Source organism: Tachyglossus aculeatus, chromosome 21, assembly GCF_015852505.1.
Source record: "Tachyglossus aculeatus isolate mTacAcu1 chromosome 21, mTacAcu1.pri, whole genome shotgun sequence".
Lineage (NCBI taxonomy): Eukaryota > Metazoa > Chordata > Mammalia > Monotremata > Tachyglossidae > Tachyglossus > Tachyglossus aculeatus.
The window spans coordinates 82143494-82214575 of NC_052086.1; the positions used below are offsets into that span (position 1 = coordinate 82143494).

Sequence of the window (71082 nt, forward strand, 5' to 3'; positions counted from 1 at the left end):
GCTGAAGCATGGCGAGGGTCATCCCTACCCCGACCCCCACGGGCCACCTCCAGCAGTAGGGAGCGCGCCCCATGGAGCTGGATTGAACAGGCATGGCCCAGAGCCTCTCCCGGGGACCAGTGGGGCCCCTGCCCATCCTTAGGCCCCAGCCACTAACCGGCAGACACAGGGGGTGTATGGCAAACCCAGAGTGGCCCAAAAGAAGGTGCAGGAGCTCAGAAAGGCAGGAGCCCGGGGTGGCTCTCAGACCAGCTGCAGCCCTTGAGGCTCCCTCAGCTCATGGCCTCAGGGGCTGGGCCTGGTAGGAGAGTAGTCTACAGTGGCACAGAAGATGAGGAGCAGGGGCCCTCTTAGGAGACCTGGCACAGTCACTGAATGGACACACACTGGGTGGGTCAATTTTGGGGGAACTCTGGACCCCAACAATTTTCACACTGGCCAAAAAATGGGGGTGATCCCTGATGGGCTGAAGGGAGTTTTGGGGAAACCCAGCCTGGCTGGAGATGAGGCAGTTTGGTTCCTGCTGAGTGGCAATGAAGGGCACCCCTTCCCTGGACCCTGGGCCCTGACCACCATCACCCCACTCTGCATACACCAGGGGAAAGAGGAGAAACAGCCCTTGGCTGGCTGCTGCCCAGCTCCCAGGGGCAGGGGGCAGTGCCAAGGATCCCAGCAAACCCTCCCCCATGTGGTGAGAGGGCCATCCTTCCACAGCCTGGCGGCACCCCTCACCCCTAGCCACCCCAGTACCAGGGTCCAGCTGGGCTGGAATGCCCAACTCCTTCATCCAGGGCCCAGTGCTGGCCTCCCATGCTCAGGGAATGGCTAGCAGAGGGCACCACCACTGCCTTGTCCTCCCTCCCTCCCTTTCTTCCCCTCAGCTCCCCACCCAGTCCCCCCACCCCTCGCTTCCTCCTTCCCTCCCTCCCTTTCTCCTTTCCTCCCATCCCTCAATTCTCCCAAGCACAAAGCATCTTTGCTCCCCTTTGCCAGTCTGGGGTGCCAAGAAATGGACAAAACACTTGTCTGAAAGTCTCAGTGGGGCCTCTCCCAGTTCCAGAAGACTGTCATCCTCTGTGTCCCCCACGCTCTCACACACACTCACACACACACGCACACTGAGGCCTGTGAGGGCCATGCCTGTCACGTCAGGTAGTGCACCACGAGGACCATGATGAGGCAGGTGAGCAGCATCCCGCCGACCATGAAGTACTTGTCCTGGAACGCCCGCTTCTCGATTAGCCGCATGACTGTATTGGACAGCCCCAGCATGTTGGCAATATCCAGGATTTTCTTCTGGGTGCCCTGCAGGGGAGGGAGGATCCCACCTGGATTACTGCATCAGACTCCTTACTGACCTTACTGACTCCTGTCTCTTCCCACTCCAGTCCACACTTCACTCTGCTACTCAGATCATTTCTCTACAAAAATGTTCAGTACATGTCATCCCCCTCTTTACCTCACCACTGGCTTTAAAGCACTCCACCACTCCTCCTATTGTTCGCTACTCTCCTACTACAACCCAGCCTGCATACTTGGCTCTCTAAATGCTAACCTTCTCATTCTGCCACGGTCTTGCCTATCTCGCCAAACCCCTAGCCCAGATCCTGCCTCTGGCCTGGAACACCCTCCCTCCACAAATCCGACAACTGTACACCCCCCACCCCAAGCCTTGTTGAAGGCACATCTCCTCCAAGAGACTTTTCCAGACTCAGTCCCCGCTTTCCTCTTCTCCCACTCCCTTTGTCACCCTGACTTGATCCCTTTGTTCTTCACCCCTCTGTAATGTATTTATCTGTATTTGTCTGTCTCCCCTACTCTACACTGTAAGATAATTGTGGGCAGGGAATGTGTCTGTTAACTGTTGTATTGTACTCTCCCAAGTGTTTAGTACAATGCTTTGCACACAGTAAGTGCCCAATAAATATGACAATGAATGAGAGACAGGATGCGGCCCTTCCGCAGGCCTCTGCCCAGGCCTGTGGCTGGGCCGACCTGGCGCTGACTGGTGTGGTCACTGATGCCCCACAAGGCCATGCCTCCAACCCCATCCCTGCCCGTTTCCCAAGGTGACTGTATTGCTGAATTCCTCCTTGGCAGCTCTACACTTTTTGTTCTCACAGACTTGTCTGTGATCTCCTGGCACTTGGGACCCTGGGACCCATCACTTGCCAATCACACAATGAAAGCCCTGAATAAGGACCTTGGGGCCTGTGGTGGGCGGAGATCCTAGGAAGGTCACTGTCCGGTTGGTGGTGGGGCGCCCATTCTGGAATGCTGACTCGGCCTCCTGATGGGTCAAGAGCGCCTCCCGGTGGCGGAAGACTGGCACTCAACCAGGGCAGCTGCTTCTACCCACCCACCCATCCATCTACCCACCCACCCATCCATCTACCCACCTCCCTCACTCCTACACTTGCCATTTCATTCCTCTCTCCAGCCATCAGGGACACAGGCAGAGTCCTGTTTCGCTGAGTGTGATGGGATTTACTTACTTGGTGCCAATCACCAAGTTCAGTGCAGGGGTCAATAAGGAGAATCAAATCAGACACAGTCCCTGGCCTAATCCTACTTAGACTGTAAGCCCTGTGTGGGTCAGGGGTTGTGTCTAGCCTGATTATCTTGTATCTACCCCAAAGTTTTGTCCAGTGCTTGGCAGAAATACCACAATTATTACTTTGTCCACTCAATTATAGACTCAGCCATTTCAGCCTGTGGTCCTGCTTCTCATGCCACCTTATACTTCCTCCCTCTCCCACAAGTGATAGATCACCCAGCTCTCCGCACTGACTTGTAAGCTCCTTGAGGGCAGGGAACATGGGTGCTAATGAACTCTGCCATGCACTTAGGGCAGTGTTTCACCCCTAGTAGGCACCAATCAATGGCGCCGATTGACTGATTGGCTCACTGAGGAGAGGGTCATCTGTTCCCACTCAAGGATAGAGACTTCCTTTGTGGCCCTAGGCCCGGACCTTTCCAGGCTGCTGTGCCCACAGAGTGAGACAGTAGAACGGCTGTCACCGGGGCCCCACTGGGCCACTGAGAGGGCATTAGGGGGCTTGCCAAAGTAGCTGGATGCAGAGCATCAGGGGATCATCAGAGTGGAAAAGAAGCTGGCAGAGCAGGGGAGCACGCATAACTGCAGCCTGCAAAATGCTGAGGGGCGTGGACGAGGCAAATCTAGGATCGCGATTCGCCTACATCACTCCTGCACACAGGGACTGCTCCTACCCCTAACCTCACACTCCACCCAGCGTAAAGCAGAGGCCACAAGCGGTTCAAGACTTTGGAAAAGTGAATGGGACATAGGAAACTGAGTAACAACATCCTCAGACCTGAGGATGGACTGATCAACGACGGTAAAGAGCAATCAATCGTGTGTACTTATTGAGTGTCTAACATCCCATAGTTCATCCACGCATCCTTGAATGAACTGATCAGAGGAATCTGTGGAACGCCTACTGTGTGCACAGCCCTGAACTAAGCGCTTAGGGAGAGTACAGTCTAAAGCTCCTTGTGGAGCTTTATTATAGTATCCTCTCTCAAGCTCTTAGTACAGTGCTCAGTACGTGTTCATTACATCCCACTGACTGATTGAAATAGAAGACATGATCCCCACCCTCATGTACCTTATACTCTAGTGAGTGGGGTGGGGAGAAAGACCCCCAAACAACTTCCAGTTTGGCGGTTGAAGGGCTTAAATAGTACAGCACGAAAAATAAGGACGAGAGCGGCAGCAGGGGGGGGAGAGGGCCAAAGAGGGGAATAATTTGATCGGGGAAGGCCTCCTGGACGAGGTGGGGTTTCTGTAGGGCTTTGAAATCAGGGAGAGCAGAGGAACAGTGGACCAGGGAGGAGAGTTCCAAGCCATGGGATCTCTGGTCACCCCCATGGCCCTCAGACAACACCGGCCGTCCTGCAGAGAGCAGGAAAGCAGGGAGTGGTGGCGGCTCCTGCTGCCAGAAAACCCTCATTATGAGCAGGGAAAGTGTCTACCAATTCTGCTGTACTGTCCTCTCCCATGGACTTAGCACAGTGTTCTGCACACAGTAAGCACTCAAAAAATACGAATGATTGACTGAACTAGTCTCCTCCCAAGTCAAGGGCAGAGGGGTGGGTGTGTTCCCAGCTCAGCCCCACCTTCTACATTCCCGCCAGCAGTGCAGGCTCAGGGCCTCCTGGGAAAGGCAGCCTCACCTTCAGCGTCAGCCTCTGCGCCCTCAGTCTCTCCAGGATGCTGTGGCCGCCACCAATGAGATCGTCCATGCCATGATGGACTTTCTGCAGGGATGAGTTCAGCTGCAGTGTCTCATCCATGGGGATGGCGGTGGTGGCACAATCCTGTGGATGGAAAGAGCACTGACACCTGATCCCCGACGCCTCGGACAGTGAACTCCGACACTTCAGACTGCGAGCTTCGACACCTCAGACTGAGAGCCTGGTCATCTCGGACCCCAGAGCCCCCACACCTCTCAGACACCACAGGCACCTCTCAAGCTCAGCGAGCACCCTCTGCCTGTTCTCCACCCTCCTCCATTTTGGTTGAAGCTCGAGGGTCCCAGCAGGGACACCCACCCCTTTGGGAAGGCCAAGGGATAGAGGACAACTGGGAGTAGGCTGTGTCCAGGAGACGCCACCACCATTCGTGTCACACAAGGCCCCGACACTGGCATTATCCTTGAGTCCTCTCTCTTACAACCCCCATATTCAGCCTATCATCAGATCCTGCCAGTCCTACCTTCACAATGTCTCCAGAACCCACCCTCTGCACTCCATCCAAACTGCCACCACCCTGATAATAATAATAATAATGGCATTTATTAAGCGCTTACTGTGTGCAAAGCACTGTTCTAAGCGCTGGGGAGGTTACAAAGTGATCAGGTTGTCCCATAGGGGGCTCACAGTTTTAATCCCCATTTTACAGATGAGGGAACTGAGGCCCAGAGAAGTTAAGTGCCCAAAGTCACACAGCTGATAATTGACGGAGCCAGGATTTGAACCCATGACCTCTGACTCCAAAGCCCATGCTCTTTCCACTGAGCCACACTGCTTCTCCAAGCACTTCTATTATCTTGTATATTCTCCAGAGCTTCGAACAGTGCTTGACACATAGTAAGTAGAGAAGCAACATGGCCTAGTGGATAGTGGCTTGGGAGTCAGAGGATCATGGGTTCTAATCCTAGCTCTAACACTTGCCTGCTATGTGACCTTGGGCAAGTCACTTTCACTTCTCTGTGCCTCAGTTACCTCATCTGAAAAAAATGGGGATTGAGACTGTGAACCCCATGTGGGACAAGGACTGTGTCCAACCTGATTTGCTTGTATCCATCCCAGTACTTAGAACAGTGCCTGCCACACAGTAATTATTACTAATAATAATAAGTGCTTAAGAAATATCACTTTTATTATGATTATTATCATTATTATTGTAACCCAACTCAACTACTCTATCAGCTCTTTTCACTGATCTCCAGTCTCTCTTGCCTCCAGTCCATACTTCACTCTGCTGCCTGGATCACTTTGCTATGAAAAACTGTTCCAGCAGAGAAGCAGCATGGCTCAGTGGAAAGAGTACGGGCTTTGGAGTCAGAGGTCATGGGTTCAAATCCTGGCTCTGCCAATTGTCAGCTGTGTGACTTTGGGCAAGTCACTTCACTTCTCTGTGCCTCAGTTCCCTCATCTGTAAAAAATGGGGATGAAGACTGTGAGCCCTACATGGGGCAACCTGATCACCTTGTATCCCCCCAGCGCTTAGAACAGTGCTTTGCACATAGTAAGCGCTTAACAAATACCATCATTATTATCTTTCCACAGCTCAAGAACCTCCTGCGGTTGCCCACCCACCTCTGCCTCAAACAGAAAATCCTCACCATTTGCTTTAAGACACTCAGTCAACTCTCCCCCTCCTAACTGGCTTCACTCCTTTCCCATTATCACCCAGCCCACATCCTTCACTCCTCTAACAAAACCCTATTCCTTGTGCCTCATTCCCATTTCTCCCACCAGCAACCTCTTGCTCAGGCCCTCCCCCTTCTTATCCGACAGATCACACGCCATCTTCAAAGCCTCCCTGAGTCTCACGCCTTCTCCAAGAGGCCTTCCCTGATTAAGATCCCTACTCTTCAGTTTATATTCTGCAAAGTGCCACTTCAACCCTTCAACCCTTCCCGGACACCTAAGCCCTGGGTGACTCACACCTTCTGTCCCCCAGGCTATCATTTACATACACTTCTTTATAATCTATTCCTTCTTCCTCTCTGTAATTTCATCCAGTGTCTGCTCCCCATGCTATATTATAAACTCCGTTGGGGGCAGGGACTGTGCCTACTAACTCTACTGCGTTTCTTGCAAGTGCTTAGTACAGTGCCCTGCACACTGTATAGATTGATGATTGTTTGGAAAGGCACCGTGGAGAAGCAGGGTGGCCTAATGGATATAGTCTGGGCCTGGGAATCAGAAGCACGCTACTGTATGGCCTTCGGTAAGTCACTTCACTCCTCTGTGCCTCAGTTACCTCATCTGTAAAATGGGGATTAAGACTATGAGCCCTATGAGGGGCAAGGACTTTGTCCAACTTGATTAGCCTGTATCTACCCCAGTGCTTAGTACAGTGTATGGCACATAATAAGTGCTTAACAATTACCATGGGGAAAAAAAGGCAAAGAGCAGGGTGAGGTGGGGGGTAGAGAAGTAGCAGTGGGTTTGAAGGGACCTTGTGACCTCCATTTTAAAAGCCTGGATTCCCCCGGGGACCAAAGTCTTCCACAGATCAACGCTTAGAACAGTGCTTTGCACATAATAAGCGCTTAACAAATACCATTATTATTATTATTATTATCAGCCCTGGGCCTCCCCATTGCCATGTGTGGCACACCTGCTCACTTGGGGTGCCCTGGGCCTCCCAATGGGCAGGGACCTAAGAGGGCAATGATGCCAGCTGGGCCCACCCATCACCGGCACCACGGTTGAGTTCCACAAGGAACCTCCACTCTGACCCTTCCCAGCTGGCCTGAGGTTCACCCATCGTTCTCAGCGGGGGACAGAAAATGTCCTCTCTGCCCCATGGAAATACCCTCTCCTCTGGGAGGGGCCTGCCCTGATTAGGCTTTCATCTCCTCATCCTCCAGCTTTTCCATGCCACCTGAACACGGGGATTGCCCCTCAGCCGCCCAAAGCACTTTTCCATTTCTTCCTCCTATGTGTCATTTATCTCAGTGCCTTCTTTGCCCAATAGGACAGGGATCCCGCCTGTTCATTCTATCAACCTCTCCCGAGCACTCAATACAGTTCTCTGCACACAGAAAATGCTCGATACATGCTGTCAGTGGGTTGGCCTACTCCTTATACTTTTTGAAGGTGTTGAGTTTATCAATCACTGTGCTGAGAGTAGATGCCGTCGTATCAGACCCACTCTCTGTCCCACAGGTTGCTCGCCACCTACGCATTGGGGAGATCAGGGAGCTCATCTCTCAATTTGCAGACCAGGAAACAGAGGTCCAGAGAGGTTAAGCGACTTGCCCAAGGTCACATCCCAATCCTCCCAGCCTGGGAGCTTCCTACTAGGTCTCTTGCTGCGTCTCTCCTGTCCAGTAACTCAGGCTTTGGGTCTCTCCCGCTTCTTTATCCTCCTCCTCCTCTCCCTTCCCCTCTCGTCCTCCTCCTCTTCCTCTGTCTCTCCCTGTGGCCATCATCTTCCAACCCTGATCCGCGAACAGGCTGTGGTCTGACCGTGGGCAATCCACTGACTTCTTGGGGATTCAGTTTTCGTCTGTAAAATGGGGATGGCGTCACTGCTCTCTCTCTCTCAGGCAGCGCATCCCACGTGGAACAGGGACTGTGTCTGACCTGATTACCTTGTTTCTCCCCCAGCACAGAGCAAACTGATCAGTCCACGACTATTATTATTGACAATCTGCTCTACAGAGAAATCCCAACTGATGGAGATGCTGTAAGCTTCTTCCAAACTGCTCTGGCCTGTGATGGCCCAATCTCTTTTAGCCGTGAGGGGCCCAGCCAATTGTTTTTTTGGGGTTTTTTTTTACAGAATTTGTTAAGCACTATACTACACACGGGGTAGTGTAAGATAATCAGTCTTTGACTCACACAGGGATCATGGGCTAAGTAAGAGGGAGGAGGACCCAATTCCCATTTCAGAGTTGAGGAAACTGAGACCCAGAGAAGTAATTTACCCAAGGTCACACAGCAGACAACCCAGATCCCTTTGATTCCCAAGTTTGGGATCTTTCTACTAGGTGGCACTGCTTCCCACTTCTGGTCAATTCTAATGGGAATCTGTCAGGACACAGCTGTCTGTCAAAGGAAGTCGCAGAGGGGCAGGAGAAGACCCCCGCCTGCCAGACTGAGGCCAGACAAACCAGGCCAGAACCAGAATCGGCTCTCTGAGGGTGGACAAGACCTGCTTGGTCACCAGCCTCTCGACTAGCGGGTGTGTACATGCGCTCGCACATATATCTAGACATATTTCTACATAACAGTTGCTCTTCACTGGAAGGGAAGTTTGCCAAGTGCTCCTCTTCTAAGAGCATGGCACATTGTTCTGCACATGGCAAGGGCTTGGTAAATCACACTGACCAGACGATTGAGGGATTCTGGTGCCTCCGGACTCCGGCGGTGGGACCACCTGAAGCTGTGGCCCAGGTCTGCCTCGAGGCTGTGCTTGAGATCAGCACCCACAGCTATAACCTTGCATGCCGTCACTTCTGACCGGCCAGACTGCCAAACCTACGGAAAGCCAAAGGGGGAATCTGCTTGCCCACCCACCCCACTCCCACCTGACTCACGTTAGTTGTGAAGGTCTGGGCCAGGAGCTCCTCCCGCTGCCTCTCCAGCTGCTCCCGGGCGAAACGCCGGTGTTGGAAGTTCCGCAGTGCCGTCTGCAGATGTTGGACGTCGTACTTCAGCTGGTCTACACGGCTGCGTAGAACGGACAGACCGGGAGGAGGGGGGAGAGGGGAAGAGGAAAGGAGAGAGGAGGAGAGAGAGGAGAAACAGGAGGGGATAAAGGAGGGAAGTAGAGGAAGGGAGAGAGACAAAAGAGGTGAAAGGGAAAGAGGAGGCAAGAGAGGAGATGGGGAAAGAGAGAGAGAGAGAGAAAGAAAACAAGAAAGAAAAGCATGACACAGACTGCAGACTGGCTGGACCTCCCCATTCCAGAGGACCCACCACCCATGCCACACACTGCCTGTCAGAGGCTGCGGAGGCACCCACTTGCCCCTCCACCCCTTGAGCACAGGACAGGGGGCCATAAAGACACCTCCTCCCCCTCCCCCCCAGTGTCAATCCAGAGACAAGCCCAGAGCCAGTGGAGGGGGCAGTGACTCTCGGGGCAACTGGAGGCAGTGTGTGGGCCAGGTAGGGGCACACTCTATGCAATCCAAATTTCTGCCCTTTGAGGTCAGGCCTTGGTCCAAGGAATCTGGAGATAAGAGGGCCAAAGGCTGGAAAAGGAAGATGCCAGCTGGGCTTCTCTGGTAGGCCTGGAGGTGCGTCAGGAACCATGAGCTCTCACTTCCTTGTGTTCATTACATCCCCAGCTTGGAAAGGGCCAGAAGACTGCAGGGGAGAGAAGCCTTAGCCAGAATTCCTGGGAGCTTGGGAGAGGTGGCTGGGAGGAGTTGGGAAGCTTGCGCTTCAGTGTCGCAACTAAATACTGAACCTGAGTTCAGTATGTCCTGATGAGCTCAATAGCCCAAATTCAAAGATGGAAATGACTTTTTGGATGGAGTCCAGAACATGGTGGGGACCACTGTGGGGACTCAACCAATAGAATTTACTGAGCACTGCATTAAACGCTTGGGAGAGAATGATAGAGATAATAGACAAGACATGATTCCAGTCCTCAAGGAGTTTACAGAGAAGAAGCATGGACTAGTGGAAAGAGCCCAGGCCTGGGAGTAAGAGGACCCAAGTTCTCATCCTGGCTCTGCCCCATGCCTGCTATGTGGCTGTGGGCAAGTTACTTCACTTCGGTGGGCCTCTGTTTCCTCAATCTATAAAATGGGGATTCAATACCAGTTTTCTGTCCTTCTCAGACTCTGAGCCCCATGTAGGACACTGACTATACCTGACCAATTATCTCAAATCCATCTCAGTTCTCAGAGTACTGCTTTGGCACATAGTAAGCACTTATCAGATACTACAATTATTAGTATTATTATTGTTATTATTATTACAATCTAGCAAGGGAGACAAACACTACAGTCATTTGCAGATAGGCAGAAGACGGCAAGTGGCTAGGCGGGGGTTAAGCCGATACATCCACAAGTGCCCCAGGAGGTAGTGTGTGGCTGGCTTGGATGTGCTGGAGTGGTCACTGGGGAGATTCAGCCAGGGGAGAAGAGAAATAAATCTGGGAAATTAACCATGACAGAATGCCATGGCAGCCCTGGGTCTCCTTCACACTACAGTTGCAGAGACTATCAGCTATTTGAGGGCAGGGATCACATCTCTTACTTCTGTTGGATCCTCCCCATCACGTAGCACACACAGGATGGTGCTCAATAAGTACTACTGATTGATAACTGAGATCATAACCCTTACTGTTATCAGGCTCGCCCCAGTTCTCAGCCCAGGGCTTAGCACAGCAGGTGCTCAACAAATACTGATTGATTGAGATCATGTTTCTGACTCCTACTGGACTCTCCCTAATGCTCAGCCCAGTCATCTGCACACAGCAGGTGCTCAATAAATACTGATTGATTGGGGGCCCAGTGGTTTTTTAGAGGGTCAGAAAGAGAGCCAGAGAAAACTCGGCACCCATTAGAGCAGAGGAGCATACACACGCACTGTGGCAAATGGGAGTTTTTCCTCCAAGAATCTCAGGCCACAGGCCATCACATTCCTCTCCAAATGGATCAACTTCCTATTTCACCACTAGACTGTAAGCTCTTTGAGGGCAGGGACCATGCCTACTTTACTCTACAGTGCTTTGTACACAGCAATCAACAGTATTTTAGAGGGCTTTTGTGCTGAGAACAGTACTAAGCGCTTAGGAGAGGACAGTACAACACAGTTGGTAGACACGTTCCTTGCCCACGAGTTTACAGTCTAGCTGGGGAGATAGACATTATTTTAAATAAATAAATTATGGATATGTACGTTAGTGCTGTGGGGCTGAGTGCGGGGGTGACTAAAGGGAGCAAATCAGGGTGATGCTGAAGGTAGTGGGAGAAAAAGAAAGGAGGGTTTAGTCAGAGAAGGCCTCTTGGAGGAGATGTGTCTTCAGTAAGGCTTTGAAGGGTTGGGGGCAGGGAAGGGGAAGAGTAATTATCTGTCAGATAGGAAGAGGGAGGGGATTCCAGGCCAGAGGCAGGATGTGGGTGAGAGATCAGTGGCGAGATAGATGAAATCAAGGAACAGTGAGAAAGTTATACATTCGACATTCATTTAATCATATTTATTGAGCGCTTACTGTGTGTAGAGCACTGTACTAAGCACTTGGAAAGTACAATTTGGCAACAGAGACAATCCCTAGCCAACAATGGGCTCAAAGTCTAGAAGGGGGAAGACAGAACAAAACAAGTAGACAGGCATCAATAGCATCAAAAATAAAATTATAGGTATATACACATTAATAAAATAAATAGAATAATAAATTTGTACAAATATACACAAGTGCTGTGGGTCAGGGAAGGGGGTAGAGCAGAGGGAGGGAGTAAGGGTGATGGGGAGGGGAGCAGAGGAAAGGGGGAGCTCAATCTGGGAAGGCCTCCTGGAGGAGGTGAGCTCTCAGTAGGGCTTTGAAGGGGGGAAGAGAGATAGTTTGGTGGACATGAGGAGGGAGGGCATATCCTCCCAGAGGCAGGATGTGGGCCAGGGGTCGATGGCAGGATACGTGGAAACGAGGCACAGTGAGGAGGCTAGCGGCAGAGGAGCGGAGTGTGCGGGCTGGGCTGTAGAAGGAGAGAAGGGAGGTGAGGTAGGATGGGGCAAGGTGACAGAGCTTTGAAGTCAATAGTGAGGAGTTTTTACTTCATGAGAAGGTTGATAAGCAACCACTGGAGATTTTTGAGGAGCAGGGGTGACATGCCCAGAGCATTTCTGTAGAAAGATAATCTGGGCAGCAGACTGAAGTATAGACTGAAGCGGGGAGAGAAAGGAGGATGGGATATCAGAAAGGAGGCTGATGCAGTAATCCAGTCAGAATAGGGTGACAGATTGTACCAACAAGGTAGCAGTTTGGATGGAGAGGAAAGGGCGGATCTTGGTGATGTTGTGAAGGTGAGACTGGCAGATTTTGGTGACGGATTGGATATGTGGAGTGAATGAGAGAGTAGAGTCAAGGTTGCGGGCTTGTGAGACAGGAAGGATGTGACAGGAAGGATGTGACAGTGACAGGAAAGTCAGGGAGAGGACAGGGTTTGGGAGGGAAAATAAGGAGCTCAGTCTTGGACATGTTGAGTTTTAGGTGGCAGGTGGACATCCAGGTAGAGATGTCCTGAAGGCAAGAGGAGATACAAGCCTGGAGGGAGGGAGAGAGAACGGGGAGGAGATGCAGATTTGAGTGTCATCTGCGTAGGGATGATACTTGAAGGTGCGAGAGAGAATGAGTTCACCAAGGGAGTGAGTATAAATGGAGAACAGAAGGGGACCAAGAACTGACCCTTGAGGAACCCCTACAGTTAGGGGATGGGAGGGGGAGGAGGAGCCCATGAAGGAGACTGAGAATGAACAGCCAAGGAGACAAGAGGAGAACCAGGAGAGGACAGAGTTAGCATTAGAGGAGTGAAGTGTGTGAGCTGTGTTGTAGTAGGAGAGTAGTGAGGTGAGGTAGGAGGGGGTAGGATGATTAAGTGCTCTAAAGCCAATGGTAAGGAGTTTCTGTTTGATGCAAAGGTTCTTAAGGGGTGGGGAAACATGGCCTGAGTACTTTTGTAGAAAAATGATCCAAGCAGAAGAGTGAAGGTTGGACTGAAGTGGGGAGAATTTGGGGCCAGGTGGTCAGCAAAGAGGCTGATAATAGCAATCAGAGTGCAAAAGGAAAATTGCTTGGATTAATGTGATAGCCATTTGGCTGGAGAGGAAAGGGCAAACTTTAGGACACAGTCTGGGTGGTAAGATTAAGAAGTTCTGTTTTGGATATGTTAAGCTTGAGGTGACAGAAGGACATCCAAGTTGAGATGTCTTAAAGGCAGGAGGAAATGTGAGACTTAAGAGAGGGAGAGAGATCAGGGTTGGAAATTTAGAGTTAGAAATCATCTGCATAGTGGTGGTAGTTGAAGCTGTGGGAGCAAATGAGAAGCAGCGTGGCTCAGTGGAAAAGAGCACGGGCTTTGGAGTCAGAGGTCATTGGTTCAAATCCCAGCTCTGCCAATTCTCAGCTGTGTGACTTTGGGCAAGTCACTTAACTTCTCTGTGCCTCAGTTCCCTCATCTGTAAAATGGGGTTAAGACTGTGAGCCCCCCATGGGACAACCTGATCACCTTGTAACCTCCCCAGCACTTAGAACAGTGCTTTGCACATAGTAAGCGCTTAACAAATGCCATTATTATTATTATTGTTATTATTATAAATGAGTTCTCCAAGGGAGTGGGTATAGACAGAGAGTAGAAGGGAACCTAGAACTGAACCTTAAGGGATGCCCACAGATTGGGGTGGGAGGATGGGAGGGAGACAGGGAGCCCATGAAAGAGACTGAAAATGAGCGGCCAGAGAGTTAGGAGGAGAAGCAGGAGACAAAAGTGTCAGTGACAAAAGTGTCTCCACCAGGACATTTCCACTGCTGAGCAGGCACTCGATCAATACTATTGATTGATTTTTACCACCTGTAACAAAACAGACAGTATATCTGTGTGGGCAGGAGCAGAGAGCCTAGTGAAAGATCAATCAATGATATTTGGGTATTTTCTCTGGGATTAGTTATGGGGTCTCTTACAGACAACATGGACCTCTAAACGTTGGGGAATGCATTTTCAGCATTCTGGACTAGGAGTCGGTGGCGGGGGGGGGGGGGGGGGGATGGACAGCGGTCAGTGTTTGTATGGGCCGGGGGGGGGAATGAACACTCAGACCACAAGCACATATTTTCCTAATCATTCAAACATTCTAGCACGGAACCCTACAACAAACATTGTAAACCGTGCAACAGGGTCAGGTCACCACATGGAGGGGGGAGGGGCACACAATGCAGCATCCCAAGGGTCCGCAGAGATGCTTCATCAGGCCCTGGGTCTAGAGGGCAGGGAGAGCAGAAAGATGATGGAACAGGCTCCAGAGGACGGTAGGCTGAGAAAATCAGGATGATTCAGTCCAGAAAGGCAGACAAACAAAGCATTTGACAAAGCCCGGGCCCTGAGACTACAGGGTGACATAAAACTGTGGTTCATCAGACCCCAAGTTCCAGGTCCCCAGAGTCCCCAGGGGTGCAGGGAAGGCAGCACAGACACAAACGCGAGCCATATTGTATTCAAGACCTGCTGCCGCTCCCAAACCTCCATCTTCAACTGTTCACTCTCCAATGGCTTCTCCCCACTGATTCAAACATACCTATGTCTCCAGTATCCTAAAAAATCCCTCCCTTGACCCTCCTGTTACCGCCCCATCTCCCTCCTACCATTCCTCTTCAAAATCCTTGAGCAAACTGTCTACATCCGTTGCCTCCTCCTCCTCTCTTCCAATTCCCTCGATAGACTCCAATCTGGTTTCTGTCCCCTTCACTCCATAGAAACCGCCCTCTCAAAGGTCACCAATGATCTCATTCTTGCCAAATCCAACAGCCTCTACTTCATCCTAATCCTTGACCTTTCAGCTGCCATCACCATTGTCAGATACTCCCTTCTCCCGGAAACATTATCCAATCTCGCCTTCACTGACTGTTCTCTCCTGCTTCTCCTCCTATTTCTCTGGTTGCTCATTCTCCGTCTCCTTTGGAGGCTCCTCCTCTGCCTCCCACCCCCTAACTGTGGGTGTCCCATAAAGTTTAATTCTGGGTCCCCTTCTATTCTCCATCTACACCCACTCCTTTGGGGAACTTATTCGCTCCCATAGCTTCAACTACCACCTCTACGGAGATGATTTCTAAATCATCTCCAGCCCTGATCTGCCCTCTCTGCAGGCTCGTGTTTCCTCCTGACTTCAAGATACCCTTATTTGGGATGTCCTGCCATCACCTCAAACTTCACATGTCCAAAGAAGAACTCCTTATCTTCCCACTCAAATCCTGTCCTCCCTTTGACTTTCCCACCATCCTTCCTGTCTCACAAGCCTGTAACCTTGGTATTATCCTTGACTCCTCTTTTTCAGTCAACCCACACATTCAATCTGTCACTAAATCTGTCAGTTCAACCTTCACAATATTGCTAAAATACACCCTTTTCTCTCCATCCAAATGGCTACCACATCAATCCCAACATTTATCCTAACTTGCCTTGATTATTTTATCAGCCTCAATGCTGACCTCCTGCTTCTTGTCTCTCCCCATTCCAGTCCATACTTCACTCTACTGCCTGGATCATTTTTCTACAAAAATAATCAGGCCATGTTTCCCCATTCCTCAAGAAACTCCAGTGGCTGTCCATCCACATCCACGTCAAACAGAAACTCTTTACCATCGGCCTTAGAGCACTCAATCACCCTCCTACCCCACCTAACTGCTCTCCTACTACAACCCGGCCCGCACACTTTGCTCCTCTAGTGCTAACCCCTTCTAGACTGTGAGCCCCCCTTCTAGACTGAGCCCGCTGTTGGGTAGGGACCATCTCTATATGTTGCAAACTTGTACTTCCCAAGCGCTTAGTACAGTGCTCTGCACACAGTAAGCGCTCAATAAATACGACTGAATGAATTGATTGAATCTACTGACTGTATCTCCAGCTCACCTATCTTGCTGCTCACCTCTCAAACCAGGTCCGGCCTCTGGCCTGGAATTCCCTCCCACTTCATATCTGACGGACATTTACTCTCCCCACCTTCAAAGCCTTATTGACAGTACATCTCCTCCAAGAGGCTTTCCTTGAGCAAGCCCTCATTTCCTTTTCTTCCACGCCCTTCTTTTACCCAGATTTGCTCCCTTTCACCCTGCCCTCAGTCCCACAGCATTTATGTTCATATCCATAATTTATTTATATTAATGTCTAACTTCCCCTCTAGACTGTAAGCCTGTTGTGGGCAGGGACCAGGCCTGTAACACTGTACTCTCCCAAATGTTTAGTACAGTGTTCTGTACCTTCTAATACTAATAATAATAACAACAATGATGATGGCATTTGTTAAGTTATTACTGTATGCGAAGCACTGTTCTAAGCGCTGGGGGGGATACACGGTGATCAGGTTGTCCCACGTGGGGCTCACAGTCTTAATCCCCATTTTACAGATGAGGTAACTGAGCCACAGAGAAGTTAAGTGACTTGCCCAAAGTGTCACAGCTGACAAGTGGTGGAGCCGGGATTAGAACTCATGACCTCTGACTCCCAAGCCCATGTTCCTTCCACTGAGCCACACTGCTTCTAAGCACTCAATCAATATGACTGATTGACTGACTGTGTGGGCAGGGAACCCAGTGCCCCAGAGGTACGGAGGGGAAGATGGCGGGCCGCTTGGCCCCTGGAGAGCTGGATGTGAGGGAGGGTTGGGGGCGCCACGGGTTGTGGTATACCGTGAGCCCTCAGAGAAGAGTCTGGCACCCTCTTGCCCGGGCAGGACCCAGACGATGTTCTGTTTGGCCAACTGGTCCTGCCCTCAGAGCAACTGACGCCCAGCAATGAGGAGCACTGCTGAAGGAGCAGTACAGCGGGCCCCCCAACCCCGAGCCGCAGCCGCCGGGGTCAACTCTGATTGGCACCTCCCACCAAGAACAGAGGGCTGGTTTGGTCCTGCCACTCCCAGGGGCACAGGGCTGGTTGCTGGACGGGCAGTGAACAGTGCAGGCTCCAGCTGGAGCCGACTCCCACCTGACCCAAGGGAGAAAGGACCCTCAAAGGCCCTCTCCCAAGGCAAGGGGAGATGACAGGGAGTAAAGCTTCTGGGTACCAAGAGTAGAGGAGAGGAGTGATCTCTTTGAACGCGGGAGACTTCCCTATGCCAACCGACTCCCTAGAGCACTAGGGCCTTCTGGGAGACAGGAACGTGGGCCCAAACCCTGGGACATCCCCAGCTGAGCCTCCCAGACTTGTAGGGTCTCCCCAGTACTCACAGCTTGGCATTCTGCCGCTTGTTGGGAGGCTCCTTGTTGGACAGAACCTCCAGGCGCTCTAGGCTGTTGAATATCTGGTCTATCCTGCCTTGAAGCTCGTTCTCCACCACTGGCCAGGAGGGAAGAGGAAAGTGAACTTAAGGAAGAGACGGAGGGGGTTGGGGTGGAAAAATTCAAGCAACTTTGAGTTCTGGGCAAGAGTGCTGGGAGGCGGCAGAGGGACCAGCAGTCCAGGATATGTCCGGAAGTGTCTGGAACTCTCAAAGTGACTCGCAGATGGACTACAGTTTCACACGCCAGGGAGGGGGATCAGCTTGTGTCTGTAGCGGTCTGTCTCACTCTGCTGTCTCTTTAAATTTGCCTATGGCTGCTAAAGCTCTCTACAAATCTACGCCTCTCTATACATCCCCCCCCCACCCCCAGGTTCCCATTTTGGGCCCTGATACCCCAACCTATTTCTGACCACTTCTTGTGGCCAGGTAATGTTTCTACCAACTCTTGTTAAATACTCTCCCATGCGCTTAGTACGGTGCCCTTCACGCAGTAAACTCTCAATAAATACCATCACCTATTGCACTGATTCCAGTCTGAGGCCCCATGAAATGGGGAGGGACGAAATGCACTCTTTGACCTTGGCCCCAAACCTGACCCCCCTCAGCAGCAGAAGGGGAAAGGAAGGGAAATGAAGTTGCGTTAGAATTGATTGGCATGGTTCCAATTAAACAGGGTTCCCTGCAGGCCCACTGAGGAGATGTTAGCCATGAGAACAGAGAAGCTTTCACAGCTGGCATCTGGGGCCAGGGAAGTCTGGAGGCTTCATCCCTGGCAGAAGTAATCACATTTACAAATGCCTTTGAGGTGCAGAGCACTGTACTAAGTGCTCCCCTTCCATGCCTCAGAATAATCTAGTTTCTGCAACTGCCCAGGCAGGCACCTCATGTAACTGGATGTTACTTTTAATGCCTCAGCCTAGTTTTTAGATGGGTTCTAATTCTGACTCTGCCCCTTGCCTGCTGTGTGGCCTTGGGTAAGTCCTGTCACTTTTCTGTGCCTTAGATTCTAAGGTGTCTTATCTTAGATCTATCTTAGATTCCGAGATAGAGAACGAGCCTGGGAATCAGAACGTCATGGTTCTAATCCCTGCTCTGCCACTTGTCTGCTGTGTGACCTTGGGAAAATCACTTCATTTCTCTGTGCCTCAGTTACCTCATCTGTAATATGGGGATTGAGATTGTGAGCCCCACTTGGGACTGTGCCCAACCCTATTTGCTTGTATTTGCCCCAGGGTTTAGAACAGTGCCTAGCACATAGTAAGTGCTTAACAAATGTCACTAAAAAAAGCCTTCCCAACTAAAAGAGGGGCCTAAGATCTATCTGTAATTTATCAATATATCTGTAATTTATTTATACATTCATAATTATACATCAAACCAAAACTCCTCACCATTGGTTTTAAAGCACTCAAGCACCTTGCCCCCTCCTACCTCACCTCAATACTATCCTACTACAACCCAGCCTGCACACCTCACTCCTCTAACGCCAACATACTTACTGTACCTCGATCTCATCTATCCTGCCTCTGGTCTGGAACATCCTCCCTCCTCATATCCAACAGACACCATTCAAACCATTCTCCCACCATTCAAACCCTTATTGAAGGTACATCTCCTCAAAGAGGCCTTCCCTGACTAAGCCCTCCTTTCCTCTTCTCCCACTCCCTTCTGCGTCACCCTGACTCGCTCCCATTATTCATCCTCCCTCATTCATTCATTCACTCATTCATTCAGTCAGTCGTATTTATTGAGCACTTACTGTGTGCAGAGCACTGTACTAAGTGCTTGGGAAGTACAAGTTGGCAACATATAGAGATGGTCCCTACCCAACAATGCACTCACAGACTCTATGGGAGGAGCAGATTCACAAAGAAAGAAGCTTCCAGGATTAAGATAACCATGAATTTAGAGAGGGCCCTCAATTCTCAAAAGCCTTTCCACTAGTTCTATGTGGTCACCCTGGGAGGCAGGGAAAGGCAGCACCACCATTTTTCCAATAAGGAAGCAGGGGCCCAAGGAGGCTCAGGGGTGGGCCTGAGGGAAGAGCTGGGATGAGAACCCAGGACTCCCGCTTCTGTTAGGAGGTCAGTCATCCCAAGGGCCACTTCAGAGTTCTGAGAAAGGGAAGGGGCATCAACTCAATGGTGGCTGAGTTGGTTTGAGTGCCATGCGAACAAAATAACAGGGAGGGCAGTGTGACCTAGCAGAGAGAGCTCAAGCCTGGGAACCCAGAGACCTGGGTTCTTGTGCCAGCTTAGTTCCTGGCCCGGGTGTGACCTTGAGCACAACACTTCACCTCTCTGGGCCCATGTCCTCCTCCGGGCTAGAGGGACAATCCCATCTCATCGGTGAAACAGGGATTCAATTCCCCTTCTCCCTCCACCTTAGGCTGTGAACCCTATGTGGGACAGGGACTGTGTCCAACCTGCTCATCCTGTATCCACTCGGCACTTGGTGCAGTGCTTGGCACATAGTAAAGTGCTTTATTAATACCACAATAATTATCCCTGTTCCCCCTCCCTAGGCCTGGGGGTCCTGTGTAGGACAGGGACTGCAACCTATCTAATGACCCTGTATCCACCTGGCGCTCAGCACAGGGCTTGACACCCAAAAGGTGCTTTATAAAGGCCACAATTATTACCTTGAAATTGTTGCCTGTCCCGCCGTCGACCCTCGGCCCATGTCCGTCCCCTGGCCTGGAATGCCCTCTCTCCACACATCCGCCAAGCTAGCTCTCTTCCTCCCTTCAGAGCCCTACTGAGAGCTCACCTCCTCCAGGAGGCCTTCTCAGACTGAGCCCCCCTTTTCCTCTCCTCCTCCCCATCCCCCCCACCCTACCTCCTTCCCCTCCCCACAGTACCTGTATATTTATGTTTGTACAGATTTATTACTCTACTTATTTTACTTGTACATATTCACTATTCTATTTATTTTGTTAATGATGTGCATAGAGCTTTAATTCTATTTGTTCTGACGATTTTGACACCTGTCTACAAGTTCTGTTTTGTTGTCTATCTCCCCCTTCTAGACTGTGAGTCCGTTGTTGGGCAGGGACCATCTCTATATGTTGCCGACTCATACTTCCCAAGCACTTAGTACAGTGCTCTGCACACAGTAAGTGCTCAATAAATACGATTGAATGAATGAATGGAGCACTTTGATTTTCCCAGGGTATTTTCACATGAATTGTCTCAGTTTCCCCTCAACATCTGGGTGATATCCAGGGAGATCAGTCCCATTTTACAGTTGGGCAAGTCGATGCTTAGACGGGTGAGTGACTTGCCCAAAGCCATAGAGCAGGTGAGCGGCAGAGGGACGAGAACACAGGTCCCCTGGCTACTTCCGGTAGTACTTTCCGTTTGTCTTTCCCTGATGAACAGGAAGATCTGAGGGCAGGGATGGTGTCTTCCACCGCTGAGGTACTCTCCTGAGCCCTCAGTCCAGGGCTCTACCCACAGTGGGCATTTGGCACATCTCACTGATGGCTAGATGGGACCTCGCCATTTTTGGGCACCTTTGCTAGGTGCCCTTCCGTCCACCCCACCCTGCCCACACCCCAGTGATCCGGGAGCCCCAGACTTGGCCAGAAGGGATACTCACGGTGCAAGGACTGCTTGTCAGATGTCTCCAGGCGGCCCATGTGAGACTGGACATCGTGCACCTGCCTGGCAAAGGAAGAGCAGAGGGAATGGGAACGTGAGGGGACAGAGCCGCAACTGGGTGGACAGAGGCGACCCCTGGGCACGGCCCCACCACCATGCTCGGCACAACGTGCAGTACAGCCTGGCTCAAACCGGCCAACTGCACTGTGCTTGGGACCCAGGCCAGGCCCTCCACCCCTGCCGTCATCTCCGCCTTCTTGACCACGGCTGACTGCATCCCTAGACTTGCTCCATTTACCCACGCCTCTCTCAGACCAGCTCTCTGTGTTCTTTTGAAGATCCAAACCAGAACACCTGTCCCCCTGCTCCCCACCATCATCAACGCCTTCTTGACAACAGCCAACTACACCAGATTTGCTCCCCTCACCCCAGCTCCTGCTCCCACTTCCAGCCCTTGTCAGGCTGCTTCCCAGCAGGCGGAGGGACCTGTTTCCCGCTACTGATGGAAGGTGGCTCTGGCCTGGGCCGGCCTGGATAGTCACCCGATGGTCTTGCCTCTCTGCCTCACCTCACCCGCCACAAAATCTGCTGCAGGCCCAGAAGGACATCTGGTTTGGGGTCCTGCAGAGCTGGAGGCCAACCTGGCTGGCCTGAACCACGCCGCAAACCATCCACCATAGGCAAGATGCTCAGAGAAATTTTGCAACAGTTACCATGGGGGTGGGGGTGGGACAAAAGGGGAAGGGGTGGAGGGCATGTCTTCCACTTTCCTACAGACACCAGGGAAGAAGCAAAAGATGACCAAAAACCAAACAAACAAAAGGAGCAGCAACAGCAGTGACCCTCAGGAGTCCCACACACAACAAGATATCCTGGAATCAAAAGCCAGTGGGGACCCCAGGGCCAGGAGCAGCTGCTTCAGGGGCCTCTCCCACAGCCAAGTCTCCCTGCTCTCAGGGCCCCAATCCAGGGGGGCAGAGGGAAAGCAAAGGGGTGGAGGCTTCGTCCTTGCCTGCCACTGCTGGAACGAAAGACAGACACTGCAGGAGCGTAGGGCAAATGGAACATGGTGACTGATGAGCTGGTTTGGACTATGGGAGCCATTGCCTGGGGTGGTGCAGGCACTGGACTGTTTGCTGGTTTGTCTCTATCACTGTGGTATTTATGATGAGCACTGGTAGCAGTTCAAGACAGCCGGATCTCCTGCCGCCTCTCAAAATGCACCCTCTCTACCTGCTCCTCAGCCCCCATCCTTTCACACATCATGGGAATACTTGCCCCCTCCCTGACCACCACCTTCAACCATTCAAAGGTCACCAATGACCTCTTTCTTGCCAAATCCAATAGCTCCTACTCTATCCTAATCCTCCTTGACCTCTCGGCTGCCTTCGACACTGTAGACCCCCCCGCCCCTCAATATGCTATCCAACCTTGGCTTCACAGACTCCGTCCTCTCCTGGTTCTCCTCTTATCTCTCCGGCCGTTCATTCTCAGTCTCCTTCGTGGGCTCCTCCTCCCTCCCCCATCCCCTTACTGTACGGGTTCCTCAAGGGTTAGTTCTTGGTTCCCTTCTGTCCTGTAACTACACTCACTCCCTCGGTGAACTCATTTGCTCCCACAGCTTCAACTATCATCTCTACACTGATGATACCCAAATCTACATCTCCACCCCTGCTCTCTCTCCCTCCCTCCAGGCTCATAGCTCCTCCTGCCTTCAAGACATCCCCATCTGGATGTCTGCCCGCCACCTAAAACTCAATATGTCCAAGACTGAGCTCCTTATCTTCCCTCCCAAACCCTGTCCCCTCCCTGACTTTCCCATCACTGTAGATGGCATTATCATCTTTCCCATCTCACAAGCCCGCAACCTTGGTGTCACCCTCAATTCCGCTCTCTCGTTTACCCCTCACATCCTATCCGTCACCAAAACCTGCCGGTCTCACATCCACAACATCGCCAAGATCCGCCCTTTCCTCTCCATACAAACCACTACCTTGCTGGTTCAATATTTCATCCTATCCCGACTGGATTACGGCATCAGCTTCCTCTCTGATTTCCCATCCTCTTGTCTCTCCCCGGTTCAGTCTATACTTGACTCTGCTGCCCAAATTATCTTTGTACTGAAACACTCTGAGCATGTCACTCCCCTACTCAAAAATCTCCAGTGGTTGCCTGTCAACCTACGCATTAAGCAAAAACTCCTCACTCATGGCTTCAAAGCTCTCCATCACGTCGCCCCCTCCTATCTCACCTCCCTTCTTTCCTTCTCCAGCCCAGCCTGCACCTTCCGCTCCTCTGCTGCTAACCTCCTCACCGTGCCTCGTTCTCGCCTGTCCCGCCATCAACCCCTGGCCCACGTCTTTCTCCTGGCCCGGAATGCCCGCTCTCCACACAACCGCCAAACTAGCGTTCTTCCTCCCTTCAAAGCCCTACTGAAAGCTCACCTCCTCCAGGAGACCTTCCCAGACTGAGCCCCCCTTTCCCTCTCCTCCTCCCCATCGCCCCCCCGGCACTACTTCCTTCCCCCCTCCACAGCACTTGCAAATATTTGTACATACTTATTACTCTATTTATTTTACTTGTACATATTTACCACTCTATTATCTTAATGATGTGCATATAGCTATAATTCTATTTGTTCTGATGGTTTTGACACCTGTCTACATGTTTTGTTTTGTTGTCTGTCTCCCACTTCTAGACTGTGAGCCCGTTGTTGGGTAGGGACTGTCTCTATATGTTGCTGGCTTGTACTTCCCAAGCACTTAATACAGTGCTCTGCACACAGTAAGCACTCAATAAATACGATTGATTGAATGAATGAGTGAATGAATTCACTCTCTAATGGCTCCTTCCCCACTGCTTCCAAATATGCTCATTCATTCAACAGTATTGAGCGCTTACTGTGGGCAGAGCATTGTACTAAATGCTTTGGAAAGTACAATTCAGCAAAAAAGAAAGACATGCCCATGTCTCCCTTATCCAAATAAAAAAACCCCTCTATGATCCCATGGCTCCCTGTAGTTATCACTCACCTCCCTCCTACCATTCCTCTACAGACTCCTTGAGCAACTTATCTACCCCTGCCACCTCCACTTCTGCTCTTCCAATTCTCTCCTTGACCTCCTTCAATCTGGTTTCTGACCCCTTCACTCCAAGGAAACTGCTTTCTCAAATGTCACCCACATAGCACTTATGAACATAGCCTTTACTTATTTTAATGTCTGTCTCCCTGACTAGATACTAGGTTCCTCGAGGGCAGGGATGGTGTATTCCCACTCTGTTGTAGTATCCTCTCGACCAATGATCTCTTTCCTGTCAAATCCTCTACTCCATCCTAATCCTCCTCCACCTCTCAGCTGCCTTCCCAATATTGCCCAACCTTGGCTTCACTGACAGTGTCCTCTCCTGGTTCTCCTATCTCTCTGGCCGATGCTTCTCAGTCTCTTTTGTGGACTTTTCCTCTGCCACCCACCCTCAAACTCTGTGAGTCCATCAAGGCTCAGTTCTGGGTCCCCTTCTAGTTTCAATTTATACCCACTCTCTTGGAGAACTTGGTGGCTCCCACAACTTCCACTACCATCTCCATGCAAATGATTCCCAAATCTACATCTCCAGTCCTGATCTCTCTCCTTCTCTGCAATCTCCCATCTCCTCCTGCCTTCAGGACATCTCTATTTGAATGGCCCGCTGCCACTTCAAACTTAACATGACTCCTTCTCTTCCCACCCAAACCCTGTCCTACCCTTGACACTCCCATCACTGTAGACAACACCACCACCCTCTCTGTCTTACAAGCCCACAACTGTGGCATTATCCTCTTCATCATTACCATCATCAGTGGTATTTATTGAGAACTTACTCTTTGCAGAGCACTGTATTAAGTGCTTGGGAGTGTACAATACAACAGAGTTGGTAGTCACGACCCCTGCCCACAATGAGCTTTACAGTCTAGAGGGGGAGCGAGGCATTTATATAAAAAATTTAGAATAGGTACAAAAGTGCTGTGAGGTTGGGGTGGGTGAATATCAAATTCATTCAATCGTATTTATTGAGCGCTTACTGTGTGCAGAGCACTGTACTAAGCGCTTGGGAAGTACAAGTCGGGAACATATAGAGACGGTCCCTACCCAACAACGGGCTCACAGTCAAATGCCGAAAGGACACAGATCCAAACGCATAAGCGAGGCAGAAGGGAGAACAAGCCAAGAAAAGAGGGCTTAACCTTGGAGGAAATCTGACCTTAAGCTCATGTCCACTTATCTCTCTCATTCAACCTACCTATTCACAGTGTCACCAAATTCTTGAAGTTAGAGGGACCTGGGTTCTAATCCCAGGTGCCCCACTTGTCTGCTGTGTGACGTTGGGCAAGTCACTTAAATTCTCTGTGCCTCAATTACCTCATCTGTAAAATGGTGATTAAGATCGTAAGCCCCACATGGGATAGGGATTGCGTCCGACCTGACTGCCTTGTATCTACCCCAGTGCTTGAAACAGTACCTGGCAAATAGTAGGTGCTTAACAAACACCATAAGAAAAAAATAAAAAAACAAAAAGTACTGGGGTAGATACAAGTTTATCTGGTCCCACATGGGGTTCACAGTCTAAGTAGGAGGGAGAACAGGGATCGAATCCCTAATTTACAAAGGTGGTACCTGAGGCACAGAGAAGTGAAGTGACTTGTCCAAGGTCACACAGCAGATACGTGGCGGAGTCAGACTTAGAACCCAGTCCTCTGGTTCCCAGGCCCGGGCTCTTTCCACTTGGTCACGCTGCTTCAAATCTAACGGACGATCACTCTATCTTCAAAGCCTCATTAAGATCCCATCTGCTCCAAGAGGCCTTCTCCAACTAAGCCCTCATTTCCCCTATTCCTTCTTTCTACATGGCCCTTGCACTTGGATTTGCACTCTTTATTCACCCCACCCTTATCGCCACAGAATTTATGCCCGTAACAGTCAATGATATTTATTGAGTGCTTACTATGTGCAGAGCATTATATACTAAGCGCTTGGGAGAGTACCACAGAATCTGCATAATTGATTTATATTGTTTGTCTCCCCCACTAGATTGTACGTTTCTTGTGCACCCTCAGCCCCAGAGCACGTATGTACATCTCTATAAATTATTTATTTAATGTCTGACTCCCCCTTCAGCTTGTAAGCTCATTGTGGGCAGGGAATGCTTCTACCAACTCTTCTGTACTGTGTTCACCCAAGCACTTAGTAAGCACTCCAAAAGTACCATTGATTGAACTGGAATGGCACGGGGTCCCTGACCCAGCGAGGCCAACTGTCTAAAGGGTGGGGAGGGCATCAGGTGGCACACAATCTGAGGCCCACCTAAGGTTCCCAGTTTAACAGGGAGAGTTGATCTCTTATCCCCAACTCACAGAGGAGGAAACAGAGGCCCAGACGTGAAGTGTCTTGCCCAAGGTCACGCGGCAGGCACGGGGCGGGGCCGGGATAAGGAGCCAGACCTCTGGGCACTGTTTCCACCAGGCCATGCTCTTAAGTCTCCCCTGCAGGTCTGTCCCCATCCCCGCTCCTGCCTGGGAGCCCCCTGAGGGTCTGGGACCGGGCCCCAATCCAGGTCCGTGTGGAGAGCAGTGCCTCGAACCCAGTGATGGCTCATTCAGTCTGACTCGGGAATCTCAATTCTAGAGCATCTGATTGGCCGGGACCTGTACAGAGGTGTCGGGGTGCCTGCTGGCTTTTCCCAAGTGCTCAGTATGGTGCACAGAGCCCAGAAGGCTCTCAATAAAGACTCTTACCCTTAATGCACCCCTCCGTACTACGAATAATACTAACTGTGGTACTTGCCAAGCACTGTATCCACCACAGTACTTACTTAGTATAAGATCATCAGGTCAGATACAGTCCCTATACCACATGAGACTCACTGCCCGCGTGGGAAGGAAAACAGGTAACGAACCTACATTTTACACATAAAGAAACTGAGGTGCAGAGAAATGAAGTGACTTTCCTGAGGCAAGTGTCAAGTGCTTAGTACAGTGCTTAGCATACAGTATGCGCTCAGTAATGAATGAAGTGGCAAGGCCGGGATGAGAACCCAGGTCCTCTGGCTTCCAGGCCCAGGCTCTCTCCACTAGGCCATGCTATTTCTCCTTGATCTTCTGAGGACGGATAGTCCCTTTCTGGCCCTAGACAGCTCAATGCAGAGGCACTGAGCTCTGGCCCATCACCCAAACTGGCAATGACTTCTCTTGTCCAATGGGAAAGTCAATCCATCAGTCAATCATATTTGAGTGCTTACTGTGCGTAGAGCTCTGAACTAAGCGCTTGGGAGACTACAAGATACACAATAAACAGGCATATTCCCTGCCCACAACAATTTTACAGTCTGGACGGGGAGATGGACGTTAATAGAAATAAATTATAAATATGTACATAAGTGCAGTGGAGTTGGGAGGCGGGAATGAATAAAGGGAGCAAGTTACGGCAACACAGAAGGGAGTAGCATAACCCGGGCATAACCCAATTCCTGGGATGTGATCCAGGATAACCACCTTCTCCACTGCTTAGATCCCTTAGACTGCGAGCCTCATATGGGAAAAGGTCTATGTACAGCCTGACAATCTTGAATCTACTCCAGCACTTAGTACAGTGCTTGACACATAGACAGCACTAAACGATGATCATGATTACTATTACCATCACTATTATTAGGCATTCCCATTAGAGCATATGCTCCTTCTGAGCTAATCTACACAATCCACACACTCCACTCCTCTTAACACCAACCCTCTCCCTGAACTTTGATCACATGTATCTTGCTGCCAACCCCTCATCCAAATCCTCACTCTGGCCTGGAACTCCCTTCTCCTTCATATCTGACAGAACACCATTCTCCCTACTTACAAAGCCTTAAAAATCACATCTCCTCCAAGAGGCGTTCCTCAACAAAACCCTCATTTCCCTTACCCCCTCTCCCTTCTGGTCACCCCTGCCCTTGGGATTCACTGAAGCAGCTTGGTCTAGTGGATAGAGCACGAGCCTAGGAGTCAGAAAGACCTGGGTTCTAATTCTGACTCTGCCACTTGTTGGCTGTGTGACCTCGGGCAAGTCACTTAACTTCTCTGTGCCTCAGTTACCTCATCTGTAAAATGGGGATTAATGCTGTGAGCCCCATGAGGGACATGGGGCTGTGTCCAACCTGATTGGCTTGTACCTCCCCCAGCACTTAGAACAGTGCTTGGCATATACTAAGCCCTTAACAAACACCGTCATTATTATTACCACCCTGTATACATCCCATCCTCAGCCCCACAGCACTTATGTCCACATCCACATTTTATTTCAATGCCTGCCTTCCTCTCTAGCTCCTTTCGGGGGCTTACAGGAGGAGAAGCACTGTGACCTAGTGGACAGAGCCCAGGCCAGGCCTGGGAGTCGGAGGAACTGGCTTCTAAGTCCAGTTCTGCCACTTGTCTGCTCTGTGATCTTGGGCAACTCACTTCACTTCTCTGTGCCTCAGTTACCTCATCTATAAAATGGAAATTAATACCGTGAGAACCTATGGGGGGGGGTGGGACTGTGTCCAACCTAATTAATATGCTGCTGGCACCTAGCAAATGCTTAAAAACACTCCACAGGGAAGTGTCTAGCAACTCTGTTATACTGTACCCTCCCAAGGGTACACAGCAAGGGCTCAGTAAGTACCGCTGACTGTGGGCAGAGTATGTGTTCTTGCTGACTGTCCCACGAGCTCAGAACAGCACCCAGCACCAGCGGGTGCTCAGTTAGTACCATCCTAGAACAGTGCCAGCGCTTAGAACAGTGCCCAGCGCTTAGAAAAGTACTTTGCACATAGTAAGCGCTTAATAAACGCCATTATTATTATTCTCCTCCGTGCCACGACTGGCCCGGGCGTGACGCCCCGTCTCGGGGCTGTTACTGCACTATTAGAGAAGCAACGCGGCTCAGTGGAAAGAGCCCCGGGCTTGGGAGGTCAAGGGTTCAAATCCCGGCTCCGCCACTTGCCAGCTGTGTGACTTTGGGCAAGTCACTTAACTTCTCTGGGCCCCAGTTACCTCATCTGTAAAATGGGGATGAAGACTGTGAGCCCCCTCTGGGACAACCTCATCACCTTGTCACCTCCCCAGCGCTTAGAACAGTGCTTTGCACGTAGTAAGCGCTTGATAAAATGCCATTAAAAAAAAGCCCCAACCCGCGGCCTGGGAGCCACGTCAGCCCCGCTAGCCCGGTGCCAACGTGAGGGGGCCCGGGGCCGCCCGCAGCCGGTTCCCACGGCGGGGCTGCGCTCTTCTCGGGTCGGTCTGGGGCCCGCCTAGGCCCTCCCTGTTCCCCTTCGCCCCCCCCCACCCCCGCTCCGCCATCCCGGGCCTCTCCTCCCGGTTCCCCTTCGCCCCCCCCCCCCCCCCCCCCCCCGCCATCCCGGGCCTCTCCTCCCGGTTCCCCTTCGCCCCCCCCCCCCCCCCGCCGCCATCCCGGGCCTCTCCTCCCGGTTCCCCTTCGCCCCCCGCCCCCGCGATCCCGGGCCTCTCCTCCCGGCTGCCCCGGCCGCTCCGGGGTCCCGGAGGCGGAAGGCTCCGGGGAGGCGGGTCTGGCTCGGCCGCGCTTCTTTCCGGGCGGTGTCCCCCGACCGCCGGGCCCCTCACTTGTGGGTTTGCTGGTACAGCGGCTCCATGGCCGCGGGGCGGGGGTCCCGGTCGGCGCGGCGCGGCGCGGCGCGGGGCGGGGCGGGTCGGCGCGGGTCGGCGCGGCGCGGCGCGGCGCGGCCGAACAGGTCCCCGGTCGGCCACTTCCGCCTTCCGGCCGGGGCCCTCGGGGCCCTCGGTGAGTTCCGCCTCCGCCGAACTTGGGCCTGGCCAGGGGCTCCGGGTGGGGCCGGGCCGGGCCAAAGAGGGCGGCGGGGAGGCGGGGCCGGCGGTGGGCTCCAAGGGGCGGGGCGGGGCGGGCGGTCTCGCGTTCCCCCGCCGGGCTGCGTCCCTCTCGCTCTCCGGCCTCGCAGCGCCTCCTGCCTTCAAGCCGTCTCTACTCGGCTGTTGTCTCGTCACGTCCAGCTTAACACGTCCAAAACAGAACTTGGCGTTCTCGCCCGTCCCGCCGTCGACCCCCGCCCGGCCCACGCCCTCCCCCGGGCCCGGAATGCCCCCAATCCCTCCGCCCATCCGCCAAGCTCGCTCCCTTCCTCCCTTCAGGCCCTACTGAGAGCGCACCTCCTCCAAGAGGCCTTCCCAGACTGAGCCACCTCCTTCCTCCCCTTCCCCATGATCCCCCCCGCCTTACCCCCTTCATTCATTCATTCATTCAATCGTATTTATTGAGCGCTTACTGTGTGCAGAGCACTGTACTAAGCGCTTGGGAAGTCCAAGTTGGCAACATCTAGAGACGGTCCCTACCCAACAGCGGGCTCACAGTCTAGAAGGGGGAGACAGACAACAAAACAAAACATACTAACCAAATAAAATAAATAGAATAAATATGTTCCCCTCCCCACAGCACCTGTATATATGTACATATGTTTGCACGTATTTATTACTCTATTTTACTTGTACATATTTATTCTATTTATTTTATTTGGTTAATATGTTCTGTTTTGTTATCTGTCTCCCCCTTCTAGACTGTGAGCCCACTGTTGGGTAGGGACCGTCTCTGTATGTTGCCAGTTTGTACTTCCCAAGCGTTTAGTACAGTGCTCTGCACACAGCACTCAATAAATACGATTGAATGAATGAATGAACTTCTTATCTCCCCCCCCCCAAGGCCTGTCGTCCTCCTCCTCCTCAGTTTCCCATCACTAGACGGCACCGGCACCACCATCCGTCCTGTTCACGAACCCGGAACCTTGGCTGTTACCCTTGATTCCTCTCTCTCATTCAACCCATCACTGAATCCTGTCGGTCCCACCTTCATAGCATCGCTAAAATCTGCCCTTTCCTCTCCACCCAAACTGCTACCACATTAACAAAACCACTCATCTTATCCCACCTGGATTATGACATCAGCCTCCCTGCTGAACTCCCAGCCTCCTGTCTCTCCCCCCTCCAAGTCATACTTCTCTCTGCTGCCCGGCTCCTTTTTCTATAAAAACATTCTGGACATGTCACTGATGGGTTGCAGATACTGTTTGAATGTACACGGTCCTGTTTGGTATGGGCCTATTTGGTCTGGACCTTATGATGAGGGCCCCCCCCATGCACCATGGAAAGGTTGCAGATATTGTTTGAATGTACGCGGTCCTGTTGCCATATTTGGTGTGAGCCTTAGACCCTGAAGCCCACTGGCTGGGTCCGGGAACCAAACCAAATAAGGAGATAGACTCTGCCCAGCTCTGGACCAAATCTGCACCAATCCAGTCCCCACTGTTTTCAAATCTACCAATCACTGTGATCAGCAACAGCAGTATATAAACCTGTTGTATCGGGCATTTGGGGCCTTTTCCCTTAAGGAAATGAGACCACCGGGTGCGTTGCCCCCTATTTGGTCTCTGGGGCCTTTTCCCTTAAGGAAATGAGCCCCCGGGTGCCGTTACCCCTATTCGGTCTCTGGGGCCTTTTCCCTTAAGGAAATGAGCCCGCCGGGTGCGTTATCCCCTATTCGGTCCTTGACCTTACCAATAAAGACTTTATGAAAACTTTCGGCAGTCACATGCTGTCTGACTAATTCTTTAGTCGCCCGGCGACTTGGTGGCCATCCGGAACAATCGCCACCATCATTTTGGTGGCCCGTATGGGGAGACCCAGTAAATATGACTGCCACCATCCTGGCTGACCACAGCACAGCCTGAAGCCATCGGAGTGGTGAGTTCTTTTTTGGAATTGTTCTTGTCTGTTCTCGCGGAGGTACCCTCTAGTTCCCGGGTACACTGGGGGGAAAGGAAGGACCGACTGGGTCGGTCCGGGAAAAGGACCTCTCGTCAGGAGGCGGTCCGGGAAAAGGACCTCTCGTCAAGAGGCGGTCCGGGGAAGGGACCTCTCATCAGGGGACGCCTTGAGTTGGAGGGACCGCAGCTTGGGCAAGTGGGACGCCACGCGGCGCTCGGGCATAACCCGAGACAGGCACAGAACTGGAATTGTTCTTGTCTGCTCTCGCGGAGGCACCCTCTAGTTCCCGGGTACACTAGCAGGGAAGGAAGGCCGACAGGGTCGCTCTGGGAAAGTACCTCACGTCAGGAGACAGTTCGGGCATTTCAGCGCCAGTGAGACGCCACTCGGTGCACGGGCATAACCCGAGACAGACACAGAACCGGGATTGTTCTTGTCTGCTCTCGTGGAGGCACCCTCTAGTTCCCAGGTTCACTAGGGGGGTAGGAAGGCCGACCGGGTCGGTCATGACCCGAAACGGAAACAGAACCTAAGTTTTTTTTTTCTTTTAAATAATTACCTCAAAAGAGGAACGTTTTAATAAGGACAAATTTGGTTTGGCCGATTTAAAATGCCAGTAACTGGTTTTTTTTGTGCCCCACAAAATGGCCCCAGTATAAATTAGAGGGTCAGGAGGTCTGGCCCGAACATGGGTCACTAAATTATAATACCATTCTCCAGCTGGACTTCTTATATTGCAGGCAGTTAGAGAAATGGTCAGAAATCCCATATGTCCAAGACTTTATGGCTTTGTCCCAGAGCCCTGAGGAAAGAACTGCCACATGTGTTTTTCCTGGGCCCCTCCTGGGGTTCCAGCTCCAATCCCTGATTCCCCGGATGTACTGGATGATCCTCTCCTCGGCCGGGGACCCCGGGAGGATGGCTTTCCATACCAGTCCACCTCGTGGGCCCTAAGCCCTTCCAGCACCCGGGGAGGCAAACGCTATGCCCTTCCAGAGACAGAGGAAAGGATACTCCCCTTGAGAGACGTCACAGGGGAAAGGGGACAGATAGTGCGGGTACAAACACCCTTCTCCTTGAGCGAATTGAAAATGGCAAAACGGAAATTGGGGCAATATTCTGCGGACCCCATGTGCTTTCGGGAAGAATTCTGGAGTCTGACCCTGCAGTACAATCTGTCATGGGAAGATCTTAACCTGTTGCTTTATAGCTGTCCCTCGCTCCAAACCAGAGTGGAGTTATCAGGGGGAGAGTACCGATAGACAGCTCCAGGATCATATGATTACATGCCTACTGGCGGGCATGGAGAAAGGAATTCGGAAGCAAGTTAACTATGATCGGGTCTGAGCTGTGACCCCGGACTCTACCGAGAACCGAGCCATGTTTAGACTCAGGCTGGCGGAGACGGTTCAAATGTACACCCAGCTTGATCCCGACTCGGTAAAGGGAAGTGTCATTCTGTATTTTATTAATCAATCGGCTGTAGATATCCGCCGAAAACTACAGAAGGAGCAGTTGGGGCCACAAACCCCCAAGAATCAGTTGATAGAGGCTGCCTTTAGAATTTTTAAACAACCATGACCAGGCAGCCTGAGATGAGAAGGACTGCAGGGCCAAAGTGAAGGGCAGGGAGCAGGCCCAGTTACTTGTGGCGGCCCTGACGAAGGGTCGGTCCACCCTGGAAGGTCGCCCGATGTGGCTACGGCACTTGCCCAGGGTCTGGAAAGCCCCGTTTTGTGTGCCACCAGCCTGGCCATTGGGTTCAGGAGTGGTGCCCCCAGGCGCGGAGGCCTGGTCGCGGCCGCCAGCCACCTGGACCGTGCCCCCTCTGCCAGGGACACGGGCACTGGAAGTGGAACTGCCCACTACTGGAGGCGAGCGCCAACCCTGAGGCTGGCCAGTTCCCAGCTGTTGGCATGTCCGAGAGCCGGGACTGATGGGGCCCAGGGAACGACCGGGCCCCCGCAGGAACCATCTCCATGGCCGAACCCAGGGGGAGCGTGGAAGTGCCCGGCAAGATTATAAATTTTCTTATCGATACGGGGGCCACCTACTCTGTCCTTCCCAGGTTTCGCGGTCCTACCCATCCATCTGGAGTAAGGGTGGCGGGGATCGACGGCATCTCAAAATCTTGTCGCCAAACTGCCCACCCCCCACCATGTTCATACCAGCAGGAGCTGTTCGGCCTGACCTAGCCAAACCTTTTGCCTTATATGTAGACGAGCAGCGACACCACTGTGCTGCGGTTCTAGGTCAATCCTTGGGGTCAGACTTTTGGACGGTAGCGTATTTTTCCAAGCGGTTGGATAGTGTCACCTCTGGTTGGCCAGCATGTCTCCATGCGGTGGCAGCCACTGCCGTAGCGGTACAGGAGGGCAGTAACCTGACTTTGGTCTAACCCCTTACCGTCTATACTCCACATCGAGTCCTAGCAGTGCTAGGAAAGAGGGGTGAGTGTTGGCTCACGGGAGGCCGCTTGTTGCAATACCAGGCCCTCCTTCTTGACACCCCTGAGGTTATGGGTCTAGTTACACGGACCAGGGAGTCCGATATGCAGGGTTCGCGGTAGTGAGCCTCCACGAGGTCATCGAGGCACGGCCCCTCCCTCCAGGAACCTCTGCTCAGAAAGCAGAACTAGTAGCCCTATCTCAAGCTATGGAATTGGGGAAGGGGATGCGTCTTAACATATTTACTGACTCCAAATATGGCTTCCATGTCTTACATGCTCATGGGACTGTTTGGAAAGAGCTGAGGTCTCCTCACTGCCCAAGGCACCCCTATCAAACATGCAGAGGAAATCCTCCAGCTACTTGCAGCAGTTTGGGAACCCCGGGAAGTGGCTGTAATTCTCTGGCAGGGACACCAAAAGGGGAATACAGAAATAATCAAGGGAAATCATTTTGCGGACTCAGCTGCTCGACAGGCAGCCCGCACCAAAACCGAGGACATCTCTTGTCCCAGATTTTTCTGATTCTCCTCAGGAGGACACTTCCTCACAGTACACCTGTGACCGAATCGGCGACCTCAGCCTCTGGCTCCGCAGGGAAGAGCACCAACCCACGGGACAGAAGTCAACTGAGGAACCTGAGGGGGACGCTGCCCCTGTCTTCCAGGCTCTACGAGAAATCACTCCGACTGTGACACCACCGCCATCTCGCCGTCGGGCTCACGGACAGTTTGCGGTCCACCCATACGACCCCGAATGCATCTAGTTATGAGTTCATCACCCACTGTCAGCATGAAACCGCTCCAGAAGACGGACCATCGATAGGAATAAGGGTCGTATGTCTTTGAGGGGGGAATGATGGGGGCCACCCCCATGCACCATGGAAAGGTTGCCGATACTGTTTGAATGTACGCGGTCCTGTTGCCATATGTGGTGTGGGCCTTAGACCCTGCAGCCCACTGGCTGGGTCCGGGAACCAAACCAAGTAAGGAGATAGACTCTGCCCAGGTCTGTACCAAATCTGCACCAAATCTGCACCAATCCAGTCCCCACTGTTTTCAAATCTACCAATCGCTGTGATCAGCAACATCAGTATATAAGCCCGTTGTATCGGGCACTCAGGGCCTTTTCCCGTAAGGAAATGAGCCCGCCAGGTGCATTACCCCCTATTCGGTCTTTGGGGCCTTTTCCCTTAAGGAAATGAGCCCGCAGGGTGCATTACCCCCTATTCGGTCCTCGGCCTTACCAATAAAAACTTTATTAAAACCTTTGGCAGTCACATGCTGTCTGACTAATTCTTTAGTCACCTGGTGACTTGGTGGCCAACCGGAACTACCGCCGCCATCATTTAGACCCTGCAGCCCACTGGCTGGGTCGGGGAACCAAACCAAATAAGGAGGTAGACTCCGCCCAGCTCTGCACCAAATCTGTACCAAATCTGCACCAATCCAGTCCCCACTGTTTTCAAATCTGTACCAATCACTGTGATCAGTAACAGCAGTATATAAGCTCATTGCATCGGGCACTCAGGGCCTTTTCCCTTAAGGAAATGAGCCGGCCGGGTATGTTACCCCCTATTCGGTCTTCAGCCTTATCAATAAAACTTTATTAAAACTTTCGGCAGTCACATGCTGTCTGACTAATTCTTTAGTTGCCCGGCAACCTTGGTGGCCATCCAGAACAACCGCCACCATCGTCACCTCGCTCCTTCAAAAAACTCCCGTGGTTACCCCTCCACCTTTGCATCAAACAAAAACTCACCATTGGCTTTAAAGCACTGTTGACCACCCCACCACCCCCAACCTCACCTCGCTTCTCTCCTTCTACACCCCAGCCCACACACTTCACTGCTCTAGCGCTAACCTTCTCACTTTGCCTGGATAATAATAATAATGATGGTATTTGTTAAAGTGCTTACTATGTGCAAAGCACTGTTCTAAGCGCTGGGGAGGATACAAGGTTGTCCCATAGGGGGCTTACAGTCTTAATCTCCATTTTACAGATGAGGTAACTGAGGCGCAGAGAAGTTAAGTGACTTGCCCAAAGTCACACAGCTGACAAGTGGCGGAGCCGGGATTTGAACCCATGACCTCTGACTCCAAAGCCTGGGCTCTTTCCACTGAGCCATGCTGCTTCCCTAAGGTGGAGCTCACTTATCTCATGGCCCACTCCTAGCCCACATCCTGCCTCTGACCTGGAATGCCCTCCCTTCTCAAGTCTGACAGACAATTCCTCTGCCCCCCTTCAAAGCCTTATCGAAGGCACATCTCCAAGAGGCCTTCCCAGACTAAGCCCCACCTTTTCTCATCTTTCACTCTCTCCTGCATCTTCCTTACCTGCTCCCTTTGTTCTTTCCGGTCCCAGCCCCATAGCACTTACATACATATCTGTAATTTATTTATTTGTATTGATGTCTGTCTTCCCCCTTCTAGAGTGTAAGCTCACTGTGGGCAGGGAACATGTCTGTTTATTGTTGTAGTGTTCTCTCCCAAGTGCTTAGTACAGTGCCCTGCACACAGTAAACCCTCAATAAATACAATTGAATGAATGAATCTCTGTGATGTAGATATGTTTGAGCATGGTGTAGTGGATAGAGCATAGATATAGGAGTCAGAAGGTCATGGGTTCTAATACCAGCACTGTCATTTGTCTGCTGTATGACCTTGAGTAAATCACTACACTTCTCCGGGCCTCAGGTACCTCATCTGTAAAATGGAGTTTGAGGCTGTGAGCCCCACGTGTGACAGGGATTGTGTCCAACCCGATTTGCTTGTATCTGCCCCAGTGCCTAGTCACACAATAAGTGCTTAACAAATACCAAAATTATTATTATTATGATTATTATTATTATTATTAGCCAAGGGGGTCCTTGAAGACCCCGTGAGGGACAGGTACCCTGTCTGCGGGGCAAGGGGACCACGGCGGGAAAACCCAGGCCCCACGCCTTCCACAGACACCTTCAGCAAGCTCTGAGACCCTACTAACAATAATAATAATAACGATGGCATTTATTAAGCGCTTACTATGTGCAAATCACTGTACTAAGCGCTGATAATAGCATTTATTAAGGGCTTACTATGTGCAAAGCACTGTTCTAAGCGCTGGGGAGGTTACAAGGTGATCAGGTTGTCCCACAGGAGCGCACAGTCTTAATACCCATTTTACAGATGAGGGAACTGAGGCACAGAGAAGAGAAGTGACTCACCCAAAGTCATACAGCTGACAATTGGCGTGGCTGGGATTTGAACCCATGACCTCTGACTCCAAAGCCTAGGCTCTTTCAGCTGAGCCATGCTGCTTCTCTCGGCCAAACGCACCACTGTCTCCAGTCAGTCAGTCTGTCCATTCATCTGCATTGATCCACATCAATCCAATATCATCAGTCCAACAATGAGGTTTACAGAGCACTTACTGTGTGCAAAGCACTGGACTAAGTGCTTGGAAGAGGAGAAAATGACAGTGTTGAAAATACATTCCCTATCCCCGACCAACTTACAGTCTGGGGGAAAAGAGACATTAATATAAATAAATAAATTACGGAAATAGACGTAAATGCTGCGGGGCTTAGGTTTGGGGAGAATAAAGGATGAAAATCCAAGTGCAAGGGTGACAGAAGGGGAGGGAGTAGGGGAAATGAAGGCTTAGTTGGGGAAGGCATTTTGGAAGAGAAGTGACTGTAAGCCCATCTTGAGACTATAAGCTTGTTGTGGGCAGGGAATGTTTCTGTTTATTGTTACATTGTACTCTCCCATGCAACTTACTACAGTGCTTTGCACACAGTAAGCACTCAATAAATATGACTGATTGAATGAATGAGGCTTTGAAGATGGGGAGAGTGATCACCTGTTGGATATGAAAGGGGAGGGAGTTCCAGGCCAGAGGCAGGAGGTCAGCAATGAGATAGATGATCTCGAGGTACACTGAGTAAGTTGGCATTGAAGAGCAAAGTATTCAGGCTGGGTTGTAGTAGGAGAGTAGTGAGGTAAGGTGGGAGTAGGGGAAGATAATTGATTGTGTTAAAGTCAATGGTAAGTGGTTTTTGTTTGATGTGGAGATGAACATTTTTGAGGTTCTCGGAGAGTGGCAAACCACTGAAGATTCTTGAGGAGTATGGAACCATGGACTGACCTTTTTTTAGAAAAATGATCTGGGTAGCAGAATAAAATATGGGCAGGAGTGGGGAGGGGCAGGAGCCAGGGAGGAAAATCAAAGAAGCAGATGCAGGAGTCAAGGTGAGATAGTGGATTAACATGGTAGCAGTTTGGATAGGGAGGAAAAGGTGGAATTTCATGATATTATGAAGATAGAACAGACAAGATTTGCTGACAGATTGAACATGTGAGTTGAATGAGAGAGATGACTCGAGTATAATGCCAACGTTATTAGCTTGAGACACAAGGTGGATAGTAGTGCTGAATTCATTGAAAGGGAAACAGTAGAACAGGAACAGGTGGGAAGATGAGGAGTTTTTATTTGGACATGTTAAATTCGAGGGGTCAGTGGGACATCCAAGTAGAGATGCTCTCCTTATGGACAGAGTTTGTGTCCACCAACTCCCCTCCCAAGCACTTAGCACAGTGCTCTGCAGACTGCAAACACTCACTGATTGATTAAATAAACCAATGATATAGTACTGTCATTTCTTAATCAAAATTTGTTAAGTACTCTTTTAAGTGCTGGGGTAGATATTAATCAGATTGGACATAGTACCTGACCTTCATGGAGCTCACATAGGGATTCCTCCAGGGACTGGGGCTGGCCTTCCGACCCCACCTGGTCCTGACCCTACTCCAAGGACTTGTCCTGGGGCCATTCCTGGGCCTGGGCCTGGCCCTCCACCTTAGCCAGGTCCTGGTGCTCAGCCTCTGTCTGGCCCTGGCCCCCCTCAACTACGTGGTCCTGGCCCTCCTCCCTCGCCCAATACCGGCCCTCCTCTTCCCCATCTGGTCCTGGTCCTCCTCCTCTGCCTGATCCTGGTCATCCTCCACCAACTGGTACTCACCCTCCTCCCTCACCTGGCCCTGGCCCTCCTTCCCCACCAGGTTCTGGCGCTCTGCCTCCAACTTGTCCTGGCCCTCCTCCCCTGCCTGGGCCTGGCCCTACTTCCCTGCCTTGTCCTGGTCTTCCTCCCCAGCCTGATCCTGGTCTTCCTTCCTGCCTGGTCCTGGCCCATTGGCCTGGACATGGCCCTCCTCCTCCACCTTGTCCTCTCCCTCCTCCAGGGTCTGGTCCTGACCTTCCTCCCCCACCTGGTCCTGTCCCTCCTCCAAGGACTCGTCTGAGGGGGGCACTTCTGGGCCTGGTTCCGGTCCTCTTCCTTAACTAGGTCCTGGTGCTCAGGCTTTTTCTGGCCCTGGCCCTCCTGCTCCATCTGGTCCTTGCCCTCCTCCCTCCTTACCCTCACCTAGTCCTGGACCTCCTTCTCTGCCTTGTCCTGGCCCTCCTCTTCCACCTAGTCCTGGCCCTCTTTCCCCACGTGGTCCTGTACCTCCTCCTTCATTTGATCCTGTCTCTCACCCCTTCTGGTCCTGGCATACCACGCCGGCACTCTTCCTGATCCTGGCACTCTTTCTGAGTCTCGTCCTGGCCCTCTTCTTCTGCCTTGTCCTATCCTTCCCCCAGGGACTGGTCCAAGTGCTCTTCATGGGCCTGGGCCTGGCCCTCCTCTTACACCAGGTCCTGGCCCTCCTGACTGGCAAGGTCCTGGCATGCTTCCTCCACCTTTTCATTCATTTATTCATTCCATCGTATTTATTGAGCTCTTACTGTGTGCAGAGCACTGTACTAAGCGCTTGGGAAGTACAGGTCGGCAACATATAGAGACCGTCCCTACCCAACAGCGGGTACACAGTCTAGAAGGGGGAGACAGACAACAAAACAAAACATGTGGACAGGTGTCAAAATTGTCAGAACAAATAGAACTACAGCCATATGCACATCATCAACAAAATAAATAGAACAGTAAATATGTACAAATAAACAAATAGGGTAATAAATCTGAACAAATGTATACAAGGGCTGTGGGGAGGGGAAGGAGGTAGGGCTGGGAGGATGGAGAAGAAGAGAGGAAAAAGGGGGCTCAGTCTGGGAAGGCCTCCTGGAGGAGGTGAGCTCTCAGTAGGGTTTTGAAACGAGGAAGAGAGCGGATGTGTAGAGGGAGGGCATTCCAGGCCAGGGGAAGGGCGTGAGCCCCTTCCTTCCTCTCCCCCTTGCCCCCCTCTCAATCCCCCCCATCTTACCTCCTTCCCTTCCCCACAGCACCTGTATATATGTATATATGTTTGCACATATTTATTACTCTATTTATTTATTTATTTATTTTACTTGTACATATCTATTCTATTTATTTTATTTTGTTAGTGTGTTTGGTTTTGTTCTCTGTCTCCACACTTTTAGACTGTGAGCCCACTGTTGGGTAGGGACTGTCTCTATATGTTGCCAATTTGTACTTCCCAAGCGCTTAGTACAGTGCTCTGCACATAGCGCTCAATAAATACGATTGATGATGATGATGATGGGCCTGGGGTCGACGGCGGGACAGGCGAGAACGAGACACAGTGAGGAGGTTATTGGCAGAGGAGTGGAGGGTGTGGGCTGGGCTGTAGAAGGAGAGAAGGGAGGTGAGGTAGGAGGGGGCGAGGTGATTGAGAGCCTTGAAGCCGAGAGTGAGGAGTTTTTGCTTGATTTGTAGGTTGACAGGCAGCCACTGGAGATTTTTGAGGAGGGGAGTAACATGCCCGGAACGTTTCTGTACAAAGATAATCCGGGCAGCAGAGTGAAGTATAGACTGAAGCAGGGACAGACAGAAGGTTGGGAGATCAGAGAGGAGGCTGATGCAGTAATCCAGTCAGGATAGGATGAGAGATTGAACCAGCAAAGTAGCAGTTTGGATGGAGAGGAAAGGGTGGATCTTGGCGACGTTGTGGAGGTGAGACCAGCAGGAGACAGGGGGCCGATGGCCAGGCGGCAGAGGCGTACTAGGCCAGGGGATAGGCAGCAGAGGTGGGTTGTATATGGCTGGGGCGGAAAGGGGGAGCCAGGTCTGGAGGTAGAGGAGGACAAGGGCCAGAAGGCAGAGGGATACCTGGGCCAGGAGATGAGGGACCAGGGCCAGGAGGCAGAGGGTGACCTGGGCCAGGAGACACAGGAACCAGGGTCGGGAGACAAAGCGGAGATGACAAGGGCAGGGAGGCAGAGGGGGACGAGAGCCGGGTGGCCGAGGGGGACCAGGGCCTGGAGGCAGGGGGTGCCTGGCCCGGGAAACGGGGAATAGGGCCTGGAGGTAGAGGTGACCCAGGGCCATGATGGAGAGAGGGACCAGGGCTTGGAGGTTGAGGGAGACCAGGGCCGGGAGGCACAGAAGAACCAGAGCCGGGATGCAGATGGGGATCAGGGTGGGGAGGTAGAGGGGGACCAGGGCCAGGAGGCAGAGGATTACCTGGGCTGGGAGACAGGGGGACCATGCCCGGGAGGCAGAGGGGTACCTGGGCCGGGAGACAGGGGGACCAGGGCTGAGAAAAGGAGAGAAACACGTGCCGAGAGGCAGGGGGCGAACAGATCAGAGAGGCAGAGGCAAACCAGAGCCGGGAGGCAAAGGGACACCTGGGCCAGGAGACGGGGACCAGGGCCAGGAGGCAGAGGGGTAACTGGACCGAGAGATGGGGGACCACGGCCGGAAGCAGAGGGTGACCAGGGCCAGGAGGTAGAGGCGTACCTGGGCCGGGAGGTAGAGTGGGACCATGGCCAAGAAGTAGGGGGACCAGGCTAGGGAGGCATAGGGGGACCTGGGCCAGGAGACAGGGAGACCAGAGCCGAGAGAGGGACCAGGGCGGGTAGGCAGAGGGGGACCAGGGCCAGGAGGCAGAGTAGAACCTGGGCCGGGGGACAGGGGGGCCAGGGCTGGGAGGTAGATGGGACCTGGACCGCGACAGAGAGAGGGACCAGGGCCTGGAGGTCCAGGGAGACCAGGCCCGGGAGGAACAAAAGGACCAGGGCAGGGAGGCAGAGGGAGACCAGGGCCAGGAAGCATAGGGGTACCTGGGCTGAGAGACAGGGGACCAGGGCTGGGAGGCAGAGGGGTACCTGGGCCGGAAGACAGGAGGACCAGGGCTGAGAAGCAGAGAGGGACCAGGGCTGAGAGGCATGTGGTGACCAGATCATAGATGCAGAGGTGGACCAGGGCCTGGAGGCAGAGGGGAACCTGGGCCGGGCGGCCGATGGAGAGCAGGGCCTGGAAGCAGAGAGGGACCAGGGTAGAGACACATGGGCGACAAGGGCAGGGAGGCAGAGGGGGACCAGGGCGGGCGGCCGATGGGGAGCAGGGCCTGGAGGCAGAGAGGGACCAGAGCTAGGAGGCAGAGGGGTACCTGGGCCGGGAGACAGAGGGACCAGAGCCGATAGGCAGAGGGGTACCTGGGCCAGGAGGTAGAGAGGACCCAGGGCCTGGACAGAGACTCACCCAAGGGCCTGGAGCTAGAAAGAAACCAAGGCCGGGAGGCCCTGAGGGACGAGGGCCAGGAGGCACAGAGGGACCAGGTCCAAGAGGCAGATGGGGACCAGGGCAGGATGGTGAGGGGGGATCAGGGTGAGGAGGCAGAGGGGTACCTGGGCCGGGAGGCAGAGGGGGACCAGGGTCGAGAAGCTGGGGGGGACAAGGGCAGGGAGGCAGAGGGGTACCAGGGCTGGGAAGCAGAAGGGGACCAGGGTGGGTAGGCCTAGAGGGACCGGGGCTGGGTGGCAGATGGGGACCAGGGCGGGTAGGCCGAGAGGGACCAGGGCCAGGAGGCAGAGAGGTACCCAGGCCGGGAGATAGGGGGACCAGGGCAGGGAGGCAGAGGGGAACCTGGGCCAGGATAGAGACTCACCCAAGGACCTAGAGGTAGAAGAAACCAAGGTCAGGAGGCCCTGGGGGACCAGGGCCGGTTGTACCGAGGAACAGGTCCGGGTGGCAGAGGGGGACCAGGGCAGGGTGGCGGGGGCGTACCAAGGCCAGGAGGCAGCAGGGTACCTGGGCCTGGAAACAGGGGGACCAGGGCTGGGAGGTAGAGGGGACCCAGGGCCGGGATGGAGACTCACCCAAGGGCCTGGTGGTACAAGACCTGGAGGCACAGAGGGACCAGGTCCCGAATGCAGAGGGGGATCAGGGCATGGTGGCATGGGGGGACCAGGGCCAGGAAGCAGAGAGGTACCTGGACCGGGAAGCAGAGGGAGACCAAGGCTGTGAGGTGAAGGGAAGCAAGGACTGGGAGTCTGAGTGGTGCCTGGGCCAGGAGACAGGGGGACGATGGCCAGGAGGCAGAGGGTTTCCAGGCTGGGAGACGGGCAGCAGGGCCAGGTTGTATATGGGACACAGGGCTGGGAAGGAGAGGGGGACCCGGGCCTGGAGGCATAGGGGGATCCGGATCTGGAGGCATAGTGGGACCAGCGCTGGTAGGAAGAGGGGGACCAGGGCTAGTAGGAAGAGGGGGACCCCTTCTAGACTGTGAGCCCACTGTTGGATACGGACCGTCCCAATATGTTGCCAACTTGTACTTCCCAAGTGCTTAGTACAGTGCTCTGCACAAAGTAAGCGCTCAGTAAATACCATTGAATGAATGAATGAATGAAAGGTGACGGATTGGATGTGTGGGGTGAACGAGAGAGCGGAGTCGAGGATGACACCAAGGTTGCAGGCTTGTGAGACAGGAAGGATGGTAGTGCCATCTACAGTGATGGGAAAGTCAGGGAGAGGGCAGGGTTTGGTAGGGACGATAAGGAGTTCAGTCATGGACACACTGAGTAGTAGGTGGAGGGCAGACATCCCAATGGAGATGTTCTTAAGGCAGGAGGAGATACGAGCCTTGAGGGAGGGAGAGAGAGCAGGGGCAGAGATTTAGATTTGGGTCGCTCCTCCTGTAGCTCCTGTAGCTCCTCCAGGGACTGGTCCTGGAATAATTATCATGCCAATGATGGCATTTGTTAAGTAAGTGCCGAGCACTGAAACATTTCCTGGGCCTTGTCCAGGCCCTCCTCCTCTACCTTGTCCTGTCTCTCTTCAAGGGACTGGTCTTGACGTTCCTCCTGGGCCTGATATTGGCACTCCTCATCAGTCACATCCTGGCACTCTGATTCTGCTTCGTCCTGGCCCATTCCTCTTCCTGGTAATGGCCCTTCTCCTGTGCCTGGCCCTGGCCCTCCTCCCCTACCTGGTCATGGCCCTCCAATCCATTCTGGTCCTTGCCCTCCTGCTCCACTTGTCCTGTCCCTCCTCAAGGCAATGATCATGACATTCCTCCTGGGCTTAATCTTAGCCCTCCTCCTTCGCCATGTCTCGGCCCTCTGACTCCGCCTTGTCCTGGCCCTCCTCCTCCACCACATCCTGGCCTTCTTCCACTACTTAGCCCTGGCCCTCCACCTCCACTTGATCCTAGCCCTCAGTCCTTATGGTCCTGTCCCACCACCCCTGGCTGGTCCTGTACCTCCTCCATCATCAATCGTATTTATTGAGTGCTTACTATGTGCAGAGCACTGTACTAAGCACTTGGGAAGGACAAATTGGCAACATATAGAGACAGTCCCTACCCAACAGTGGGCTCACAGTCTCCAGGGACTGGTCCAGTTGTTCTTCCTGGGCCTTGGCCTGGCTCTGGTCCTGCTCCTACACCAGGTCCTGGCATTCCTCCTCCGCCTGGTCTCGTCATTCCTCCTCCACCTGTTCCTGTCCTTCCTCCTCCACCTGGTCTTGGCCCTCCTGATTGGCCAGATCCTGGTGTGCTTCCTCCACCTTGTCCTATCGCTCCTCCAGGGACTGGCCTTGGTGCTCTTTCTGGGCCTTGTCCAGGGCCTCTTCCTCCACATTGCCCTGTCCCTCAACAAGAGACTGGTCCTGACTTTCCTCCTGGGCCTGATCCTAGCCCTCCTCCTCGGCCATGTCCTGACCCTCTGACCCCGCCTAGTCCAGGCCCTCCTCCCCATGGTCCTGGCCCTCCTCCTTCAACTGGTCTGGGCCCTTCTCCAGAGATTGATTATGGCAGCCTTCCTGGGCCTGGTTCTGTCCCTCCTCCTTCACCAGTTCCTTGTGCTCTGTCTTTGCCTCATCATGGTCCTCCCTCCCCAACCTGATCCTGGCCCGCCTCCCCTGTCTGGTCCTGGCCCTACTCCACCAAGGCTCTCCTGTTCGGCCTGATCCTGGCCCTCCTCTTCTGCCATGCTCTGGCACTCCGACTCCAACTTGTCCTGGCCCTCCTACCCCTCCTGATCCTGCCCCTATTCCTCAGCCTGGTCCTGACCCTCCTCATTCATTCATTCATTCATTCATTCATTCAATCGTATTTATTGAGTGTTTACTGTGTGCAGAGCACTGTACTAAGCACTTGGGGAGTACAAGTTGGCAACATATAGAGACGGTTCCTACCCAACAGCAGGTTCACAGTCTAGAAGTCCTCACCTGCCTGGTCTTGGCCCTCTTTCCCTGCTTGGTCCTTGCCCTACTCCTCTGCTTGGTCATAGCCCTCCTGTTCATGCAGTTCTTGGAACTCCTCCTCTGCTTTGTCCTTATCATTCCACCAGGGACTTATCCTGGCCCTCCTCCTTTGCCTGGTCCTGGTCATCCTCCACCTCCTGGTAGCCGTCCTCCACCTTTGGTTGGTCCTGGCCCTCTGCCTCCACCTTGTACTGGCCCTCCTCCCCAGCCTGGTCCTGTCCTTCCTCTCCTGTCTTGTCCTGGCCCTCCTCCCCAGCCTGATCCTGACCTTCCTTCCCTTCCTAGTCCTGGCCATCTTCATCAGCCAGGTCCTGGCTCTCCTCCTCCACCTTGTCCTGTTCCTCCTCCAGGGACTAGGCCTGGGGTCATTTCTGGGCCTGGCCCTGGCCCTCCTACTTAGCCAGGTCCTTGTGCTCAGCCTCTGTCTGGCCCTGGCCCTCCTCCTCCACCTGGCTCTGGCCCTCCTCCCTTGCCTAGTCCCGGCCCACCTTCCCTGGCCAGTTTCTGACCCTCTTCCTCCACTTGGTCCTGGCCCTCCTCCTCTGCCTGGTCCCGGTCATCCTCCAGGGATTGGTCCTGACGTTCTCCCTGGGCCTGGGCCTGGCTCTGCTCCTCTGCCTAATCCTGGTGCCCTTCCTCTTCCTGGTCCTGACTCACCTTCCCCTCCTGTTCCTGGTGCTCCTCCTCCACCTGGTTCTGGCCCTACTCCTCTGCCTGGTCCTGGCCGTCCTCCTCTATTTGGTCCTGGCCCACCTCCTCTGCCTCTCCTGTCCCTCTTCAACGTCCTGGTCTTGGCCCTCTTTCTATACCTGATCCTGGTCCTCCTCCTTAGCCAGATCCTGGTGCTCAGCATGTCCTGGCGCTCAGCCTCTGTCTGGTCCTGGCCCTCCCCCTCCACATGTTCTGTCCCTCCTCAAGGCAGTGGTTCTGACGTTCTTCCTGGGCTTAATCCTAGCCCTCCTCTTCCGCCATGTCTTGGTGCTCTGACTGCATCTTGTCCTGGCCCTCCTTCTCCACCTGGTCCTGGCTCTCTTCATCTGCCTAGCCCTGGCCCTCCTCCTCTGCTTGATCCTGGCCCTCACCCCTTCTGGTCCTGGCCCACCACCCCTGGCTGGTCCTGTCCCTCCTCCAGGGACTGATCCTGGAACTCTTCCTGGGCCTGGGCCTGCTCCTCCTCTTACATCAGGTTCTGGCGCTCCTCCTATGTCTGGTCCTGTCATATTAATCTTGGCTCAGTCACTTGTCAGCTGTGTGACCTTGGGCAAATCATTTAACTTCTCTGGACCTTAGTTCCCTCATCTGTAAAATGAGGATGAAGACTGTGAGCCCCACGTGGGACAATCTGATTATCTTGTATCTACCCCAGAGCTTAGAACAGAAATGCTTGGCACAGAAGTAAGCACTTAACAAATGCCAACATTATTATTATTATTATTCCTCCTCCACCTGGTTCTGGTCTGCCTCCTCCACCTGGTTCTGGCTCTGCTGATTGGACAGGTCCTGGTGCATTTCTTCAACCTTGCCCTGTCTCTCTTCCAGGGACTGGTCCTGGAGCTCTTCCTGGGCCTTGTCCTGGCTCTCCTCCTCCACCTTGTCTTATCTCTCTTCAAGGGACTGGTACTGACTTTCCTCCTGGGCCTGATCCTGACCCTCCTCCTCTGCTATGTCCTGGCACTCTGACTCTGTCTTGTCTTGGCCATCCTCCTCTGCCTGCTCCTTGCCTTCTTTCCTCTTCTGGTCCAGGCCCTTCTTCTCCAACTGGTCCTGGCCCTCCTCCTCCAACTGGTCCTGGCCCTCCTACAGAGATTGATTATAGCAGCCTTCCTGGGCCTGGGCCTGGCCCTCCTCCTTCACCAGATCCCGGTGTTCTACCTCAGCTTTGTCCTGGCCCCCCTCCTCCATCTTGTCCTGGCCCTACTCCTCCATCTAGTCCTGGCCCTACTCCATCACTTTTTCCTAGCTCACCTGTTCGGCCAAGTCCTAACTCCATGGAATGGTCCTGGTTCTCTTAATAGGCCTTGTGCTAGCCCTCCTCCACCAGTTACTGGTTCTCTGCCTCTCCCTGGCCTTTTCCTGACCCTCTTCCTCCACTTGGTCCTGGCCCTCCTCCAGGAACTGGCCCTGGGGCTCTTCCTGGGCCTAGGCCTAGCCCTCCTCTTCTGCCTGGTCCTGGTTACTGCCTGGTAGTCACCCTCCTCCCTCTCCTGGTCCTGGATTTGGGTATCATCTGCATAGAGATGGTAGTTGAAGCCATGGGAGTGAATGAGTTCTCCAAGAGAATGTATTGTGGGAATGTGCCCCTGTGAGCAGCCTCAGCGGGCCAACGTGGGGAATTTGCCACACTAGGGGAATTCTGCTTCTGTAAACAGCTTCACTGGACTTAGGGACACTGTTCCCCTGCTTAGGGGGGTCTGCCACTGAGTTGCTATAGCGGGTCTAGGGGCACCTCACAGACTAAGGGGAGTCTGCCACTAGGAGTGGCCTGAATGGGCCTAGGAGCACCATCCCCTTCCTAAGGGGTGTCTACCACTGGGAGCAACCTTAGGGGGTTTAGGGACATGTTCCCGGAAGTGTGCCACTGTGAGCAGACTCAGAGGGTCTAGGGGCACTGTCGCCCAACCTAGGCATAATCTGCCACGATGAATGGCATCAGTGAGCTTAGAGACAGAGTCTCAGAGTCTCTAAGTCTCTAATGCTAGAGGGAGTCTGTCAAGTCAGTGGCCTCAGCGGGCCTAGGAACACCATCACACAACATCTAGGTAATCTATGGCTGTAAGTGGCTTAACAGTCCCTGAATTTAGGGGAACTCTGCCACTGTGAGCAGCCCTCAATGAACCCAATAGGAGTCTGCTGATGAGAAGCAGCAAGGCTTAGTGGAAAACACATAGGCTTTGGAGTAAGAAGTCATGGGTTCTAATCCCAGTTCTGCCACTAGTCCACTATGTGACCATGGGCAAGTCACTTAACTTCTCTGTGCCTCAGTTACCTCATCTGTAAAATGGGATGAAGACTGTGAACTCTACATAGGACAATCTGATTATCTTGTATCTACCCCAGAGCTTAGAACAGTGCTTGGCATATAGTAAGCACTTAACAAATGCCAACATTATTATTATATCAGCAATCTCAGTGGGCCAAGATAAACTGTTTTCCAACCTAGGGAAAAATCTGCCAATATGAGTAGCTTTATATGTCATAAGGTCCCCATCCCACAGACTAGGAGGCATCTATTGCTGTGAATGACCTTGGTGGGCACTGTCCCCAGCTTAGAGAGAGTGTGGCACAGTGAACTACAACTCTCCAAAGTGCTTAATATACTGCTGTATTTACAGAGAGCTGTGACTTTCTTGGGGTCCTGAATGTCTACTAAATTTCTTGTATTTTACCAAGTGCTTTGTATAGGGCTTTGCTCACTGAGAACTTTCAGCTTCTAAAAGGCAAGAACACTATCTACTTTCTTCATTCATTGATTCATTCAGTTATAATTATTTAACATTTACTGTGTAGCGCATTGTACTAAGCACTTGGGAGAGTACACTGTAACAATAAACAGACACATTCCCTGACTACAATGAACAATGGTAGTTGAAAGTCTAGAAAGTGGAAGAGAGACATCAATACAAATAAATAAATTAAAGATATGTACATAAGTGCTAAGGGGCTGGGAGCAGGCAGAGCAAAGGGAGCAGGTCAGGAAGATGCAGAAGGGAGTAGGAAATGAGGAAAGATGGGACATCCTGGGAAGGCCTCTTGGAGGAGATGTGCCTTCAATAAGGTTTTGAAGGTGGGTAGAGGAAATATCTGCTGGATTTGATGAGGGAGAGCATTCCAGGCCAGAGGCAGGACATTGGCCGTGAGATAAGTGAGATCGAGGCACAGTGAGAAGGTTAGCTGCTGGAGGAAGGAGTGAAGTGTGTGGGCTGGGGTGTAGAAGGAGAGAAGTGAGGTGAGGTGGGGGCAGAGGGGTCAAGGTGGTAAAGCGCCAATGGTGAGGAGTTTTTGTTTGATGCCATCCTTCCCATCCCACACGCCTGCAACCTTGGTGTCATCCTCGACTCCGCTCCCTCATTCACCCCTCACATCCAATCCGTCACCAAAACCTGCTGGTCTCACCTCCGCGACATCGCCAAGATCCACCCTTTACTCTCCATCCATACCACTACCTTACTGGTTCAATCTCTCATCTTGTCCTGACTGGATTACTGCATCAGCCTCCTCTCTGATCTGCCATCCTCCTGTCCCTCCCCACTTCAATCTGTACTTCACGCTGCTGCCCGGATCATCTTTGTGCAGAAATGCTATGGGCATGTTACTCCCCTCCTCAACAATCTCCAGTGGCTGCCTGTCAACCTACGCATCAAGCAAAAACTCCTCACTCTCGGCTTCAAGGCTCTCCATCACCTTGCCCCTTCTTACCTCACCTCCCTTCTCTCCTCCTACAGCCCAGCCCACACCCTCCACTCTTCTGCCACTGACCTCCTCACTGTACCTCGTTCTCGCCTGTCCTGCCGTTGACCCCCGGCCCACATCCTCCCCCTAGCATGGAATGCCCTCCCTCCCCACATTTGCCAAGCTAGCTCTCTTCCTCCCTTCAAAGCCCTACTGAGAGCTCACTTCCTCCAAGAGGCCTTCGCAGACTAAGCCCCCTTTTTCCTCTCCTCCTCCCATCCCCTCGCCCTACCTCCTTCCCCTCCCCACTGCACCTGTATATATGTTTGTACAGATTTATTACCCTATTCATTTTACTTGTGCATATTTACTATTCTATTTATTTTATTAATGATATGTATATGGCTATAATTCTATTTATTCCAATGGTATTGACACCTCTCTGTTTGTTTTGTTTTATTGTCTGTCTCCCTCTTCTAGACTGTGAGCCTGTTGTTGGGTAGAGACCATCCCTATATGTTGCCAAATTGTACTTCCCAAGTACTTAGTACAGTGCTCTGCACACAGTAAGCGTTCAATGAATACGATTGAATGAATGAAGGGTAATCACGGAAGTTTTTTGAGGAGCGAGGTGACATGTCCAGAACGATTTTATAGAAAAAAAAGCTGGGCAGCAGAGTGAAGTATGACCTGGAGTGGTGAGAGATGGGAGGTTGGGAGGTCAGTAGAGTGATTGTATTAACCTGGTAGCAGTTTGGGTGGAGAGGAAAGGGCAGATTTTAGTGATGTTGTGAAAGTGGGACCGACAGAATTTAGTGATGGGTTGAATGAGAGAGAGGAGTCAAGGGTAACGCCAAGGTTCCGGGTTTGTGAGACAAGATGGATGGTGGTGCTGCCTACAGTGATGGGAAAGTGAGGAGGAGGAGGACACGGTTTGGGTGGGAAAATAAGGAGCTCTGTTTTGGACATGTTAAGTTGGAGGTGTCAGGAGGACATCCAAGTAGATATGTCTTGAAGGCAGGAGGAGACATGAGCCTGGAAAGAGATCAGGAAAGGAGATGTAGATTTTGGTATCATCCTGCATTGAGATGGAAGTTGAAGCCTTGGGAGTGAATGAGTTCTGTGGGTGTAGATAGAGAATAGAAAGGGACCCAGAACTGAATTTTGAGGGACCCCCCCCCCCACAAAGTTAAGGTGTGGGAGACAGAGGAAGAACTCATGAAGGATACTGAGAGTGAACGTCCAGGGAGATAAAAGGAAACCCAGGATAGGACAGAGTTCCAGGAGAATGGGGTGGTCCATAGTGTTGAAAGCAGTTGGGAAATCGAGGCTGATTTGGATGAAGTAGAAGCCATTGGATTGGGTAAGAAGGAGATCACTGGTAACCTTTGAGAGGGCTGTTTCTGTGGAGTGAAGGGGATGGAAGCCAGATTGGAAGGGGTCAAGTAGAGAATTGGAGGGGAATTTGAGACAGTGGATATAGACAATTAGCTCAGGAAGTTTGGAGAGGAATGGTAGAAGGGAGATGGGACAATAACTGGAGGGAGTTGTGGGGTCAAAGGAAGGGTTTTTTTAGGATAAGGGCGAAATAGTACAGTGAATTTCTCAGAAAACTATACTCTTCTCGAGGGCAGAAATCATGTCTACTAACTCTTTTGTAGTCTTACAAGTGCCTAGTACAGTGCTCTGTTAACTGAGCACTAAGTTAACTGTTAACTGAGAACTATAAGGTCCTTGACAGCAGGAATCATGTTTACCACCTCTATTGTTCTTTGCCAGGAGTATAGGCAGAGTAATGAAGCTCCATGTTGGCACAAACCATGTATACTAACTTAATTGTGTTCCCCCAAATTCCTAGCATAGTACTGAGCTAAAGAGAACTGTAAGCTCCTTGAGGGTGGGAATCATGTCTATGAATGCCTTTGTACTCTCCCAAGTGCCTTATACTGTGCTCTGCTGTACAGTATAAGCTACTTCAAGATATGAATCATGTCCCTATCCTACTTTCTCATGGTGCTCAAACTCCACGAGGTCAGGAATAGTGTTTTTTCACTCTACTTTACTCTCTAAAGTATCTATGAATGAATGAATAGTACAGTGCTCCGCTAACAGAAAACTGCAAGCTCCTTAATAGCAGGATTCATAACCTCTGTCTCCCAACTGCTTAAATACAGGGGTCGGCTTACAAAATACTGAAGCCTTTTTTGGGCACTTTTTTGTCTGCTAACTGAGTTGCACTCTCATAATTGCATGTAGCAGCTCTGTGCTCATATACAACTGCCAAGATCCTTCAGGGGAGGAATTGTTCTCTACTAAGTCTACTGTACTCTCCCAAGTGCTTAGTACAGTCCTCTGCTCACACAGAACTGTAATCTCCTAGAGGGCAGGAATTGGGTCTACTCATTACAGTTTCCCAAGTGCCTAGTTTAGTACTCTGCTCATCAATAACTGTGAGCTGTTGAGAGTAAACTTCAGGTCGACTAACACTGTAGTACTTTTTCCAGGTGCCTAGTAGAGTGCTCTACTCATAAAGAAGTGCAAGTTCCTTGGTTGTAGGAATAGTGTCTATGAATTCCACTGTGCTATCGCAAATGCCTAGGTCAGAGCTTTGTTCATTGAGGACTTGAGGGCAGGAATCATGTCTTACTAACTGTATTGTACTCTCTCAAGTATCTAATACAGTCCTCTGTTTACAGACAAGTGTAAGTTCCTTGACTGCAGAAATCATGCCTACTGATTCTACTGTACTCTTTCGAGTGCCCAGTTCAGTGCCCTACTCATAGTAAATTCCTTGAGGGCAGGAATAGTGTCTTCTCTGTAAAGTATAATTTAACTCTGCAAAGTGCTTGCTACAGTGCTCTAATCAAAGAGAACTCTAGGGTCCATTAGGGCAGGAATTGAATCTACCAACTATATTGTATTCTCCCAAATATCTAGTACAGTGCTTGGCTCACAAAGTACTGAAGCTCCTTGTGGGCATAAATCACATTTGTTAACTCTTCTGTACACTCCCAAGTGCCTAGTACAGTGCTCGGCTCATATAGAACTGTTAGTTCCTTGAAGGCAGAAATCGGGTCTACTAACTGTACTGTACTCTACCAATAACTATGAGCTCATCGAGTGCAGAATTTGGGTCTCCTAAATGCTCTCATACACTTCCAAATGCCTAATACAGTGCTGTACTCATAGAAAACTGTAAGTTCCTTGAGGGCAAGAACTGTGTCTACTAACTGTTCCAAGTGACTGTGATCACCAACAACTGTAAACTCACTGAGGACATAATTCAGTTGTACTAAAGCTCTTGTGCTCTCCCAAGTGCCTAGTAGTCTAGTACTAGTACCTAATACCTAGAACTCTGTTCATTGAGAACTGTAAATTCCTTGAGGGCAAGAACTGTGTCTACTTTGGTTACCGCATCTGTGGAATGGGGATTAAGACTGTAAGCCCCCTCATGGGACAACCTGATCACCTTGTAACCTCCCCAGCGCTTAGTACAGTACTTTGCACATAGTAAGTGCTTAATAAATGCCATTATTATTATTATTATTGTTACTTTACTGTATTGTGCTGTGCTCCGCTCACAGACAACTGTAAATTCCACAAAGGTACGAATCATGTCAACTAACTCTGTTGTACTCTTGCAAGTGCCAAGTACTGTGCTCTGCTCCCAGTGAACTGCAAATTCCTTGAGGAGAGGAAAATTATCTTCTAATTATAGTACTCTCCCAGCTGCTTTGTACAGTACTATGCTCACAGAAAACTGCTAGCTTCTTTATTGTAAGATTCATGTCTACCATCTCTATAAGACCCTCCTAAGTGCCTGGTAGATTGCTATGCTCAGAGAACTCTTAGTTCCTTTAGGGCAGGAAATATCTCTTAACTCCATTGAAATCTTCTAACTGCCTAGTAGAATGCTCTGCTCATAGGGAACTGTAAAGCTCCTTGAAGGGAGGCATCTTGTCTACAACAGTATTGCACTCTCCTAAGTGCCTAGTAAATTGCACTGCTCACAGAAAACTCCTGTTCTTTAAGGACAGGAAACATTAACTTTATTGTACTAGCCCAACTCTCTCTTATGAATCAATACCTCATAGAGACAAGAGGTTGGTAGGTCAGAAAGGAGGCTGATGCAGTAATCCAGTCGGGATAGGATGAGAGATGAGAGATTGTATCAAGGTAGCAGTTTGGATGGAGAGGAAAAGGAGGAACTTGGCAGTGTTGTAAAGGTTGTATGAAGACTGGCAGGATTTGGTGATGAATTCGTGTGTGGAGTGAATGAGAGACCAGAGTGAAGGATAGAACTAAGGTAGTGGGCTTGTGAGACAGGAAGGATGGTAGTGCTGTCCACAGTGATGGGAAAGTCAGGGAGAGGACAGGGTTTGGGAGGGAAGATAAGGAGCTCAGTCTTGAACATATTGAGCTTTAAGTGGCGGACGGGCATACATCCAGGTGAAAATGTCCTGAAGGCAGGAGGAGATGCAAGCCTGGAAGGAGGGAGAGAGAACAGGGGAGGAGATGTAGATTTGGGTGTCATCTGCGTAGAGTTGATAGTTGAAGCCGTGAGAGCAAATGAGTTCACCGAGGAAGTGAGTATAGGTGGAGAACAGAAGGGGACCAAGAACTGACCTTTAAGGAACCCTTACAGTTAGGGGATGAGAGGGGAAAAGGAGCCCACAAAGGAGACTGAGAATGAAAGGCTAGAGAGATAAGAAGAGAACCAGGAGAGGACAGAGTCCGTGATGCCAAGGTTGGATAACATGTTGAGGAGAAGGGGGTGGTCAGCAGTGTCAAAGGCAGCTGAGTGGTCTAGGAGGATTAGGATAGAGTAGGAGCCATTGGATATGGCAAGAAAGAGGCCATTGGTGACCTTTGAGAGTGCAGTTTCAGTGGAGTGGGGGGGATGGAAACCAGATTGGAGGGGGTCCAGGGGAGAGTTGGAGTTGAGGAATTCAAGGCAGCAAGTGTAGATGACTCGCCATAGAAGTTTGGAAAGGAAGGATAGGAGGGAGATGGGACGATAACTGGAGAGAGCAGGGGGGTCAAGAGAGAGTTTTTTTAGGATGGGGGGTGACGTGGGTATATTTGAAGGTAGAGGGGATGAAGCCGTTGGAGAGCGAGCAGTTGAAGATGGAAGTTAAGGGAAGGAGGGAAGGTGGTGAGAGTTTTTATAAGGTGAGAGGGAATGGGGTCTGAAGCACAGTTCGAGGGCCTGGCACTCGAAAGGAGGGAGGAGATCTCCTCTGAAGATACTGCTAGGAAGGATGGGAAAGTAGAGGAGGGGGTCGAAAGCAGGGGGCGATGAAGAACGGGGAGGGGTGACTTTGGGGAGATCAGACTTGATGGTGTTAATTTTCCTAATGAAATAGGTGGCCAGGTCGTTGAGGGGTGAGGGATGGGGGGATGGGGAGGAACAGGGAGCCTTAGCAGGGAGTTAAATGTCCGGAACAGCTAACAGGGGTGATAGGCATGGGTGTCAATAAGGGAAGAGAAATAGTTTTACCAGGCAGAGAGGAGGGCAGAATTAAGGCAAGAAAGGATAAATTTAAAGTGAACAAGCTTGGCCTCATGTTTAAACTTCCACTAACAGCATTCAGCAGCTTGAGCATAAGAGTGAAAGAGGCAGACAATCTCAGTGATCCACTCATTCATTCAATTCATTCAATAGTATTTATTGAGTGCTTACTGTGGGCAGAGCACTGTACTAAGCGCTTGGGAAGTACAAGTTTGCAACATATAGAGATGGTCCCTACCCAACAACAGGCTCACAGTCTAGAAGGGGGAGACAGATAACAAAACAAAACATGTGGACAGGTGTCAAGTCATCAGAATAAATAGAAATAAAGCTAGATGCACATTATTAAAAAAAATAGAATAGTAAATATGTACAAGTAAAATGAATAGAGTAATAAATCTGTACAAACATATATACAGGTGCTGTGAGGAGGGGAAGGAGGTAGGGCGGGGGGATGGAGAGGAGGAGAGGAAAAAGGGGGCTCAGTCTGGGAAGGCCTCCTGGAGAAGGGGAGTTCTCAGTAGGGCTTTGAAGGGAGGAAGAGAACTAGCTTGGCGGCTGTGTGGAGGGAGGGCATTTCAGGCTAAGGGGAGGATGTGGGCCGGGGGTCGACGGCAGGACAGGTGAGAACGAGGTACGGTGACGAGGTTAGTGGTAGAGGAGTGGAGGGTGCGGGCTGGGCTGTAGAAGGAGAGAAGGGAGGTGAGGTAGGAGGGGGTGAGGTGATGGAGAGCCTTGAAGCTGAGAGTGAGTTTTTGCTTGATTCGTAGGTTGACTGGCAGCCACTGAAGGTTTTTGAGGAGGGGAGTAACATGCCCATAGCGTTTCTGCACAAAGATGATCCGGGCAGCAGCGTGAAGTATAGACTGAAGTGGGGAGAGACAGGAGGATGGGAGATCAGAGAGGAGGCTGATGCAGTAATCCAGTCGGGATAGGATGAGAGATTGAACCAGCAAGGTAGTGGTTTGGATAATAATAATAATAATGGCATTTATTAAGCGCTTACTATGTGCAAAGCACTGTTCTAAGCGCTGGATGGAGAGGAAAGGGCGGACCTTGGCTATGTTGTGGAGGGTTAGCGGTATGGAGGGAGAGGAAAGGGTGGATCTTGGCGATGTTGTGGAGGTGAGACCGGCAGGTTGTTGATGGATTGGATGTGAGGGGTGAACAAGACAGCGGAGTCGAGGTTGACACTAAGGTTGCAGGCTTGTGAGACGGGAAGGATGCTAGAGCCATCTATAGTGATGGGAAAGTCAGGGAGAGGACAGGGTTTGGGAGGGAGGATAAGGGGTTCAATCTTGGACATATTGAGTTTTAGATGGCTGGCAGGCATCCAGATGGAGATGTCCTGAAGGCAGGAGGAGACACATGCCTGAAGGGAGGGAGAGAGAATAGGGGCAGAAATGTAGATTTGGGTGTCATCAGGCTTCTGGAGGGACAGGAGAGGCCACAGACAGATAGAGGAGGAAGGCCACGACCAGGCAGAGGAGTAGGGTCAGAAAAAGGAGGGGAAAGAGGGTCAGGACCGGGAGGAGGAGGACAAAGACCAGGCAGAGGAAGGGTGCCAGGATCAGGCAGAGGAGCAGGGCCAAGAGCAGGCCAAGGAAGAGCGCCAGGTCCGGTCCCTGGAGAAGGACTTATTTATTACTCTATTTATTTATTTATTTTACTTGTACATATTTATTCTATTTATTTTATTTTGTTAATATGTTTTGTTTTGTTCTCTGTCTCCCCCTTCTGGACTGTGAGCCCACTGTTGGGTAGGGACCATCGCTATATGTTGTCAACTTGTACTTCCCAAGCGCTTAGTACAGTGCTCTGCACACAGTAAGCGCTCAATAAATACGATTGATTGATTGATTGATTGATTGGTGGGACAGGACCAGAAGGGGTGAGGGCCTGGATCAGGGGGAAGAGGAGGGCCAGGGGTAGGCAGAGGAAGAGGGCCAGTATGAGGCAGAGGAAGAGGGCCAGGACAAAATGGAGTGAGAGCTCCAAGATTTTGAGAGCTCCAAGATTTGGCAGAGGAAGAAAGCTAAGATTAAGCCCAGGAGGAACGTCAGGACTATTGCCTGAGGAGGGACAGGACACGTGGAGGTGGAGGGTAAGGACCAGAAAGGAATGGAAGGCCATGACCAGGTTGGGGAGGAGGGCCAGCACCATTCAGCACCATTCATTCATTCAATCGCATTTATTGAACGCCTACTGTGTGCAGAGCACTATACTAAGTGCTTGGAAAGTACAATTCGGCAACATATAGAGACAGTCCCTACTCAACAACGGGGTCACAGTCTAGAGGGGAGAGACAGACAGCAAAACAAAAGGTGTCAATACCATCAAAATAAAAAGAATTATAGATATATACACATCATGAATAAAATAGAGTAATAAATATGTATAAATATACACAAAGTGTTATTCGTTCATTCAATCGTATTTATTGAGTGCTTTCTGTGTGCAGAGCATTGTACTAAGCGCTTGGGAAGTACAAGTCAGCAACATATAGAGAAGGTCCCTACCAAGCAACGGGCTCACAGTCTAGAAGGGGGAGACAGACAACAAAACAAAATATGTTGTGGGGAGAGGAAGGGGATAGGGCAAAGGGAGGGAGTGGGGTCAATGGGGATGGGAGGAGGAGCAAAGGATAAGGGGGGCTCAGTCTGAGAAGGTCTCCTGGAGGAGGTGAGCTCTCAGTAGGGATTTGAAGGAAGGAAGAGAGCTAGTTTGGCGGATGTGTGGAGGGAGGATATTCCAGGCCAGAGGTAGGATGTGATCCAGGGGTCAACTGCAGGAAAGAAGAGAACGAGGCACCAGGACCAGGCACAAGAGGAGGGCCGGGACCAGTCCCTTGAGGAAGGACTGGTGGAGAAAGAGGGTCAGGACATGGCCTAGGAAGACTGCCAGGACCAGTCCCCGGAGAAGCAACAGGTAAAGGTAGAGGAAGTGTACCAGGACCTGGCCGATCAGGAGGGCCAGGACTAGGTGGAAAGAGGAAGACTAGGACCAGGCAGAGGGGGAGCTCCAGGACCTGGCGTAGGAGGAGAGCCAGGCCCAGGACCACGAAGAGCACCCTGGAGCAGGGACAGGACAAGGTGGAGGAAGAGGGTCAGGACCAGCCAGGGTGGTTTGCCAGGACCTGAAGGGGTGAGGGCCAGGATCAGGTGGAGTAAAAGGGCCAGGACCAGAAGAGGTGAGTACCAGGATCAGGTGGAGTAGGAGGGCCAGGATCTGGTAGGGAAAAAAGGCCAGGACTAGGCAAGGGAGTAGGGCCAGGACCAGGTGGAGGAGGAGGGCCAGGGCCAGACAGATGCTGAACCCCAGGTTCTGGCTAAGGAAGAGGCCAGGACCAGGCCCAGGAATAGCCCCAGGATGAATCCTTGGTGGAGGGACAGGACCAGGTGGGGTTGGAGGGCCAGGCCCAGTCCCTGGAGGAGGAACAGGACAAGGCGGAGGAGGAGGGCTAGATCCTAGCCGATGAAGAGAGTCAGGGCAAGACAAGGGAGGAGAGCCAGGACCAGGCAGAGTAGGAGCGCCAGGACAAGATGGAGGCAGAGCGCCAGGACCAGGTGGGGAGGGAGGGCCCGGAACAGGCGAGGGAGGAGGGAGAATACCAGGCAGTGGGGGATGACCAGGACCAGGCAGAGGAGGAGGGCCAGGCCCAAGCCCAGGCCCAGGAAGAGCTCCAGGGCAAGCCCCTGGAGGAGGGGCAGGACAAGGCAGTGGAGGAGGGCCAGGACCAGTCCCTGTAGGAAGGATAAAGACAAGGCGCAGGAGGAGGTCCAAGACCTGACCAAACAGGAGGACCAAGACCCGTCATAGGAAGAGCTCCAGGACAAGGTGGAGGATAAGGTCCACAACCTGGCCGAGCAGGAGGGCTATGACCAAGCAGAGGAGTAGGGCAAGAACCAAGCACGGAAAGAGGGCTAAGACCAGGCAGGGGAGGAGGGTCATGACAAGGTGGAATCAGAGCCCCAGGACATGGCAGAGGGGCAGGGCCAGGATCGGGCCCAGAAGGATCGTCAGGACCAGTCCCTTGAGAAGGGACAGCACAAGGTGAAGGAGAAGGGCCAGGACCAGAACAGAGAGGAGGACCAGGACCAGCCAGAGGAGTAGGGCCAGGACAAGGTGGAGTCAGAGCGCAGGACATGGTGGAGCAGGAGGGCCAGGATCAGGCAGTGGAAGAGGGCCAGGACCAGTCCCCAAAGGAGTAGCAGGACCTGGCCGAGCAGGAGGGCCAGAACCAGTTGAGGGAGGGAGGACCAGAACATGCTGGAGGCAGAGTGCCAGTATCTGGCGAAGGAGAAGGGCCAGAACCAGGACCAGCAAAGCTGCCATAATCAATCTCTGAAGAAGGGCCAGGACCAGTTTGAGAAGGAGGGCCGGGACCACGTGGGGGAAAGTCTGGACCAGGAGGGGGAGGAGGGCCAGGATATGGCAGAGTCAGAGTGCCAGGACATGGTGGAGCAGGAGGGCTAGGATCAGGCCCACAAGGAAAGTCAGGACCAGTCCCTTGATGAGGGACAGGACAATGTAGAGGAGAAGGACCAGGAAAGGCCCATGAAGAGTGCCAGGACCAGTCCCTGGAGGAGCAATAGGACTAAGTGGAGGAAGTGCACCAGGACCTGGCCAATCAGTAGGGCCAGGAGCAGGTGGAGGAGGAAGGCCAGGACCTGGTGGAGGAGGAAGGACAGAACCAGGTAAAGGAAGAGCATCAGGACCTTATGTAGGAAGAGGGCCAGGCTCAGGCCCAGGAAGAGCACCTGGACAAGTTCCTGGAGGAGGGCCAGGAGAGGTGGAAGAGGAGGGCCAGGACCAGGCCTAGGAAGAGCGCCAGGACAGGTCCCTGGAAGAAGGACAGGACCAGGTGGAGGAGGAGGGCCAGAACCAGCATGGGTGAGGGCCAGGATCAGACGGAGGAGGAGGGCCAGGGCTAGGCAGAGGAAGAGGGACAGTTCGAGGTGGAGTCAGAGCGCTGAGACATGACAGAGGAGAAGGGCTAGCATGAAGCACAGGAAAGCATCAAGACCAGTCCCTAGAGGAGGGACAGGACCAGAAGGGGTGAGGGCCAGAATAAGGTGGAGGAGGAGAGCCAGAGCTAGGCAGAGGAAGAGGGCCAGGATGAGGTGGAGGAGGAGGGCCAGGACAAGGAGAGATCAGGGAGCCAAGACATGGCAGAGGAAGAGGGCTAGGATTAAGTCCAGGAAGAACGTCAGGACCATTGCCTTGAGGAAGGACAGGACAAGGTGGACGACGAGGGCAAGGACCAGAATGGAGTCTACCGCCATGACCATGTTGGGGATGAAGACCAGGACAGGAGGAGGGCCAGGACCAATAGGGGAAGGAGGGCCAGGACAAAGCAGAGTCAGATTGCCAGGGCATGGCAGATGAAGAGGGCCAATGTCAGGCCCAGAAGGAACGTCAGGAGGGAACGTCAGTCCCTTGAGGAGGGATAGGGCAAGTTGGAGGAGGAGGGCCAGGACAAGGCCCAAGAAGAGTGCCAAGACCAGTCCCTAGAGGAGCGTAACAGAAAAGGTAGAGGGAGTTCGCCGGGAACTGGCTGATTGGGAGGGCCAGAACCAGGTGGAGGAGGAAGGCCAGGACCTGGCAGAGGAGTAGCACGAAGATTTGGTGTAGGAGGAGGCCCAGGCCCAGGCCCAGGCTCACGAAGAACCCTTGGACCAGTCCCTGGCTGAGGGACAGGGTAGGACGGAGGAGGAGAGCCAGGGTCAGATAGAGTCTGATTGCCAGGACCTGTCTAGGGAGGAGGGCCAGAACCTGGTTAAGGAGGAAGGCCTGGCCCAGGCCCAGGCCCAGGCCCAGGAAGAGCTATAATTCTATTTATTCTGATGATACGGACACCTACCGACTTTTTCTGTTTTGTTGTCTATATTCCCATTCTACACTGTGAGCCCGTTGTTGGGTAGGGACCATCTCTATATGTTGCCAATTTGTACTTCCCAAGTGTGTGGAACAGTGCTCTGCCCACAGTAAGTGCTCAATAAATATGATTGAATAAAGGAATGAGTGAGGAGGGCCAGGCCCAGTCAGGGGTGGTAGGCCAGGACCAGAAGGGGTGAGGGTCAGGATCAGGCAGAGGAGAAGGACCAGGACTAGGCAGAGGAATAGGGCCAGGATGAGGCGGAGTCAGAACGCCAGGACATGGAGCTGAAGGAGGGCCAGGATTAAGCTCAGGAAGGATGTCAGGACCATTGCCCTGAGGAGGGACAGGAAAAGGTGGAGGAGGAGGGCGAGGACCAAAATGGAGTGGAGGGCCATGACCAGGTTGGGGAGGAGGGCCAGGAATAGGTGGAGGAGATAGGCCTGGACGTGGCTAGGGCAGAAGGCCAGGACCAGGAGGAGGAGGAGAATCAAGACCAGGTCGAAGAGGTGGGCCAGTACCAGGCAGAGGAAGCGGTCCAGGACTTGGCCGGCAGAAAGGCCAGGAACAGGTGGAGGAGTCAGGCCAGGATAGGCAATGAAGGAGGGCCAGGACTTCAAACATGCCATCTTCTCTCCCATCCTAAAAAACCTTCCCTTGACCCCACTGCCCCCTCCAGTTATCACTTCCTCCTGTTCCTGGCCCTCCTTCTCTGCCTGGTGCTGTACCTACTCCTCCGACTGGTCCTAGCCCTCTTCCTCCTCTGGGTCCTGGCCCTCCTCCTCTGCCTGGTCTTGGCCCCCCTCCTCTACCTGGTCCTGGTCCTCCTCCAGGGCCTGGTCCAGGCCCTTCTCCTCCTTTTGGTCCAAGCCCTCCCCTTCTTTCTGTTCCTGGCCCTTCTCCACCACCAGATCCTGGCCCTCCTCATCTGCCTGGTCCTGGCAGTCCTTGCCCACCTCGTCCTGCCCCTCTGCCTCTGTCTTGTCGTGGCCCTACTTCTCCACCTGGTTCTGGCCCACCTCCAGTGCCTGGTCCTGACCCTGATCCTCATCCTGTCCTTCCCCAGGGCCTGGTTGGGGCCCTCCTCCTCTACCTGGTCCTGGTACTCCTCTTCAGCCCGCGCCTGGCCCTCCACCTCTGTCTGGTCCTGGTCCTTCTCTTCCATCTGATCTTTGCCCTTCTCCTCACCCTTGTCCTGACCTATACTTATGCCTGGTTCTGATTCTCCTCCTCCGCCTGGTCCTAGCTCTCCAACTCCACCTGGTTCTGGCCCTCTTCCACCCATTGGTCTGGTCCCTAAATATAGTTGCCTGGTCTTGGCCATTCACATTCTCCTGTTACTGGCCCTCTTCCTGGACCAGGTCCTGGCCATCCTCCTCCTCCGAGTCCGGAACCTCCTCCTCTGCCTGTTCCTGGCCCTCTGACTCGACCTGGTCTTGGACATCATCTACTGCCTGGGTCCAGGCACTCTGCCTCCACCTGGATCTGACCTTCATCTTCCACCTGGGCCTGGCCTGGTCGTGGCCCTCTGCCTATCCCTGGTACTGGACTTCCTCTGCCACCTGGTCCCTCTCCCATGTCCTGGTCCTTGTCTTCCTCTTCCTCCTGGTCCTGGTCCTCCTCTGCCACCTGGTCCATACCCTCCTCCTCTCCCTGATCTTGTCCCTCCACCTCAGCCATTTCCTGCCCCTCCTCCTCTGCCTGGTCTTGGTCTTCCTCATCTACCTGGTCCACGCCTACTTCCAAGGCCTTATTCTGGCACTCTCCTCCTGGTCCGGGACCTCCACTTTTTCCTGTTACAGGCCCTCCTCCTCGGCCTGGTCTTGGTCCTCCTCCTCCTAGTGTTCCTTTCCCACCTCATCGTAATGGTCCTGGCTCACCTTCTTCCCCTGGTCCTTGCCCTCCAACTCTGTCTGGCCATGGTCCTACTACTCCACCCATTCTTGGACCTCCTCCTCGACCTGGTCATGACCCTCCTCGTCTGCCTGGTCCTGGTTATTCTACTCCGCCTGGTCTGGGCCCTCTTCCTCCATTCATTCAATTGTATTTATTGAGCACTTACTGTGTGCAGAGCACAGCACTTGGGAAGTACAATTCAGCAACAGAGGCAATCCCTACGGGCTCACTGTCTAGAAGGTGGGGAGACAGACATCAAAACAAGTAATATCATTATAAATGAATAGAATTATGGATATATACTCATCATTAATAAAAAATAAATAAAATTATAATAATAATCGCACAAGTGCACAAATGCTGTGAGGCAGGGAGTGGGTAGAGCAAAGGGAGAGATTCGGGATGATGGTGGGGGAGCAGAGGAAAAGCGGGGCTTAGTCTGAGAAGGCTTCCTGGAGGAGGTGAGCTTTCAGTAGAGCTCCACCTGGTCCTGACTCTCTTTGTCTGTCTGGCCCTGCCCTTCTCTTAGGCCTTTTCCTGGCCCTCCTCCTCCTGGTCCAGGACCACCTCTTCCTCCTGGTGGTGGACCTCCACCTCCTGATCTTAGTCCTCCCTGTACTCTGGTTCCTGGCCCTCCTCCTCTGACTGGTCCTGGTCGTCCTCTTTTGCCCAGTCTGGCCTTCTTTCTGCCCAGTCTGGGTCCTCTTCCTTGCCTGTTCCTGGCCCTCCTACTCAGCCCGATCCTACTCATTCTCCCCCAGGTCCTGGCCCTCCTCCAGAGCCCTGTCCTGGCCCTCCTCCACTTCCTGGTCCAGGATCCTTCCTATTCTTCTCAGCCTTGGCCTTGCCCTCCTCCGCCTGGTCCAGGATCTCCTCTTCTGCCTGGTCCTGGACCTCCTCCTCCTGGTCCTAGCCTTCCCCTTCCTCCTGTTCCTGACCCTCCTCTGACTGGTCCTGTCCATCCTCATTGGACCAGTTCTGGCCCTCTCTTCCGCCCCACCTTGGCTCTCTTCTTCTAATAATAATAATAATAATGGCATTTGTTAAGTACTATGTGCCAAGTACTGTTCTAAGCACTAGGAAGGATATAAGGTGATCAGGTTGTCCCACGTGGGACTAACAGTCTTAATCCCCATTTTACAGATGAGGTAACTGAGGCCCAGAGAAGTGAAGTGACTTGCCCAAAGTCACACAGCTGACAAGTGGTGGAGTCGGGATTAGAACTCATGACCTCTGACTCCCAAGCCCGGGTTCTTTCCACTGAGACACACTGCCTATCAGGACAAGGCCAGGCCAGACCAGTACTAGGCCTGGGCCTGGCCCTCCTTCTCATCCTGTTCCTGGCTCCCATTCTCCGACTGTTACTGGCCATCTTCATGGACCTGGTTCTGGCCCTCTCCTCTGCCCTATCTTGGCCCTCTTCCTCTAACCAGTCTTAGCTCTTTCCTCACCCTGCTCCTGACCCTCCTACGAAGCCCAGTAGAGGTCCTGGTTCTCCTCCAGGGCCTTGTCTTGGCCCTCCTCCTCAACATGGTCCTGGCCCTCCCACTCGGCCCCCGATCCTAATCTTCTGCTTCAGCCTGGCCCTGGCCCTATGCTTCCACCTGGACTAGGCCATCTTCCTCCACCTGGATCCTCATCCTCATCCTCTACCTGGTCCTGGCGTTCCTCACCCGTATTCTGCCCCTCTTCTGCCCTCAGGTCGTAGCCCTGCACCTTGGCTGGGTCCTGGCCCGCCTTCTCCACCTGATCCTGGCCCTCCTCCAGGTCCTGGTCCTGGTCCTCCTCTGCCTGATCCTAGATCTCCTTCTCTGCTTTGGCCTGTTTGGCCTGTTTCTGGTCTTCCCCCTCCACCTGGTCCTGACCCTTGACCTCTGCCTGGTCCTGGCCATGCTCCTCCTGCTGTTTCTGGCTCTCCTTCTCAACTTGGCTTTGGCTCTCCTCCTCTGCCTGATCCTGGCCCTCCTCCTCCCCCTGGTTCTGCCCCTCCTCCACCCCCAGGTCCTGTCCCTGCTCTCGACTGGGTCCTGGCCCTCTTCTTCTGTCTGGTCCTGGCCCTCCTCCTCCCCCTGGTTCTGCCCCTCCTCCACCCCCAGGTCCTGGCCCTGCTCTCAGCTGGGTCCTGGCCCTCTTCTTCTGCCTGGCCATGCCCCTCCTACACTTGGTCCTAGACCTTCTCTGATTTGGCCTGTTTGGCATGTTTCTGCTTGTCCTGACCCTCAGCCTTGGCCTGGTCTTTTCCCTGGACCTCCTCCTGCTGGTCCTGACTCTCCTCTTCAACTTGATTTTGGTCCTACTGCTCTGCCTGATCCTGGCCCTCCTTCTCTGCCTGGTCCTGGTACTCCTCCACCTCCTGATTCTTGCACTCCTCCTCCACCTGGTATTGGCACCCCTCTTCTGCCTGGTCCTGGCCTTTCTGCCTGCCTGGTACTCATTGTCTCCAAACTCTCTTGGCTATCCTCCAACATCTACTCCTGGCCCTTCATCTCTGCCTGCTCCTCACCCTCCTCTGACGACTGGTCCTGGTCTTCCTCCTCTACCTGGTCCTAGCCCCTCTTCCAGTGCTTGGTCTTTACCATATACACCAATCAATCAATCGTATTTATTGAGGGCTTACTGTGTGCAGAGTACTGTACTAAGCACTTGGGAAGTACAAGTTGGCAACATATAGAGACAGTCCCTACCCAACAGTGGGTTCACAGTCTAGAAGAGGGAGACAGGGAACAAAACAAAACATATTAACAAAATAAAATAAATAGAATATATATGTACAAGTAAAATAAATAAATAAATAAATAGAGTAATAAGTATGTACGAACATATATACATACATACAGGTGCTGTGGGGAAGGGAAGGAGGTAAGACGGGGGAATGGAGAGGGGGGTGAGGGGGAGAGGAAGGAGGGGGCTCAGTCTGGGAAGGCCTCCTGGAGGAGGTGAGCTCTCAGTAGGGCCTTGAAGGGAGGAAGAGAGCTAGCTTGGCGGATGTGGGGAGGGAGGGCATTCCAGGCCAGGGGGATAACGTGGGCCGGGAGTTGACGGTGGGACAGGCGAGAACGAGGCACGGTGAGGCGATTAGCGGCAGAGGAGCAGAGGGTGCGGGGTGGGCTGTAGAAGGAGAGAAGGAAGGTGAGGTAGGAGGGGGCGAGGTGATGGAGAGCCTTGAAGCCGAGGGTGAGGAGTTTCTGCCTGATGCGCAGATTGATTGGCAGCCACAGGAGATTTTTGAGGAGGGGAGTAACATGCCCAGAGCATTTCTGGACAAAGACAATCCGGGCAGCGGCATGAAGTATGGATTGAAGTGGGGAGAGACACGAGGATGGGAGATCAGAGAGGAGGCTGATGCAATAGTCCAGACGGGATAGGATGAGAGCTTGAACAAGCAGGGTAGCGGCTTGGATGGAGAGGAAAGGGCGGATCTTGGCAATGTTGCAGAGCTGAGTCCGGCAGGTTTTGGTGACGGCTTGGATATGAGGGGTGAATGAGAGAGCGGAGTTGAGGATGACACCAAGGTTGCGGGCTTGTGAGACGGGAAGGATGGTAGTGCCGTCCACAGTGACATCTGCCCGGTCCTGGCTCTCCTCTCCTGCCTGATCTTGTTACTTCTCTTCAAGTCTGCTCCTGGCCCGCCTCCCCTGCCTTGTCCTGGCCTTCCTCCTCTGATGGATCTTAGCCCTCCTCTTCCACTCGGTTCTGGCCCTCCAACTCGGCCCGTTCCTTCTTCCTGCCTTCTTCCTCCACCTGTTTCTGGCCCTCCTCCAGTGCCTTGTCCTGGCCCTTTTCCAGATCTTGGTTCATACCCTTCTCTTCTGCCTGGTCCTGGTCTTTCTCCTCCATCTGGTCCTGCCCCACCTCCTAAACCAGGATGAGGTCCAGGATGGTTGAGGCACTACACCTATTCCTGGTCCTGGCCCACCTCCTCTGCCTTTTCTTCACCCTCTTCGCCTGCCTGTTCATGGCCTTCTTCCTTCCTTCTCCTCATCCTCATCCTCCTCCTGGTCCTAGCCCTCCTTCTCTTCCTGGTCCTAGCCCTCCTCCTCCTCTGGGTCCTGGCTCTCCTCCTCCTCTGGGTCCTGGCCCTCCTTCTCTACCTGGTCTTGGCCCCCCTCCTATACCTAGTCCTCACCCTACACCAGGGATGGTCCAGGCCCTTCTCCTCCTTTTGGTCCAAGCCCTCTCTTTCTTTCTGTTCCTGGCCCTCTTCCTCCACCGGATCCTGGCCCTCCTCGTCTGCCTGGTCCTGACCCTCCATCTCCATGTTGTCCTCTTCTGCCTGGTCCTGGTAGTCCTTGCCCCCTTTGTCCTGGCCCTCCTCCAGTGCCTGGACCTGACACTGATTCTCTTCCTTTTCCTGGCCTTCGTCCAGGGTCTGGTCAGGGCCCTATTCCTCCAGCTGGTCCTGGTCCTCCTTCTCAGCCTGCCCCTGGTCTTCCAACTCTGTCTGGTCCTGGTCCTTCTCTTCCATCTGATCTTGGCCCTCCTCCTCATCCTGGTCCTGGTCTATGCTTATGTCTGGTCCTGATTCTCCTCTGCTGCCTGTTCCTAGCTCTCCAACTCACCCTGGTTCTGCCCCTCTTCCCCCTCTTGGTCTTGTCTCTAAATATATCTGCCTGGTCTTGGCCATTCACAATTACTTGGTTCTGGTCCTCTTCCAGGACCCGATCTTGGCTATCCTCCTCTCCCGCCTGGTTTTGGCCCTCCTCGGCCCGGTCTTAGCCTTCTTCCTCTGCCTGATCCTGGCCCTCCTCCAGTACCCGGTCCGGACCCTCCTCTTCCACATTGTCTTCTGAGGAGGAGGGCCAATACCAGGCAGAGGATGCAGGAGAGGACCAGCTGGTGGAGGAAGGCTAGGACAAAGTGGAGGCAGAGGTTCAGGACAAGGCTGATGAGAAGAAACAGAAGAAGGCAGAGATGGAGGGCCTGGACAAGGTGGAGAAGGAAGGCCAGGAACAGGCAGAGGAGGAGGTTCCAAACCGAGCTGTGGAAGAAGGCTAGGACCTGGCCGAGGAGGAAGGTCCAAATGAGGCTATCTGCCTACCCCTGGTTGAGGCCCTCCTTCTTGGCCTTTTCCTGGCCCTCCTCCTCCACCTGGCCTTGGCCCTCCTCCTGGACCTTCTTGGCCCTTCTCTGCCAGGTCCTGGCAGTCGACTGGCAGTCGACCTGGTCGAGGCACTACACCTATACCTGGTCCTGGTCCTGGCCCACCTCCTCTGCCTTTTCTTTGCCCTCTTCACCTGCCTGGTCATGGCCTTCTTCCTTCGTTTGGTTCTGGCCCTCTTCCAGGGCTTGTTCCTGACCCTCATCCTTCCTGTTGTGCTGACCTTCCCCCAGGGCCTCTTCGGTGCCCTCCTCCTCTGCCTGGTTCTGGGCCCTCCTACTCCGCCTAGTCCAATGCCTTCCTAAACCCAAACAGCTTAACCCTAACTCTGATCTTTCTCCTTACACTAGCCTTATACTTAGCCTGAGAACTAAACCTAGCCCCAGCTACAACATGAACCCTAACCCCGACTATATTCTTATACCTAACCCCAGCTATTGTCCTGTCCCTGAACCTAACTCTAACCTCTTTCTCTTAACATTTAGCCCTACTTTTAGCCCTAGAACCTTATTTAGCCCTAACCTTATTTCTAACCCTTCTAGGGACCCAAGCCTTATCTTTAACTCCAACTCTAAATCTAACCCCAACTCTCACATAACCCTAACCTTAAACCTTAAGCTAAAATGAAACCTAAGACTAATCTTACCAATACCCTAACCTTATCCCTAGTTTTGACCCTAACCCTAAACTTGGCCCTAACCCTAACTCCACACTAACCTTAACATGAACCCTAACTCTAGCCTTAAGACTAGAGTGCTCTCTAGTGGTCACATGTGACACATTTTGACACACGTGCTCTCGTAAGCACATTTGACAGGGCAACAATATTGTCTCTATTGGGCTCAAGACTTTCTGTTTAACAGAAACACATACACTGTTGCAAGGAGTTTATTTAGATCTTAATCTTGAAACATATGTTGCGAGTTAGAAAATTTGGAACAATCCCTTTGGTTTGACTTATACTCTGCTTATATTATTTATTAAGTACTTATTCACTCCCTCATATTTATTAAGTACAATGTGCTTATTAAATGCCAAATTCTGTTCTAAACCCCAGGATAGATACAAGGTTGTAAAAATGTTGTCCCTTGTGAAGATCAAAGTCTTAATTCTTATTTCACAGATGAGATAACTGAGGTTTAGAGAAGCTAAGTGGCTTGCCTAAGGTCACACAAGCAGACAAGTAGCATCATTATTATCTGACACCTAAGCTCGTGGTCTTTTTACTAAACCACGATGCTTCTCAGCAAACACCAGTAACCGCTCTCTTGGCAAGTCAGGTGAATTGAAATGCATCTAAAACCCAAATGACAAATAAGTTCCTACTGAAGTTTCAAAAGTTCCATTCCACATACAATAGAAGTAGAGTAAAAGAAGATATCTATGCTGAACCTTGCCTTGCATTGTACAGCCTTTCTGGAATCTAGTTTTCTGCAGTTGTGTTCCTCTATTTTGGTAAGAACTTTAAATAAATGTATGTTTATCTCCATTGTGTCAAAATCACTTGTGTTGAAACCCATTTAGCACAAAATGCCAAATGTGTTCCTAAAATTTAATTTGTTCATTTCCGTGTAACTATCAATACAGTAATGAAAGATATCTATACTAATTCTTGAAGTGAAGTATCAATCCATCAGACTGTATATGCTTCTGCTAGTTCCATTTTTCTTAAGTGAATGTGTGAGTCTGTCTATTTTGTTGAATCGACTGCATTCATTAGTGAAGACACTTCATCATCATCATCATCAATCGTATTTATTGAGTGCTTACTATGTGCAGAGCACTGTACTAAGCGCTTGGGAAATACAAATTGGCAACACATAGAGACAGTCCCTACCCAACAGTGGGCTCACAGTCTAAAAGGGGGAGACAGAGAACAAAACCAAACATACCAACAATACAAAATAAATAGAATAGATATGCACAAGTAAAATAAATAAATAAATGAATAGAGTAATAAATATGTACAAACATATATACATATATACACGTGCTGTGGGGAAGGGAAGGAGGTAAGATTGGGGGATGGAGAGGAGGACGAGGGGGAGAGGAAGGAAGGGACTCAGTCTGGGAAGGCCTCCTGGAGGAGGTGAGCTCTCAGTAGGGCCTTGAAGGGAGGAAGAGAGCTAGCTTGGTGGATGGTCAGAGGGAGGGCATTCCAGGCCCGGGGGAGGACATAGGCCGGGGGTCGATGGTGGGACAGGCGAGAACGAGGTACGGTGAGGAGATTAGTGGCAGAGGAGCGGAGGGTGCGGGGTGGGCTGTAGAAGGAGAGAAGGGAGGTGAGGTAGGAGGGGGCGAGGTGATGGAGAGCCTTGAAGCCCAGGGTGAGGAGTTTCTGCCTGATGCGCAGATTGATTGGTAGCCACTGGAGATTTCTGAGGAGGGGAGTAATATACCCAGAGCGTTTCTGGACAAAGATAATCCGGGCAGCAGCATGAAGTATGGATTGAAGTGGAGAGAGACACGAGGATGGGAGATCAGAGAGAAGGCTCTGATACTTGATACCGGAACAGATGGCTCTGACACTTGATACTGGAACAGTTTTGTCACTACTTAACATAAGGTTTTTTCATTTACCTGTGTGAAAAGGCATAGGCTTAGGGATGGTATACTCAACGTTCTAAGACATTATCTAAAAACATGTATAAAACGTTCCAGAAAGCTTATCCTAATCGCTACTTGCAAACCGCTCATCACTCTCTGTAAAGTCACGTAAGTGGAAGCGTTTCTAGTACAAAATGCCAAATGGTTTCTTCTTGAAATCTCAAATGATCAGTCTCAAGTCCAA

The 71082-nt window shown here is 52.2% G+C and overlaps 1 protein-coding gene across 1 annotated transcript; it reads right to left on the bottom strand.

Annotated features, from left to right (window-relative positions):
* Positions 1–938: 938 nt before the first annotated feature.
* GOSR2 (golgi SNAP receptor complex member 2) lies at positions 939–29507 on the bottom strand. The gene is made up of 6 exons (XM_038763281.1): positions 29443–29507; positions 20803–20867; positions 17150–17258; positions 8802–8934; positions 4198–4341; positions 939–1305 (listed from the first exon to the last, which is right to left on the bottom strand). Exons 1-6 carry the CDS (start codon positions 29469–29471, stop codon positions 1144–1146), a joined length of 642 nt encoding a protein of 213 aa, XP_038619209.1. The 5' UTR covers positions 29472–29507; the 3' UTR covers positions 939–1143.
* Between the last annotated feature and the right edge of the window lie 41575 nt (positions 29508–71082).

What these genes read in the sequence shown, in the direction of transcription:
- GOSR2 (XM_038763281.1), bottom strand. Translation starts at nt 29,471, where the DNA reads ATGGAGCCGCTGTACCAGCAAACCCACAA. An exon ending in CTGTACCAGCAAACCCACAA is followed by an intron (nt 20,868 to 29,442) that starts GTGAGGGGCCCG and finishes TTCCTTTGCCAG; the next exon opens with GCAGGTGCACGATGTCCAGT. An exon ending in AAGCGGCAGAATGCCAAGCT is followed by an intron (nt 8,935 to 17,149) that starts GTGAGTACTGGG and finishes CGTTCTACGCAG; the next exon opens with CCGTGTAGACCAGCTGAAGT.